The sequence below is a fragment of the Schistocerca americana genome, chromosome 11 (genome assembly GCF_021461395.2).
Source record: "Schistocerca americana isolate TAMUIC-IGC-003095 chromosome 11, iqSchAmer2.1, whole genome shotgun sequence".
NCBI classification, from domain to species: Eukaryota; Metazoa; Arthropoda; class Insecta; order Orthoptera; family Acrididae; genus Schistocerca; species Schistocerca americana.
In genome coordinates, this window is record NC_060129.1 from 60,487,902 (window position 1) to 60,559,990 (window position 72,089).

The window sequence follows — 72,089 nt, forward strand, 5'->3', positions numbered from 1 at the left end:
AGTGTCGCGGTGTGGGAGTGTTGTCTCCGGAAAAACTGAATTAAATGTTTGACGAACTGAAACTGTGTATTTACCGCCAGCTTTGAAGACTTGTTCGACTAAAAACACACGTTCTTCAGTGGTTAGCATTTTAACAGTGACAAAAAACGAAGGAAACCAACAAAGGAACTGAACTTAAACGTTGACGTCAACACGCATCGACACACACCAACGACACTACTGACGCTGGCTGAGATAAACGAAACAGTGGAATGTTGGGAGAAGGGAAGTAACCCAGGCAGGCGAAAAATCATACGGCACGCGCGGGTAACAATCATACGGCACTGCGGAGACACTTCTTGAACACCCCGTATAACAGTCCCTTGAAAGCCGAACAATAGCTGTATTTACTTATTCCGGGACGACTCGAAGCTGTTAGGAATGCCAACGGGTTTCCTACAAAGTATTAGGCGTGGTAATGTGCTGTGTTTTGGGTCTTTCCAATCCGTGTATTTCAGCAGTGTCCTGTAAAGGTTCGCATCCATTTTCACTGCAGAATGGCGCCGAGACCGCCGCCGTGCCAAGCAATCAGCCTAATTTCTCGTTAACGGCACGAAAACAGAGGAACAAAAACAATCCCGGAGAGGTTGCTATTCTTAAACCTGCGCCAGGTAATGTTAACCGCCTGTCCAGCAGTGTCGTAGACAATCAGTGCTAGAAATTCAAGAGAATTCGATAACGAACAAAATGCCTGTCGCCAGACGTAGGAGGGTAAAAGTTCGCTCCACTGGCCACTGCTCCGCCCTTCACCAACACTCTTGCAGCTGCCTATAACAGATTCTCAGTTCTCTTTCCAATTATTTTGTGTAGTGTCTCGCTTAGTGAGCTACGAGATAAAGTACAGGGAAAATGAGTATTATAACATGTTTCGGAATGGTACCTCAAACCACTCCCCTGTCAGATCCAGAATCCCCAGTGCAATTTACCTGAGAGCTGAGAGGAAACGACAGGTTATTAATACTCCCACTCTCTGTTTTTGCCACCCAAATTATGATGTCATTTACTTCCGTCTTTCCTGCGGCTGTTATTTGCAGATGCAGGCAGGATCACGCGAGTGGCCAATTCATAGAGTTAGAATTCACCCCACTGGCCGCTGTAATCCTTTTATCACACTGACGACGAAAATATGTATGACACCAAAAAATTATTAATGTAGAGTGATAAAGTTAGGAGAATCTGTTTGTGTAGGTAAAATATTTAAGCGACTAACACTGCAATATCACGGGGTAATATTAGCGCGAGATAAGGCACTGCAAATGTGAAATGCTGATATATTAATTACTTGAGTAGCCGCCAGGGTGTTGAATGTGAGCATGCAAACAGGCATGCATTGTGTTGAGCAGTTGCCGGATGTCAGTTTGTGGGATGTTCCACCTTTTTCTCTCTTTTTTTTTTAATTGAAAGCCCCTTAGAAAAATGGAACTAAAAAAAAACCTAAGTGCCACCGCCACTTTTCATCCAATAACAAAAAAAATCTGGTCCACTTCAGGCATTGGCTCCTGACTAAACCTACCCCACAGAGCTGCCTATACACCAGGGGAAATATGGGAAGCCAAGGTTAGGGCTATCCTTACAAACAAAACAAAATCTTCTTTTTTCTGAGTTTTATTTTTATTTTTACTGTTTTTATTTTTTTGGTTTAGTTTTGTTGTGTAATTGATCAGAGGCCTTCTGCGCCCCGCTGGTAATATGTTGAGTCACGTTTTCTCGAAACTGATGTGTTCCGTTCAATTGTCCAGAAATGTTCATTGGTTCAAACAAGAAAACTTTCTTCTCTCTTGCCTTAACACATTCCAGCTGCGAGGCGGGTCGTGGAAAGCACTCCCAAGGAAGTTCGAGAAAAATTGTTTGTATTTTGGGTGACGGACAACGACATATGGACGGTCATTGAGGCATGTCCAAAAATCGAGTACAGAGTCTACAGTTTGTCCAAATAGGTAGTGAATGGCATGTCAGGGAATCCAATTCACAGCATTGGTCTTTGTCCGAGGAAAATAGTCACGTTCCGGAAATAATAATGAAAGGGGAGTAGTCCGATCCGGAACGTCCCGCGTTAGAAAAACCACAATACGACGAATCAAGTGCCAAACCTCCGCCGCCGGTCCGCAAACAAACCGATGTTCATCATTGTCTGGCAGTCCACACGTGGAACATAGAGGTGACTGGGCGAGGTGGATACGATGAAGGCGAAATTGGTTGATTTGCTTACCATTGACAGTTAGGTACCAGACAGATTGAACATTCGTGTGAAGGTAAGAGGCGAACACAGCGTGCCATACACGACGCCAGTCAACCTGGGGGAACTTTTGTTCAATCGGGTTAGGTGGACGACCTAACTGGAGGACATTGTATACTGCCTATGTCTTGAGTAAAAGCCGTCTTGGTAAGGTGAGGTGTAGATAACTGAGTTCAAGAAAGAAGTCTCGTATACAGGGTGTTACAAAAAGGTACGGCCAAACTTTCAGGAAACATTCCTCATACACAAATAAAGAAAAGACGTTATGTCGACATGTGTCCGGAAACGCTTGATTTCCATGTTAGAGCTCATTTTAGTTTCGTCAGTATGTACTGTACGAATGTAATGTTGACTTCGGTGCTTGTGTTGACATGCGACTCATTGCTCTACAGTACTAGCATCAAACACATCAGTACGTAGCATCAACAAAATCGAACGTGGTTTTGCAGTCAGTGCAATGTTTACAAATGCGGTTGGCAGATGCCCATTTGATGTACGGACTAGCACGGGGCAATAACCGTGGCGCGGTACGTTTGTATCGAGACAGATTTCCAGAACGAAGGTGTCCCGACAGGAAGACGTTCGAAGCAATTGATCGGCGTCTTAGGGAGCACGGAACATTCCAGCCTACGACTCGCGACTGGGGAAGGCCTAGAACGTCGAGGACACCTGCAATGGACGAGGCAATTCTTCGTGCAGTTGACGATAACCCTAATGTCAGCGTCAGAGAAGTTGCTGCTGTACAAGGTAACGTTGACCACGTCACTGTATGGAGAGTGCTACGGGAGAACCAGTTGTTTCCGTACCATGCATAGCATGTGCAGGCACTATCAGCAGCTGATTGGCCTCCACGGGTACACTTCTGCGAATGGTTCAGCCGACAATGTGTCAATCCTCATTTCAGAGCAAATGTTCTCTTTACGGATGAGGCTTCATTCCAACGTGATCAATTGTAAATTTTCACAATCAACATGTGTGGGCTGACGAGAATCTGCACGCAATTGTGCAATCACGTCATCAACACAAATTTTATGTGAACGTTTGGGCAGGCATTGCTGGTGATGTCTCGATTGGGCCCCATGTTCTTCCACCTACGCTCAATGGAACACGTTATCACGATTTCATACGGGATACTCTACCTGTGCTGCTAGAACATGTGTCTTTACAAGTACGACACAACATGTGGTTCATGCACGATGGAGCTCCTGCACATTTCAGTCGAAGTGTTCGTAAGCTTCTCAACAACAGATTCGGTGACCGATGGATTGGTAGAGGCGGACCAATTTCGTGGCCTCCACGCTCTCCTGACCTCAACCCTCTTGACTTTCATTTATGGCGGCGTTTGAAAGCTCTTGTCTACGCAGCCCCAGTACCAAATGTAGAGACTCTTCGTGCTCGTATTGTGGACGGCCGTGATACAACACGCCATTCTCCAGGGCTGCATCAACGCATCAGGGATTCCATGCGACGGAGGGTGGATGCACGTATCCTCGCTAACGGAGGACATTTTGAACGTTTCCTGTAACAAAGTGTTTGAAGTCACGCTGGTACGTTCTGTTGCTGTGTGTTTCGATTTCATGACTAATGTGATTTGAAGAGAGGTAATAAAATGAGCTCTAACATGGAAAGTAAGCGTTTCCGGACACATGTCCACATAACATCTTTTCTTTCTTTGTGTGTGAGGAATGTTTCCTGAAAGTTTGGCCGTACCTTTTCCTAACAACCTGTATAATGGAACTGGGCCGGAACATCCGAGATCATCACTGGGGCTGACAGTGAGACCGGCGAGTATGCCGACAGGAGGAGACCAGTGAGGCTCGTTGGGCAACGTGTCCATACCGTCACCTGGGAGCTGACAAATAGGAGGCGAGCTCTATCCGGCACGTGAAACACACGTATCCCACCTCGTTCACGGGGAAGAGTAAGGGTTGCATAGTTAACTCTAAACAACAGCCCAGAGCTGACGAAAGATGCCGTCGCTGCCAACACGCGACGTGCCACAGTAAGCGGGAAAGGTAGAACTTGTGCTACATGGGGAACTCGGGATGCGATATATATATTGACATATCGAGGTCGTCGGAGAATATCTAGGGATCGAAGGCGATGGTCCATAAGACCTGCTCTGATCATTAAAAGGAGGCGTCGACAGTTGATGGTGGCTGAACGCCGGACATCAGATGAAAAATCTATTCCCAAACAGCGAATGGTATCAACGGTGCTGAGAGGTGTAACGCACTCCACGGGAAGTCCCGTACCAATGAACATAATTTGTGACTTACGTACGTTTAAAGAGCTACCCGACGCCTCACCATAAGTCGCTACCTACGCTGATGGGAAAAAAGTCATAACACAAATAAGAAGTTGAGCGACATAAGCGAAAGTTGGTAGGCATGTTTGTAAATCTGAGAGATGATGACCATTCACATTACGCGCCAGTGGCATAAGGGTGGCGCTACTAGCGCCACTATGAGGATGCAAGTCAGGTTTAGTTTAAATACAAGTTGTAACGGTCATTAGCGTTAGTTACTTTTGAGTTTGGAAGTGGTGAATTCATGTTAGCCAAGAATGGCATTAAAGGAGAGAAAGACGCCATCATCATCATCTCACTGTAAAACTTCCTGGCAGATTAAAACTGTGTGCCGGACCGAGACTCGAACTCGGGACCTATGCCTTTCGCGGGCAAGTGCTCTACCAACTGAGCTACCCAAGCACGACTCACGCCCCGTCCTCACAGCTTTACTTCTGCCAGTATCTCGTCTCTTACCTTCCAAACTTTACAGAAGCTGTCCTGTGAACCTTGCAGAACTAGCACCCCTGAAAGAAAGGATACTGCGGAGAGATGGCTTAACCACAGCCTGGGGGATGTTTCCAGAATGAGATTTTCAGTCTGCAGCGGAGTGCGCGAGTTCGAGTCTCGGTCCGGCACACAGTTTTAATCTGCCAGGAAGTTTCTTATTGCCGGTGCTCTTTGTTAGTGGTCATTGAAAGTACTGGGCAAACGCTAACTGTAGTCGTTTGAAATGAAATGACATATCGGTCGGAATGATAGGAGTACAAGGAATGAGCACATCTTTTCAGTTAGACTTCCTGTTAAGAATTGTCACCTCACAATCGAGCTGGATTAATATTGCGCAAAAAATTATTGAGCCCAGATTATGAGTAAGAACGTAAGCGTTGGAACACCAGATAGATCTAACAAATTCAGAAATTCAGTTTGATAGTATAAACTACCGTCCGCATTCACGACGCTGTGAGCCAGTTTGCAGGAGACGATGTGTTCTCGTATAGCATAGTTGATTGCATTGTCTTTCTCACAGCTGCCTTTAGTGGAAAACCGGTACATGGAAACGCTGTACAGCTGAAAACCGCCTTCAAACAATGCCGATCGTGTAGCAAAAAACCGAGCCAAAATCAGGCCACCACTTTATGAGATCATCCGTTTCGAGCAGAGAGACAAAGATTAATTTTTGTACGGATACGGCTGAGGAGGTACTCAAGCGAATTTGGGAGGAAAGAAAGTTGAGGCGCAAATTGAGTAAATGCGAAGCGATGACAGTGCGTGATTGTGGCACAGGATTTTGGCAGCTCTACCATGTTATGTGGGGACTGTGCACATGCCGATTTCATTTACGTTGCTGCTTCGCAGTTTTTTAATTCAAGAATCAGTTTCTAATTGCTAATTCTGTTCCTTAGCTTTTCAGACTGGACATTCACCACTGATGAAGACGACTGAGTGTCTAGCCACACCAACTGCTACTCTGTGGCGTTCTGTAATAACTCCCCGTACCAAATGCAATAGCAGTTGTACGTAACTTTCTATTGGTATGAAATTACAATTCCTATTCATTAAATACGTAGAGGCCCGTGCCTTGTGGGGCATATGTGATCCACACTTAGTTTCCTAAATAGGTGTGTAATATGTTCTTCCTTGTTATGTCTGTTCACTCAGTACTTTAAGATAACTCTCATACGATCATTTCCTCATTACCAACGTTTAATTTACAACATTTCCTGTACAGGTGCAAACCAGAAGACGCAACCGGCCCCTAACCGTCTCAAATAAAGGCAGTCGTGATCATTAGTGTTGTGTACATAGTTCCGCGTAGTCAGCGCGTACACAACTTTCCCACTAGAGCGCGCCCCTCTAAGCACAACAGCGCAGGCGCAGCGCTCGTCCGTCTCCGCACTACGAGATGGCGCTGCCTCAGAGACGGGCCAAATTCTGCTTCCGCCGATCCGCGTATTAATATGTAACGCAGCCAATGAGATTGCTGCTAACGTAGAACCTTTTCTCCTCGCGGATCACACTCGCACAGTGATACCTGAACTCTCGAGGTATTATAACGTGTGTACAGACCTCCGATTAGTCAGTCTGCATTAGGCTGCAGTCAGGTTTCAGTCTGCGCCTAATAAGATTATCATATTCCTGTACGTAGCCATGAAGATAAATGTATAGACACTTTCTCAAGTATCAGAGATATGTGAGAATGAGATTAACGTACCAAGACCAAAGGAACTTCAGATTGTCAATTGTAAAGAGCATCCAGAATCAAGTTATGTAATATGCTTTTTATTATTTTAATAAATGTGTGTGAAAATTAATCAAGTTCTGTTTAAAGTTGGTCACCGTCCACCTGCTACTCTAAGCGTGCAAGTGGCATTTCTATCGTCTGACCTAATGGCAGAAGATAAGACCATGAGACATATTGCTGACACTCGCCTACTTCGTTAGAGCGACAAGTCAAATAATCTGATGGTGTGTGTACCGAAGGTCTTGCAGTACGCAAACCCCAATTAGTTACCTCTGCGATTCGATGTAGTGGATTGATGTTAGCCAAGAAAGCCTTTCAGACGACAAAGACGCCTGTAACAACACCTCACTGAGTTTGAACGACGTCATATAATAGTGTCACAAAAAGTTGGATGTTCCTTCTGCGACACTGCAGAAAGACTTGGGAGGAATGTAGCTACTGCTCATGATTGCTGGTGGCGTTGGTCACGAGAATGTAAGGTCGCAAAACGATCGGGCTGTGGACGACCACTTCGCACTACCGAGAGACAAGACCAAAGTGTTCGGCGTATGGCTCTGGCCCATCGTACTGCATCTGAGGCATGAATTTGACCAGCAGTTGCCATCACAGTGACGTAACGAACTGTTACAAACTGGTTTCCTCAACGACAGTTCCGACCCAGACATCCTGTAGCGTACATCCCACTGACTCCAGACCACCGCCATTTGCGACCTCTATAGTGTCTAGCAAGAGCTCATTGGAGGGCAGGGTGGAGGTCTATTGGGTTTTCAGATGACAGCTGCCTCGGTGCCAGTGATGGCCGTGTGTCGATTAGGAGGAAAGTTAAGGCTCTGCAACCAACCTGTCCACATGCTAGACACACTGGACCTACTCCTCGAGTTATGTTCTGGGGTGCGACAGCAGGAGCACCCTCGTGGTTCCAGAATGAGATTTTCACTCTGCAGCGGAATGTGCGCTGATATGAAACTTCCTGACAGATTAAAACTGTGTGCCGGACCGAGACTCGAACTCAGGACCTTTGCCTTTCGCGGGCAAGTGCTCTACCACCTGAGCTACCCAACACAGTTTTAATCTGCCAGGAAGTTTCAAATCAGCGCACACTCCACTGCAGAGTGAAAATCTCATTCTGGAAACATCCCATAGGCTGTGGCTAAGCCATGTCTCCACAGTATCCTTTCTTTCGGTCGCAGGTTCGAATCCTGCCTCGGGCATGGATGTTTGTGATGTCCTTAGGTTAGTTCGGTTTAACTAGTTCTAAGTTCTAGGGGACTAATGATCTCAGCAGTTGAGTCCCATAGTGCTCAGAGCCATTTATCCTTTCTTTCAGGAGTGCTAGTTCTGCAAGGTTCACACGAGAGCTTCTGTTAAGTTTGGAAGGTAGGAGACGAGGTACTGGCAGAAGTAAAGCTGTGAGGACGGCGCGTGAGTCGTGCTTGGTTGGCTCAGTTGGTAGAGCACTTGCCCGAGAAAGGCAAAGGTCCCGAGTTCGAGTCTCGGTCCGGCACACAGTTTTAATCTGCCAGGAAGTTTCACCCTCGTGGGTATCTCACGTACCCTGACTCCAAATTTGTACGTCAGTTTGGTTGTTCGACCTCTCGTGCTGCCATTCATGAACAGCATTCCGTGGCGAGCCGTGGTTAAATTGGCTGTTTTCAAGAGCGCGCCACAGCGCGTAGTGTAAAGCAGTCGCCTTCCATTCTGGCGGTGGCGTCGCTGTGCCAATCTCAGCTTTGCTGTCTCCCTCTGGTGGGAAAGGGGAAAAGGTAGCCTGTTCTAAAATGGTTCAAATGGCTCTGAGCACTATGGGACTTAACATCTGAGGTCATCAGTCCCCTAGAACTTAGAACTAATGAAACCTAACTAACCTAAGGACATCACACACATCCATGCCGGAGGCCGGATTCGAACCTGCGACCGTAGCAGTCACGCGGTTCCAGATTGAGGCACCTAGAACCGCTCGGCCACCAGCGGCTGGTGGTAGCCTGTTCACCTGCATTTAAGGGGCGCTATGAGCTCGCTAGGGGTGAGTCAGTTGGTGAGCCGGGTTAGTGTGGGGCAGTCAGTGTCTGTCTGTCTGTCGTCCGGAGTGCTATAGTGCACGTCATTTACGACGGCGGCCGAGTTTAGATTCGTTCTGCGCATCTGACGTCTCAAAACACAGTCAGCCAATGAACAGAGACCGGCGTTGCCAGAGCTCGACTGCAGTGCAGAGCACGGACGAGTGTCTTCAGTCTTAGAAACGTTCAGTCATAAATAAAGTAATAGAACAAAAGCAATGTCTTGATAGTAGACTTTCTTTTATAGAAAGTTTGGAAAAAGCATTCTTTATACCAATTGCTTCATATTCTATCAATTAATTAAACCAGACAAGCAATAAGCCTCATAATTCAGGCAATAGCAAGGAAAGGTTTTGTATCATTCTCACGAACTGCTTTTTCAGAATAAAGAACAGCGGTAATTGTTTATTTCCTATTGTACTTCAACGAAACGTGAGTTATTTATAGTCATACCAACAGTGTTTGTCGGTATTTTGTGTGATATGTTAGAGTCGTCCAGGAGAGTTGTTAAAGGACGAGCTGCGTTAGCGTAATGGTCAAGGTGTTTGGCTGCTAAGCGAAAGGTTATGAGTTAAATCCTTGATCGGGGCTCAATATGTTCTTTATTTAAAAACAATATCGAAGTGTCTTTTCACGAATTTTATTCGTTTGAATGTAATTTTTGAAAATTCTAATGCTTTGTCTCTTCATTATAATCATAATAAGTTTTCGGTTTTTGTAATTTTGTCCTCCAATATTTCTTTTTACAGCAATTAAAAACAATGAAAAGGCACACATACAATATTCATGTTATCTGTTTTGTTTGTATATCTTCTCCTCCGCCGTCGCTGTTTTACTATTCATATTGAGATATATTCTTTCGCGACAGTATTAAAAGTGTTATTTAGAGCAGAATTGCGGCTCGTACGTTGCCGAGCTACTTCATTGTCTGACCAAGTTCTTTGCTTCGCTGCTTTCGCAACATCATATTCAATGTTTTCGTCGACTGATCTATGTTTTGGCAAGTATTTGCTGTCTGTTGTGACAAACAAAAATTGTGTCGTTCAATGGTTTACTACATTTAATGCTGCACAATAACTGCGTTGAACCTCGAAACATAATTAATTCATTTATAGGGGGAAGGTATCAGTCAAGAAGATGTGTAAAAATCAAATTTTTGGGCCACATAGTTTTAGTGAAATCGAATGATAAAGTGTGTCAAAGCAGTCGGAACACCATGTTTCTGCACAGCCGAACAGTGCAGTGATGACAAAATCGCGCACAGCGCGGAATGCGGGGAGCACGTGACTGCAGCAGCGAAAGGGTTAATGCGGCCGTGGTGGCTTTACTTCATAAACTGCGCGCTCCACCCTAAACGTAAGTTTGCGAACTATACTATACTATGGTGCTGCTTCTCTTGGCGCGTGCGGCGTTTGCAACTGGCAACGCAGCAATCTCCTGCGTCTGGGCGGGCATGCGCGAGCCGCCAAGATAAAAGAATTGAACTACAGTATCTGTTAGGCCGCGAGTTTGCTCAGACAACGGTCATTGGTGGTTGGATCGATCGGTTGGTCGGTCGCACACTGAGACACGAGATGACTTGTCCGTCTTGAGCGTCGGCGCATGTGAGGTCGCCACGTGAGTCCAGTGGGCCGCGCCGTATAGCGAGGGGTAGTGGCTTCGCGGTCGACACGAGAGCAACAGGAGTCAACCCACGACGTCGGTCTGGCCGGCGCGAGCTGCGACGCTGTGAGACGGGAGATCGGCGCGCCTTCCTGCGTCCGTCGAAGCGGCTGGCAGCGGACGGTTAGGGAGAGCGATTTGGGGGTGCTGCGCCAGGTCTTCGCCAGACATCGCAGTTAAGTGATTGGTGATATGTTGTTTCATTTAACTTGTTAAATTCTACTTGTGTTCTTGGTCAGTCTCTCGTCCCCAGCTTGCTCGTCTGCCTCTCGTCCGCATTTGTTAGGCAGTTAGTGTCCGTTTGTCTGTCTGTCGGTCTGCCGTACGTTAATAGCCGCCTCTGTCATGTTTGTCGGATTCGGTGTTAACGATTTTTTTTCTTGAAGTGTAAAGCCCAAATTCCTGAATATGTGTTTATCTTGTCTATCATCTTGAGAGGCGGTATATGTGTAATGTAGAGCATGTTTCTACATTTTACATAAGACTGCATTTCATGGGTTTTTATTTAAATGGTCATTTTAGTATATAAAGTTGCCACCATTCTACCGTAGGAGTTATTTTAAGAAGGATTGCTCTTTCGGTGTCAAATAACTTTTAATGTGAGTGTTTTGTACCATTTCCATCCCTCTTACAGGGTGCATAGTTTGTGTGTTTGTGTGAGTTGTTAAAATTTGTTTTTAAAGTAATCTGGTGTGTTGCAGATTTGCACCAGTGTAGTCTTTCAGTGGTTATTGTGAGCGGTCGTGACTACCGCTGAGTTAAAAGGGAGCGGCAAGGTTTTCAGCCCGAAAGCTCATACTGCCAAAAAAAAATTTTTTTTTTTTGGTTATTTCTGCCTCTGAATAAATTGTAACTTGATATTTACAGGGTGCTTTCTGATTATAATTTTAAATCTGTTTCCAAAAAAAAAAGGGGCGGCTTTTAGGAATAAAATTTCCATTCATTCAAAAAAAAATTAATTTGTTTTCATCGGTTACCCACTGGCAACTACTTCCACGCTCACATAGTGTGATGAAATGTGTTAATGTTCTTTATGAATCGCTAGTAAATAAAGTAAATTCTTAAGAAAAGGTTTTGAAAGTAAATCCACGGTTCACAGGGGTGTTTTCCAACAGGATAACGCTCGACCACCTACCGCTGTTATAACCGAACGTGCTCTAGAGAGTGTCGACATGTCGCATTAACTGGCGCAACCACCAGATCTGTCTTCAGTCGTACGTCAGCTCCACTGTACTGATCGACGAAGTGCGACAAGCATGGAACTCCAACCCACAAACTGACATCCGGCACTTGTGCGATACAATGCATGCAGAATTTCGTGCTTGCATCCAATATTCTTGCGGTTAGACCGGTTAATATTGTACCAGCAGTTGGCAGCACAGTTACTCAATGAGAAAACAAGTCGGTTATTTCAAAAATAGCTCCGAAGCAGATGCCACGTAGAGTCCATTCCACTGACCCCAAACAGCCGTGATTTACTTCAGTGGTACCAACACTTCACATTTGCAATGGCTTATCTCGCGCTTACTTGAACCTGTGATGTCGCAGCGTTAATCACTTAAATGTAAATGTCGTGTGACTTGGGCCTCCCGTCGTGTAGACCGTTCGCCGGGTGCAAGTCTTTCGATTTGACGCCACTTCGGCGACTTGCGCGTCGATGGGGATGAAATGATGATGTTTAGGACAACACCCAGTCCCTGAGCGGAGAAAATCTCCGACCCAGCCGGGAATCGAAACCTGGCCCTTAGGATTGACGTTCTGTCACTCTGACCACTCAGCTACCGGGGGCGGACATCACTTAAATATGTTACGTAGACAAATGTATTCCCTTAGTTTCATTACTTAAATTTCATTACTCTAATTATTTTTTGCGGTTGCGATTTTTTTTCTGCCAGTGTAAGTGTGTGCTTCGTTTATGCGTATTTACTTTCGGTGAATCTTCAGTCCGGAACCGCGCGACAACTACGGTCGCAGGTTCGAATCCTGCCTCGGGCATGGATGTGTTTGATGTCCTTAGGTTAGGTAGGTTTAAGTAGTTCTAAGTTCTAGGGGACTGATGACCTCAGCTGTTAAGTCCCATAGTGCTCAGAGCCATTCGAACCATTTTTTCGGTGAATTTCAAAACAATTGGAAGAAGAATTGTAAGCCACTAGCTCGTTACTTATACGATCATTCATCATTCACGATTTCATATTCATCATTTTTCTGTAACGTTAGACATTGAAAAACTGCTACTCTCTTCTTTTCTGAACTGTTTAATGCTCACGTTTTATGTTGATACAAGGCTATAACCGAGATAAATACCTTCAGAGAAGCCTCCATAACATTTAAATTTGTGTTCTCTTTCAGAAAAGGTCTTGTTTCTAATGCTAGTCTGCATTTTATATGCATGTTTCGGCCATCGTCAGTCCTTATTATGCTCCAACACTTACTTGTAAGATTCCACCTTTATTGCCGTTTAAATGCCCTCGTTCATATGTGGCTTCTAATGCGAGTGAATACCTGTGGCATGAGCTGAGCAACTGGATTCGTGATTTCCTGTCTGACAGTTTCGCAGTAACTGATGCGAACTTACCTTGTGAAATCGAATTATATTGGAAGTTACAAATTAGAACGTTACAGTCCTTCTGTTGTGCTTAATGTGTATGAGCGAATTACGTGATAATCCGAGAAGTCCTCTTACAATGTTGCCAGATGATACTGTCATTTACGATCTAACAGAGTCAACAGAACATCAAAACTAAATTATTTACAGGTGATATCTGTATAGCGCGGAAAGTGGCAGTAGACACTGAACAATAAAATGTTCACTAGGTGATCCAAAGTATCCGGGCACCTGGCTGAAAATGACTTACAAGTTCGTGATGCCCTCCATTGCAATGCTGGAATTCATTATGGTGTTGGCCCACTCTTAGCCTTGATGACGGCTTCCACTCTCGCAGGCATACGTTCAGTCAGGTGCTGCACGGTTTCTTGCGGAATGGCAGCCCATTCTTCACGGAGTGCTGCATTGAGGACATGTCGGTCGGTGAGCCCTGGCACGAAATCGGCGTTCTAAAACATCCCAAAGTTGTTCTATAGGATTCAGGACTCTGTGCAGGCCAGTCCATTACAGGGATGTCAGTGTCGTGTAACAACTCCGCCACAGGCCGTGCATTATGAACAGGTGCTCGATCGTGTTGAAAGATGCAATCGCTATCTCTGAATTGCTCTTCAACAGTGGGAAGCAAGAAGGTGCTTAAAACATCAATGTAGGCCTGTGCTGTGATAGTGCCACCCAAAACAACAAGGGTTGCAAAGCCCCCTCCACGAAAAACACGACCACGGCCTGCCGTCGGATCGCAACGTTGTGTACCGGGACTCGTCAATCCAGATAACGTTTTTCCACTGTTCAATTGTCCAAATTTACTCTCCTTATAAGAAGCGAGGCGTTGTTTGACATTTACCGGCGTGTTCTGTGGCTTATGAGTAGTCTATCGGCCATGAAATCCAAGTTTTCTCACCTCACGGCTACCTTAGTACTTGGGGCGCATGCTGGTGTAGTTTGGAATTCATGTGATGGTCTGGATAAATGTCTGCCTATTACACATTACGACCCTCTTCAACTGTCGGATGTCTCTGTCAGTCAACAGACGAGGTCGGCGTGTACGCATTTGTGCTGCACATGTCCCTTCACGTTTGCAATTCAGTATGACATCGGAAACAGTGGACCTATCGATGTTTAGGAATGTGGAAATCTCGCCTACAGACGTATGGCACAAGCGAAACCCAATCACCTGACCACTTTCGAAGTCCTTGAGTTTCGCAGAGCACTCCATTCTGCTCTCTCTCAATGTCTAATGATTACTGAAGTCGCCGATGTGGAGTATCTGGCAGTGCAATGGACCTAATACGAAAAACGTATGTTTTTGGGGTGTCCGGATACTTTTGATCACATAGTGCATGAAGTCAAGCGGTAAAGAAATTCCGTTAAGTTACGGTTACACGATATAGTATACAAATTTGAAGGGTCTCGATTCGACTAAATACATAGCGGTCACGATAAACAAAAACGTAAATTGGAAGCATCACGCAGAAAATGTAGTGGGGAAAGCGAACAAATCTACTAAAAAGACTGCCTACATTACGCTTGTCCGTCCTCTTCTGGAGCATTGCAAGACCATGAGGATAAAATCAGAGAGATCAGAGCCCACACAGAGGCATACCGACAATCCTTCTTTTCACGAACAATACGAGACTGGAATAGAAGGGAGAACCGATAGAGGTACTCAAGGTACCCTCCGCCACACACCGTCAGGTGGCTTGCGGAGTATCGATGTAGATGTAGATGTAGATGTGTGGGATCCTTATCACATGGGACTGATTGAGGATATCGAAAACGTTCAAAGAAAGTCAGCTCGTTTTGGACTATCACTAAATAGTGGATATTATTGCCAGTTGGGGTGGCAAGAATATCAACAAACGCATTTCTCGTTGCGGCGAGATCTTTTCACGAAACTGCAGTGACCAAGTTTCTGTTCCAAGTGCGCAAATATTTTACTCACTCCTGCCTACGTGTGGAAAAATGATCACTGCAATGAAATTTGAGACCTATTAGACTGGAACTCTATCGAAGAACATATTTCAAATACATAAGCGGTAGCTAGCACAGTGTTTTATACTGAGGACGGTAGTAAATCGTAACCGAGACCCAAGCCCACTGGAACGGTTTTGCTTGTACAGGGCGGCACAAAATACGTGTTAGGAACTGTTTGTCTGCCGTTTATGATTCTACTTGTGATACTGTTGCATTGTAGCGGTGAAAATTCGATATCTGACTCTCCGATGTCTCAATTCACATTTCAGAGCGGAAGCACTGACTTTGGAATAGCGCTACTGTGAACCCAAACGCTGAAGCCACGGAACACTTCATCCATAAAAGTCACAGTTTTGTGCACAGTCTGTGCACAATGCATTAGAGCGCCCGTTGTTGTTGGGGAACCTGCCACAGGAGACATATACAGGCAAGTCGTGCAAGTTTTTAGCGTGCCAAAGCGTGTACTAAGCATGATCTGTGGTGTAAATTCAAGAACATCATCTAGAAATCTATTCAAGAATGTATTCTAACCAGTGTTCTTCATTTTAAATAAAATGAGTATACTGGTTAGAATGAAAGTTTTTGCAAGTAATATATCTCTGTTTTCAACCAATAGCTCAATAGATAGTATAAGAACGATCTACATAAAGACGCCGGGCGGCATGGCCGAGCGGTTGTAAGTGCTACAGTCTGGAACAGCGCGACCGCTACGGTAGCAGGTTAGAATCCTGCCTCGCGCATGGATGTGTGTGATGTCCTTAGGTTAGTTAGGTTTAAGTAGTTATAACTTCTAGGGAACTGATGACCTCAGAAGTTAAGTCCCATAGTGCTCAGAGCCATTTGAACCATTTTTTATACATAAACACGTGAAATCACTTACCTAGGTCGAAAAAGGGGTCTAATATTCACGGACACACATTTTCAATATATTTCCAGCAATCATTAAAAATTTAGTTTCAGATAAAGCGCACTTTAAACATATTCTGAAAGACTTTTTTAATAGCCAACTCCTTCTACTCTGAAGCTGAATAGCTCAATGGAGACTGTTAGACCAGCTTAAGTAAAAATGTCTGTTAGATTTCAACTTTGACAGCAGTTGGTCACGACAGTCAAGACTAGGTATTCCGTGTGTGATAAGTGTATTAAAAGTGCATGACTATGTTTCATTCTCACAGTATATTAATTCTGTAAATATTAGCAGTTCCAGTTTACTATTACGTATTTACCAATTTTGACAATGTCCTGCCAGATGACCAGGGTAGCCTGTATTCAAATTGTTTATGTTATACACTGTGTGATCAAAAGTATCCGGACATCCCAAAAACCATAGCTTTTTCCATATTAGGTTCATTGTGCTGCCACCTACTGCCAGGTACTCCACATCAGCGATCCAGTAGTCATTAGACATCGTGAGAGAGCAGGATGGGGCGTTCCGCGGAACTCAAGGACTTCGAACGTGGTCAGATTATTGGGTGTCACTTGTGCCATACGTGTGTACGCGAGATTTGCACCCTCCTAAACATCAATAGGTCCTGTATTTCCGATCTGATAGTGAAATGGAAACGTGAAGTGACATGTACAACACAAAAGCGTACAGGCCCACCTCGTCTGTTGAGTGACAGGTACGACTGACGGTGTACATCGAACACGTTCGAAGAAGGACAGGGGAGAGAGTGTCACTGAAATCGTACAGGATTTGGGGTGGATATCATCAAAACAAAGAAGTGTTTCCTTGCGGAGGACTCTTCTCGCGAAATTCCAGTTACCAACTTTCTCGTGCGATGCGAAAATATTTTGTTCACGCCCACCTACATAGGGAGAAACGATCACCATGATAAAATATGGGAAATCAGACCTCGCACGGAAAGATATAGATGTTCATTCTTTCCGCGCGCTATACGAGATCGTAACAATGGAGAATTATGAAGGTGGTACGACGAACCGTCTGCCGGGCACTAAAATGTGATTTGCAAAGTATGCATGTATATGTAGAGCTGGTCGTCCACTGCAGCCCTTTTTTATAACTCCCTGCGCACAGTGTTGGTGCTAGATGGAGCGGTGGTAGCACTTTGGAACTCACGACTGATTCGTCCCCCTCATTTCATGTGATTTTGCACTTCCACCCTCCGCAATATACGACGATCCTTGAGTTCAGGACATGAGGTCTGCCTGACCTCAGTTTAGTTGTGCTTGTTCCTTCGCGTACCGAAATCACAATCACCTCATTACGAGTTCGCTTGGGCAGCTATAGAAGGGTTGAAATGTCCCTGATGGGATTGTTACTCAAGTGACATGCAGCGACCAGCCCACGTTAGTAGTCACCGAGATCCCCTGGCCAATCCTTAACGCTTCTCTACTGACAACACGAAGCCCTCCCCCACTCTTCTATCCCCCCTTTTTTAGATAGTTGTGTCCCGTTACTTCTGATCAGGTAGTGTACTTACTAATGTTCAACACAAAAATTTGAGAAATCGGCAAGCGCGAATTAATGCTAAAGAGAAGAACACGGCAAGTGCCATAACGTGGTTTCACAGAAATTTCGCTCAGTCGAATAGTGATCAAAATAAGTGAACACCTGTCTTGGCTCCTCTGCAGCTGCTCAACCGTTTCTGAGAAAACGGCGGTCAAATTTTTCGACGTAACTCAGTTGCCCTTTATCGCGCGATAATCTCAGCCAAAATGGTGGCAGAGTCGTTAGAGTTGAATTTCTTCTCGTTTGCCTCATTTTTTCCTCATTTTCCTCTCTTTCCTTGTTCGAAACACAATTCCTTCTTTATCTATTCAATTAATTTCTTATATTTTTTTTCATGTATCTACCCATGTCCGTAGCAGGTTACTACACGAATGTTTCTTCTCATGTTGTGGAATACAAGGGCGTTGAAGTGACCAGGCGTCTCGGAGTGAACCAAAGCGATGTTGTTCGGACGTGGAGGAGATACATAGAGACAGGAACTGTCGATGACATGAGTCGCTCAGGCCGCCCAAGGGCTACTATTGCAGTGGATGACCGCTACCTACGGACTATGGCTCGAAGGAACCCTGACAGCAACGTCACCATGTTGAATAAAGCTTTTCGTGCACAGGACGTCATGTTACGACTCAAACTGTGCGCAATACGCTGAATGCTGAGCAACTTCACTACCGACGTCCATGCCGAGGACCATCTTTGCAACCACGACACCATGAAGCGTGGTACAGATGGGCCCAACAACATGGTTCATGGACCGCTCACGATTGGCATCACGTTCTCTTCACCGACGAGTGTCGCATATCCCTTCAACGGGACAATCGTCGGAGAGGTGTTTGGAGGCAACCTGATCAGGCTGAAAGCCCTAGACACACTGTCCAGCGAGTGCAGCAAAACGGAGGTTTCCTAGGTTTCCTTCTGTTTTGGGGTGGCATTATGTGGTGCCGACGTACGCCGCTGGAGGTCATGGAAGGCGCTGTAACAGCTGTACGATACGTGAATGCCATCCTCCGACCGGTAGTGCAACCATATCGGCAGCATATTGGCGAGGCTTTCGTCTTCATGGACGACAATTTGCGCCCCCATCGTGCACATCTTGTCAATGACCTCCCTCAGGATAACGACATCACTCGACTTGAGTGGCCACCATGTTCTCCAGACATGAACCCTGTCGAACGTGCCTGGAATATTTCCAGAATGAGATTTTCACTCTGCAGCGGAGTGTGCGCTGATATGAAACTTCCTGGCAGATTAAAACTGAGTGCCCGACCGAGACTCGAACTCGGGACCTTTGCCTTGCGCGGGCAAGTGCTCTACCGTCTGAGCTACCGAAGCACGACTCACGCCCGGTACTCACAGCTTTACTTCTGCCAGTACCCCGTCTCCTACCTTCCAAACTTTACAGAAGCTCTCCTGCGAACCTTGCAGAACTAGCGCACTTGCCCGCGAAAGGCAAAGGTCCCGAGTTCGAGTCTCGGTCGGGCACACAGTTTTAATCTGCCAGGAAGTTTAGGCCTGGAATAGATTGAAAAGGGCTGTTTATGGACGACGTGACCCACGAACCACTCTGAGGGATCTACACCGAATCGCCATTGAGGAGTGGGGCAATCTGGACCAATAGTGCCTTGATGAACTTGTGGATAGTATGCCACGACGAATACAGGCATGCATCAATGCGAGAACACGTGCTACTGGGTATTAGAGATACCGGTGTGTACAGCAATCTGGACCACCACCTCTGAAGATCCCGCTGTATGGTGGTAGAACATGCAATGCGTGGTTTTTAGTAGCAATAAAAAGGACGGAAATGATGTTTGTCTTGATCTCGATTCCAATTTTCTGTACATTTTCCGTAACTCTCGCAACCGAGGTGATGCAAAACTTGTTTTGATGTGTACATTTTATTATTATGAACATTCTAAAGGAAGATTGGTGCATTAACTGGATATTACCGTTCGTACAGCTATTCGAAACACAGAATTTCGGAACACCATTATGAACCACTACAGGAATTTCGCTGAAAACAATTTCAAATAATTTTATCATTCATTTATTGATCCCTTTATTTTTAAATTCATTCCCCATCAAACGTATAGTTAGTAGACGAGTAAGGACAACGTTATTTCGATACTGATTTAAAAAATATTCGTCTAGTAATCTTCTACGGACATGCCTAGACAAATGAAGAACAAAATTAAAAGTAATAATCGGGCTTCGAACACGGGGCTCAAACGTGTTGAAGCTGCGACGCTAGTCACCGTGCCATGGCTTCAGTTCCAGTTTTTACTGGCTCAAAGGGGAAAAATGCACCTATAAAATTTTGGACTGTCGTTTCCTCAGAAACGGTCGAGTGTCTAAGGATGAGCTGAGACACCTGTTGGCTTATTTTTAACCCTCTTGCAATGGGCGAGATTACTGAGCAATCGGGTTATGGCACTTGTCGCGTTATCCCCGTAAGACACCGACAAAATAGCGCTACGGAATTTCATAGTTTTGTTCCCTTTAGCACGGATCGAAAAAAAGTTGTTTAACAAGAAAAATGTTTGATCGTCAGACGAACATATACATCGGCTGCGTGTTGACATCCTATAGCGCTCTGCAGTCGTAACTGCATCCACATTTATTGGCTTCCATTTTGTTTCGTTAGAGACAATAAAGAAGAGAAAATCGCCTCCATAGACGGATGGTGTACTTCCCACAATCAGAGATGCATACAGTCAACTAGATAAAGTGTACAGCCTTCCTTTACCTATTCAGAACTGGACCCTTGAACATGTAAGATTTTTGGACGTTTTAGCTAATGAGACCAGCCCACTTTGCTATCCAATTAAGGAGCACTTTTTTTACAACCCGTACCGCAGCTGGAACCTCGCCGTTGAGCGAGGTAGACATGTGCAGCTCTATTCTCATGATCATCACAGGTTCGGCATTCCTTTCCAAAGGCATGCCCGCAAGAGGTGTCTTCAAAACGAGTGGTAGCCTATTCGTTTTCGTAGGCCAGGAGCATGTTAGAGTTATTTTTTTCCTTCATGGGATGTTAAATAAATGAGATTTTTTGTTATTCTTTTTAGACTGTAAAACTAAAAAGAAAGACCCACTCTCAAAGTTGTGTCGTTAGTTAGATGTCTTCTGTGTTTCTAGTCAATGGATAAAAGTTAATTTTACAGAACAAAATAAAAAGAAGGGGCTCAAGTGTCGATGCGTTCATTGAGGAAGAACACACGTTCGATTTCCGGTACTTTCTGAGATTTTTTTCTGAGCTAGGGAGACTGTACTCAGTCCTAATGCAAAATGAGAAGCAGATCGAATAAGGTTCAAATGGCTCTGAGCACTATGGGACTTAACTGCTGTGGTCATCAGTCCCCTAGAACTTAGAACTACTTAAACCTAACTAACCTAAGGACATCACACACATCCATGCCCGAGGCAGGATTCGAACCTGCGACCGTAGCGGTCACGCGGTTCCAGACTGTAGCGCCTAGAACCGCACGGCCACTCCGGCCGGCCGATCGAATAAGGAACTGCGGGCACCATCTGCTGGTAATAACAGCTGGAGGGATTGATCACCTGTCGCACAACCATAGATAGCTCCTCTTACTACCTGGTAGGCAGAAGTCGGGCAGTCGGAGCAGGTTTAACGCCTTATCCCTTAGTGGCATGAACGTTTAGAATGGCATAAACAAAGGTTCTTCTTTTAACTCCACTCAATAACCATAAATTGTCGTCGGGATTGTAAATATATATATTTTTTAGATTTTTTCACTCACGTGCATCGCTTTACCGAAACTCTTTTAATACGAATGATAGACTGAAGAGCCGCGATCACGTAGAACTGCTGCAACACGACGTGGCTAGAATACTGTCTGAAGTACTGCTGGAGCGAATTGAGACCATGAATCCTGCAGAGCTGGCCAGGGGGTGGAGACCTCTTCTGAACAGCATGTTGCAAGGCATCCCAGATATGCTCAACAATGTTCATGTCTGGAGTGTTTTGTGGCCGGCAGAAGTGTTTGAACTCAGACGAATGTTCCTGGAGCCACTCTCTAGCAATCCTGGACGTGTGGGGTGTCGCATTGTCCTGCTGGAATTGTCCAAGTCCGTCGGAATACAGAATGGACATGAATCTATGAAGGTGATCAGACAGATGCTTACGTACGTGTCACCTGTCAGAGCCTTATCTAGACGTATCAGGGATCCCACATCACTCCAACTGCACATGTCCCACATGGTAACAGGGCCTCCACCAATTTGAAGAGTCCCCAACTGACATGCAGGATCCATGGAGTCATGAGTTGGCTCCATAGCCGTACACGTCCGTCCGCTCTATAGAATTTAAAAGAGATTCGTCTGACATGTTTAAAGCCATCAAAAGTCCAATGCCAGTGTTGACGAGCCAAGGCGAGGCGTAAATCTTTGTGTCGTGCAGTCATCAAGCATACACGACTGGGCCTTTGGCTTGCAAAGCCCATATCGATGATGTTTCGTTGAATGATTCGCACGCTGACACTTGTTGTGGCCCAGCACTGAAGTCTGAAGCAATTTGCAGAAGGGTTGAACTTCTGTAACGTTGAACGATTCTCCTCAGTCGTCAGTGGTCCTTTTCTTGCACGATCTCTTTCAGGTCGCAGCGATGCCGAAGATCTGTGACCGGATTCCTGATATTCACGGTAGACTGCTGAAACGGTCGTACAGCAAAATCCCCATTTCATCGCTACCTCGGAGATGCTGCGTCCCATCGCCCGTGCTGCGACTATGACACCACGTTCAGGTTCACTTAAATCTTGATAACCTGCCATTGTAGCAATTGCACCAGAGACTTGCTCTCTGATATAGGTGTTGCCGACCGCAGCGCCGTATTCTGCCCGTTTACGTATCTCTGTATTTGAAAACACATGGCTTTACCAGTTTCTTTGACGCTTCAGTGTATGTTGGGGTCCTCAGTTTCGTGCTTGAAGTTTTCTCCACCGTATGTCGTTCCCATTTGCGAGCAGTACGGCCGCTCACGAGCTACCCTTACGGTTTTCTCAGCACTGAGTTGGGATTGTTTCACTCTTTGCGAGACAATCAATACGAGGTGTTACTTCTGCAGGCGAGAAGAGGAAACTCTCACCACAACACTTCCTCCAGATTAAATCTTCTGCGCCCCCTTCGGCGCAAGGACAGCAACACACCGCCCCTACTCCTCCCCCTCTCCCCCCGTTCGCTGTGACTGATGTGCTTCTGCCAGAATGGAGAGTTCCACCCACTTCTCAACCGCAGTAGACAGATGGCCCATAAATTCTCAGCCTTTCCACTGAATGTCGTCCCGGCACCACAAAGAAACCACGTTTTCCCATTTGTGTCTGGTCACTAATTCAAACCAACCCGTTACACAACCTGCTAAGTGCTTTCCATCACTTAATTTTTCATGCAAATTGGACCGAACACATTTTTCTTCTACGACTAAAAGCAGGTGGCTGCACTCAGTTGTTCCAGAATAAAAATTGTTATTTTGTTCTTTCTGTGTCATCAGTCTTGTGTGGCTTGATGTTATTAATCATGAATTTCAGTGCTGTGCCAACCTTTTCATCGTAGAGCAGCACTTGCAACCGACGTCCTCATTTATTTGTTGTATATGGAGTATTTCGAGACGACTAGAAAGTCTACATCTACATAGATACTGCGCTAGACACCGTACGGTACGTGGCGGTGGGTACCCTGTACCATAACCGAGCGAGGTGGTGCAGTGGTTAGACTCTGGACTCGCATTCGGGAGGACGACGGTTCAATCCCGCGTCCGGCCATCCTGATTTAGGTTTTCCGTGATTTTCCTAAATCACTCCAGGCAAATGTCGGGATGGTTCCTCTGAAAGGGCACGGCCGACTTCTTTCCCCATCCTTCCCTAATCCGATGAGACCGATGACCAAGCTGTCTGGTCTCCTTCGCCAAAACCAACCAACCAACCTGTACCATACTTGTCATTTCCACACCTGTCCCACTTGTAAATAGAGCGAGGGAAAAACGACTATCTATATGCCTCCGTATGAACTCTAATTTCTCGTCTCTTACCTTCGTGGTCCTTAACCGCAATGTATGTTGGCGGCAGCAGAATCAGCTTCGAACACCGGTTCTCTAAATTTTCTCAATGCTGTACCTCGAAAAGAACCACGCCTGCCTCCAGGGATTCCCATTTGAGTTCCCGAGCATCTCCGTAACATTTACGTGTTGTTCGAATATACTCGTAACAAATCTAGCAGCCCACCTCCAAATTGATTCGAATTCTTCCTTCAATCCGACCTGGTACGGAGTGCTCAAGAATAGGTCGCACCAGCATTCTTTATGCCGCCTCCTTTACAGGTAAACGACTCTCTCCCAAAATCCCCCCAATAAACCATAGTCGACCATTCGTCTTCCCTACCACAATTCTCACTTTGTCATTCCACCTCACATCGCTTTGCAATGTTACATCTAGATATTTAAACGACGTGAGTGTGTCAAGCAGGACACTAGTAATAATGTTGTTGTTGTTGTTGTTTTTGTTGTTGTTGTGGTCTTCAGTCCTGAGACTGGTTTGATGCAGCTCTCCATGCTACTCTATCCTGTGCAAGCTTCTTCATCCCCCAGTACAGTACCTACTGCAACCTACGTCCTTCTGAATCTGCTTAGTGTATTCATTTCTTGGTCTCCCTCTACGATATTTACCCTCCAAGCTGCCCTCCTATACTAAATTGGTGATCCCTTGATGCCTCAGAACATGTCCTACCAACCGATCCCTTCGTCTAGTCAAGTTGTGCCACAAACTCCTCTTCCCCCCAATTCTGTTCAGTACCTCCCCATTAGTAATGTGATCTACCCATCTAATCTTCAGCATTCTTCTGTAGCACCACATTTCGAAAGCTTCTATTCTCTTCTTGTCTAAACTATTTATCGTCCACGTTTCACTTCCATACATCGCTACACTCCATACAAATACTTTCAGAAAAGACTTCCTGACGGTTAAATCTATACTCGATGTTAACAAATTTCTCTTCTTCAGAAACGCTTTCCTTGCCATTGCAGTCTACATTTTATATCCTCTCTACTTCGACCATCATCAGTTATTTTGCTCCCCAAATAGCAAAACTCCTTTACTACTTTAAGTGTCTCATCTCCCAATCTAATTCCCTCAGCATCACCCTACTTAATTCGACTACATGCCATTATCCTCGTTTTACTTTTGTTGACGTTCATCTTATATCCTCAAGACACTGTCCATTCCGTTCAACTGCTCTTCCAAGTCCTTTGCTGTCTCTAACAGAATTACAATGTCATCGGCTAACCTTAAAGTTTTTATTTCTTCTCCATGGATTTTAATATCTACTCCGAATATTTCTTTTGTTTCTTTTACTGCTTGCTCAATATACAGATTGAATAATTGGGGAGAAGCTACAACCCTGTCTCACTCCCTTCCCAACCACTGCATCCCTTTCATGACCCTCAACTCTTATAACTGCCCTCTGGTTTCTGTACAAATTATAAATAGCCTTTCGCTTCCTGTATTTTACCCCTGCCACCTTCAGAATTTGAAAGAGAGTATTCCAGTCAACACTGTCAAAAGGTTTCTCTAAGTCTACAAATGCTAGAAACGTATGTTTGCCTTTCCTTAATCTATCGTCTAAGATAAGTCGCAGGGTCAGTATTGGCTCACGTGTTCCTATATTTCTACGGAATCCAAATTGATCTTCCCTAAGGTTGGCTTCTACCAATTTTTCCATTCGTCTGTAAAGAATTCGTTTCAGTATTTTGCAGCCGTGACTTATTAAACCCGTAATTTTCACATCTGTCAACACCTGCTTTCTTTGAGATTGGAATTATTATGTTCTTCTTGACGTCTGAGGGTATTTCGCCTGTTTCATACATCTTGCTGACCAGATGGTAGAGTTTTGTCAGGACTGGCTCTCCCAAGGCTGTCAGTAGTTCTAATGGAATGTTGTTTACTCCCAGGGCCTTGTTCCGACTCAGGTCTTTCAGTGCTCTGTCAAACTCTTCACGCAGTATCATACCTCCCGTTTCATCTTCATCTACATCCTCTTCCATTTCCAAAATATTGTCCTCAAGTACATCACCCTTGTATAGACCCTTTATATACTTCCTCCGAACATTAATGGTTTGATGTTCCCACTCACCCACACAAACTTACCTGTTTCTACATTTAGGGCATGCTACCTGCCATTCATCAGACGGACTGGAAATTTTGTTCAAGTTGTCTTCTATCTTCCTACAGTCATTCAATTTCGACACTTTACAGTACACCACGGCAGCAAACAACAACAGATTGCTGCCCACTCTGTCTTGCGTATCATTTATGTATGTACAGAACGACAGCGGTCCTATCACACTTCCCTGGTGCATTGGTAACGATACCCTTGTCTATGATGAACACTCGCAGTCGAGGACACCATACTGGGTTCTTTTACTTATGAAGCCTTCGAGCCACTCACATACCTGTGAACTTATTCCATATGCCCGTACCTTCCGTAACAGCCTGCAGTGGGGCACCGTGTCAAATGATTTCCGGAAATCTAGAAATATGGAACCCGGCTGTTGCCCTCCATCCACAGTTCGCAGTATATCATGAGAGCAAGCTGAGTTTCGCACGAGCGATGCTTTCTAAAACCACTTGATTGGTGGACATATGCTCCCCAATCCCGAGAAAGTTGATTATATTCGAACTGTGGATATGTTCATGCATTCTGCAGCAAACAGAAGTTAGGGTCTTTTCTTTTACGCTTCTTATAGACTGGAGTCACCTGCGCTTTTTTCCAGTTGCTTGGGACTTTGTGCTGGGTGAGAGATTCACGACAAATGCACGCCAGGTAAGGGGCTATTGTCGTAGAGTAGCCCTTGTTTTCTAAAACCTATTTAGGATTCCATCCGGAACTGGTGATTTGTTTGCTTTCAAGTCTTTCAGTTGTTTCTCTGCTCCAGGTAAGCTCATTGCTTTGTTGTCATACGGGAGTCTGTCCGATGGTCAAATGACGGTATGTTTGCACGATTCTCCTGCGTGTATTATTTCTTGGACGTGAAATTTAAAACGTCGGCTTTCGTTTTGGTATTGCAGATGTAATGGTCAGTATTAAGGAAATGACAGGAATGATTACTCGAAGCAAAAAATTTCACAAAACATTGACTCTAAACTGCTTACCTTAACATTTATGAACACTTGTTTACTTTCGCTACTCTTAAACACACCTCTCGTACTAAACAACCGCTAGTAGCCCTCAACCTCTTCAGTTCCACTAGTACAAAAGTACGTTTATTAGTCTAATATTTCTGTTTCGTGTAATCACCTGACCAGCAAGGTCAAAACAATGTTTTCCAAAATTATGGCTAGAGTACCCAAAAACCAACATGTCGTATATGCCACAGTAGCATTCAACGTATGCAAATTGTAGAAAATGATGTTGAATCATATACTGACTTTATATTTCATAAACTTGTTATGAAAAGCAAACCAATACAAAAAAAAATTAATTAAATCATCGCGCACTGAAAAGCAACTCACACTTTTGTTCAGAAGATGTTCTGTGAGAGACAAGACTTGTCGCTTCCGTCATGTGTTACGCTACGACATCGTTTCTTTCCATCACGAGACACAAGTTGACAGGACATTCTGTGCCATACAGTCTTGCTATTACGCTGTTGCCACCAGGCATTCCCTGCCGCATTGAGCCTTATCGGTAGCAAATTTTTATGTATTTTACTTTCAATCAAATCATTTTCCTTTTATTATTACTATTATTATTATTATTATTTATTGTTATTACATCTACTTCACCTATCACTATTCAGTAACAGTGAAATGTGCCAAAACTCATATAAAATCATTGTTGAATCTTTAGAAATGATCAAACGTTTTTATCAGATAAAAATCCACTGTGTCACATACGACACGCACACGGTACTTTGCACTATCGTCATCGTACAAAGGGCTAGTACCCCACTAACAGTCTTCTGAAAACTAAACATTGGATTGGTTCAAGACAGATAGGACATGAATAAATGAGTGAAAGCACACACACTTACTGAACTCGATATGGTTTAACTGTCCTTCCACAACGTACATTTGGGAAACAATGGCTGAATTCAGAAATTAACAACACAGAGCTCTAAAACTTGGTGTTGTAGGTAGTGACACATTGCGAAAGCTGTTACATGAGTTTTGTATGGAGACAAAAGTTACCAGTTTAGTGTATCACGTACGACATGCGGAAGTGTTTAACGTATTCACACTAGAGCCTATGTTTACTGGAAATTTTTGTGTTGTTTCGCTCCATACTACCACTTCTCAAAATATAGAAAGCAAAGAGCTTGCTGTAGAAGAGGTTTGTTTCACAGTATCGAAGTTGGACAAGTACAAGCTGCCTATCTAATGAAATTGGAAATTTGTGGTAAGCTCTTATGGGACCAAACTGCTGAGGTCATCGGTCCCTAGGCGTACACACTACTTAATCTAACTTAAACTAACTTACACTAGGCACACACACGCACACACCCATGCCCAAGGGAAGACTCGAACCTCCGAAGGGGGGAGCTGCACGAACCGTGACAAGATGCCTTAGGCCGCACGGCTACACCGTGCCGCTATCTAACGACTTCAAAGGGCAACAAAGATTTCGTTTCCCGTCTATATAAATAAATAGAAATGTAAATGTTCACTTGTTCAAAATCGTGGATCTCCCAAAGTTCTTGACTGATTGTTTTAAAATTTCGACACGTCGTGCAATTTTTGTATGAGTGTGTTTTTCGGCACGTAATTCATAAATACACGATACGTATGTAATGTACCAAGGGAAAACATTGTTATCAAAAATCCCAAAATGTGCTGCATTTCACTTTTGACTTTGACATGCGAGCTGTTTTTTGGTCTGGGTCATCCCTTTGAGCACTGTTGCGAACTTCGGCGTTTTGTCTCTGGATCGTACTGAAAAAACCAACTTTCATCACAAGTGATAACACGGCTCAACAATTCTGGATTGATTTCCGTTTGCTCTAACAGATCGGCTGCCACATTTTTCCGTGTTTCTCGCTGTTGTGGTGTGAGATTGTTGGGGACCATTTTTGCACAAATCTTTCTCGTACCAAGATCTTCAGTTATCATTAGACGAACCGTTTCTCGAAAGATGTTCATTTCTTCTGCAATCGTTTTCACGGATAACCGTCGATCAGATCGTATGAGTTCACATACCCTGGCCAAGTTGACATCCGTCTGTGGGGTTTATGGTCGTCCACTGTGGTCTTCATCTTCAGCATTCGTTCTGCCTTCACTAAACATTTTATGCCACCGAAAAACTTGAGCTTTTGACATAACCTCCTCTCCAAAAGCCTTATGAAGCTTACCGTACGTTGTCGTCGCGTTTTCACCCAGTTTAACACAAAAAGAAATGGCATACCGTTGCGCAATATTATGCGGTTCCTTTTCCGTGACGAGTGGCACAAACACACGTGTCAACTTACAACAGCACAACTCACGACTGAGCAGTTGCACCGGTGTGCTGCTTGGAATAGAAGCAGCTTATAGACCAAGGTCAAAGATATTGTGCCTACGCAAGCCTGCAGGGTTGCCACATCTTGTAAAGAAAATTAGTCTCATTACTTTATTGCCGCACCTCTGCGATCAAAAGTATATGGACATCCCAAAAAACGTACGTTTTTCATATTAGGTGCACTGTGCTGCCACCTACTGCCAGGTAGTCCATATCAGCGACCTCAGCAGTCATTAGACATCGTGAGAGGGTAGAATGGGGCGGTCCGCAGAAGTCATGGACTTTGAACGTGATCAGGTGATATTGGGTGTCACTTGTGTCATACGTCTGTACACCAGATTTCCACATTCCTAAACATCCATAGGTCCATGTTTCCGATGTGATAATGAAATGTACCGTGAAGAGACACGTACAGCAGAAAAGCATACTGCGTGACAGAGGCCGCCGACGGTTGAAGAGGCTCGTAATGTGATAATAGGCAGACATCTATTCAGACCATTACACAGGAATTCCAAACTGCATCCGAATCCACTGCAAGTATTATGACAGTTAGGCGGGAGGTTTGAAAACTTGCATTTCATGGTCGAGCACCAGATAAACGTTTGGTACATGTTCTATTAGTTTCACCAGACCAATAACAACAAAATAAATGTAAATCGTGCTTTACTTTAAGCTCGTACAGTTTTGTCATGGTTTCATATTAGTGAAGTTGCTAGATTTCAGACAAAATCTTTTATTAGCCGTAACTCCGTTACTGAACATTTGTGGACCCATGTTTACATGAACGATTTCCTTTAGTTTTACTTGTAGAATAACATATTAAAATATTTGCATATCTTCGTAATCACGCTGTATAAAGCTACAGGTAAACACAAATGATATTTTTTACATAACAGCCTTTGTAAAATCGTTTGAGAAAGATTGCAGGCCGTTACCGACCGGCCGAGATGTTGCAAAAGCTTGTCGGTCTCCCCTTCCGAACAACGGAATGAATTGGCCCAGCGCTTTAGACGAAAACTGGTGACTGTGCATCGGCCACCGTATCCTGCGCCGGCCGCGGTGGCCGAGCGGTTCTAGGCGCTACAGTCTGGAACCGCGCTACCGCTACGGTGGCAAGTTCGAATCCTGCCTCCGGCATGTATGTGTGTGATGTCCTTAGGTTTAAGTAGTTCTAAGTTCTAGGGGACTGATGACCACAGATGTTAAGTCCCATAGCGCTCAGAGCCATCTGAACCGTATCCTGCATGGACTCAACTGCAAGCTTGAATCAAGGAAAGTGTACATAGCGGCCCTGTAAGACAATGTGGTAACACAACAAGCCCTGTCAACTGACTGTTTATCATATAACAGCACACATCTACAGAGAAGCTTTCTTAAAAATATGTCTGCTCAGAGTCGTGTGGGTTTTGGTGAGGCCACTGGTGTGAGTTACGAGTACTACTGATTTAATCACAAGTGACATCAAACGTGACAGTGCCTTCGTCATTTAACGATATTAATCCTATTACTCAGTGATTTAGGATTAGCTAACAACAAAATTCCACTATACGAACTTCACTCCTTCTCGAAGGAGTTGAATCCATTAATAACGATAAGGATGGGGGACGTACATATGTGATGAAAGACGTATTCTTGCATGGGGATCAGTGATATGTATGGGAATGCAGTGTGTGTTTCTTGAAGGATTACGTTCTACCACCTGAATTTTGTCTCCTGCTTGTTAATCCACACTTTGTTCATTTGGACGTCCAGATGAGATATTACAGCTGGCCACCGCACCAGACTCAACCAGTTAACTGAAATACGGGAGCGAAGAGCCTTGATTCTGGGACTCTGCTGTTACGAAATCGTGCACTTTATTCTCTAAAGTCTACAATCAGCAGTAGCGTTTCGATTACAATATGGTTCAAATGGCTCTGACCACTGTGGGACTTCTTCTGAGGTCATCAGGCCCCTAGAACTTAGAACTACGTAAACCTAACTAACCTAAGGCATCATACACGTCCATGCCCGAGGCAGGATTCGAACCTGCCACCGTAGCGGTCGCGTGCTTCCAGACTGAAGCGCCTAGAACCGCTCGACCATACAGGCCGGCTCCATTACAATACCTCTACCCAAATACTGCATTGCCATTCTCAGCATCTGTAAATACGTAATGGATGCTCAAATCATACAAGAAATAATTCAAGTAACAACTGTCAACCTAACAGTTGAAAAGTTCAGTTTTGTAAACACAAGCAAAACTTCATACGTTGAATTTCAAAACAAAAACAAAAATCAATAAATCAATCATAGCAACAGGAGTATCGGCACACGACATGAAAACTGCAATTGTAAGCAATAAGAAATGGAGAAAAGTTATATGGAATGTTTTATTCGAATTCGTGTATAGTACCACCTCCTCAAATATTTACTATTATCAATTATTATTGGTTCCTCAGTCTTAACTGCAATCACACCGAAGAGCCAAATAAACAGGTATACCTGCATTATATCTGGTAGGGTCCTCGCAAGCACGTACAAATGCCGCAACACGACGTGGCATGGACTCCACTAATGCCCGAAGTAGCGCTGGAGGGAACTGACACCATGAATCATGCAGGGCTGTCCCTAAATCCGTAAGAGTACGAGGGGGTGGAGATCTCTTCTGAACAGCACGTTGCAAGGCATCCCAGATATGCTCAATGATGTTCATGTCTGGGGAGTTTAGTGGCCAGCGGAAGTGTTTAAGCTCAAAAGAGTGCTTCTGGAACCACTCTGTAGCAGTTCTGGACGTGTGGAGTGTCGCATTGTCCTCCTGGAATTTCCCAAGACCGTCGGAATGTACAGTGGACATGAATGGATGCAGGTGATCAGATAGGATGCTTACGTACGTCTCACCTGTTAGAGTCGTATCTAGACTTACGAGGGGTTCCATATCCCTGCAGCTGCACACAACCCACACCACTACTCAGCCTCCAGTAGCTTGAACAGTCCCCTGCCGACAAGCAGGGTCCATGGATTCATGAGATTGTCTCCATACCCATACACGTCCATCCGCTCGATACAGTTTGAAACGAATGGTTCAAACGGCTCTAAGCACTATGGGACTGAACGTCTGAGGTCATCAGTCCCCTAGAACTTAGAACTACTTAAACCTAACTAACCTAAGGATATCACACACAACCATGCCGGAGGCAGGATTCGATCCTGCGACCGTAACAGCAGCGCGGTTCCTGACTGAAGCGGCTAGAAACGCTCGGCCACAGCAGCCGGCTCAATTTGAAACGAGACTCGTCCGACCAGGCAACATGTTTCCAATCATCAACAGTCCAATGACGACGGGCTCAGCCGAGGCGTAAAGCTTTGTGTCGTGCAGTCATCAGGGAAGCACAACTAGGATTTCGGGTCTGAAAGCCCATATCGATGATGTTTCGTTGAATGGTTCGCACGTTGACAGTTGTTGATGGCCCAGTACCGAAATATGCAGCAATCTGCGGAAGGGTTGCAAGTAGGCTGTTTATGTTTTCTTATTGGCAACGTTATGTAGCGCTCTGTATGAAAATCACTGGCTGTGCTGTGTGCAGTCTGTGGCTGGTTGGCATTGTTGCAATACTCGCCATTGTAGTGTTGGGCAGCTGGATGTTAACAGCGCGTAGCGTTGCGCAGTTGGATGTGAGCCGCCAGCAGTGGTGGACGTGCGGAGAAAGATGGCGGAGTTTTGAAATTTGTAAGACTGGATGTCATGAACTGCTATATATATTATGACTATTAAGGTAAATACATTGTTTGTTCTCTATTAAAATCTTTCAGTTGCTAACTATGCCTATCAGTAGTTAGTGTCTTCTGTAGTTTGAATCTTTTATTTAGCTGGCAGTAGTGGCGCTTGCTGTATTGCAGTAGTTCGAGTAACGAAGATTTTTGGTGAGGTAAGTGATTTGTGAAACGTATAGGTTAATCTTAGTCAGGGCCATTCTTTTGTAGGGATTTTTGAAAGTCAGATTGCGTTGCGCAAAAAAATATTGTGTGTCAGTTTAAGGACAGTCATGTATAATTTTTGTAAGGGGACGTTTCATATGTCGACCCTTAGCCGAGGATACCTCACTGGAATCTTCTGATTTTTTCATGTAGTTTGTGTAATTAGTGTAGATTTGGTTTATTGCTAGCGCGTAATTGTAGAGAGAATCTCCTTTGTAGTTGCAGTCTTTCATTGTTGTACAGTAAAGCAGGTGTGGCACGCATGTAGATTTGCACCAAGTATTTCGCAGCTTGCAATTAACTAGATATTATTTTCAGCGCTATGTTAATGTGTTCTCTTATTTTCTGTGTTATCGTGTGAAATATTGTGACAATAATGGCGTGTGAAAAACGTAACACTAGGCTCCAAAGTAAACAGAGAAATAATAGTGACGACGAGCGTAGCTTATCGGCACCACTGTGTAATGAATTAACAGACATTCAAAGTAGTAATTTGGTAATTGTGCATAGGGAAATGGAGCGGGCGTCAAATAATGGTGTAGACAGTGAAACAGGTAGTGAACAGGGAAGCATTATCGATCGATCGGTCGGCAACAGCTCGCCTCAGGAATCGGGAATGACAGAACACAATATTGCAAATACTGTAGACTCAGGTTTTGGGTTCTCACCGTTTTCTCAAATGAGTCAAGACACATTTTCCGCCTGTCAAAATGTGAATGTTGCCGGTGCAAATTCACTGCCGAAAAGCACTGAGGAACATGTTTCAGACACCAGTGCATTGTTATTACAATTAATACAACAAATGGGACAAAAGCTTCAAAAGTTAGACATAATGGAACAAAATCAGAGACAAACACAGCAAAAGCTGCAAAAGTTAGACACAATGGAACAACACCAGAGACAAACACAGCAACAGTTAGACGCAATGGAACAAAATCTTCACACCACACTTGAACAAACACGTGAAGATTTAACTACTGAGTTACATAAAATCGAATCGAAATGTCAAAAAGTCTGTAACGACGTAAAAACACAAATTTGTGAGCATTTTCAACCTATTTTTTCGCGGCATGAAAATGCATTACAGAATCACGAAGCAGCCATAAAAGAACTGCAAATTATTGTTCATGAAAATCATGAGACCTTGCAAGCTAAAATTGACTCAGTTGCATCTACTGATTCGGTTACGCAACTTGCAAAAACTCAGGAAAACTTAAAGGACACAGTAGAAAGACACATGGAGGAAATTAGTTCATTATCAGAGAAAGTAGTTGAACTTTCGGATCAGCTAAATAATTTATCTACGAAGGTAGATGATAATCTGAATGACACAAAACCGGTGGTATTTAATGACACAGAAGAGTGCGAACAAATTAGGAAATTCAAACAAAATCAGAATCAAATTAATACGCAACACCAAAGAGAAATCCGGGAAGTACAAGATCAGCTGACACAGGTAATACAAAAATTACGTATTTCAGAGGCCACTCGCGCTCCAATACGAGAAGATGGACATAGAAATACGGAACAGCCACAAAATAATAACTCAGGGCACTTCAGAAATTATGAAAGAAATGGGCAAGGTACACCGAATTTTGAGATGGAACCGCCGAAACGACGTAACAATGACCGACATGCGACTCGCCGACATGATGATTTTGACTATAAGCTGTTCATTACTACACGTAAATTCAAAACATTTAAGAATTCTGGCAACGACATTCATCCACAAGCATGGCTCCATCAATTCTCTCATTGTTTTCCTCCCAACTGGTCATTAGAGCACAGATTAGAATTTATGTGTGGCTACTTAGGGAATGAACCAGCTGTAAGAATGCGATCGGTCATTCACGATTGTCACAGTGAAGGAGAATTTTACCATGCCTTCCTCTCAGCATATTGGTCTCAAGCTACACAAGACCGAGTAAAACATAGCATCATAATGATGAAACATTTCGAACAATCTGAATTTTACAGTCTTGTGAAATATTTTGAAGACATGTTGCACAAGAATCAGTACCTGTCAAACCCATACAGCCCCTCAGAACTCATCCGCATTTGCTTAATCAAACTGCCTGAACATTTACGACATATTATATTGGCAGGACGTTGCAAAGACGACATTGAAGCATTTCAGGGACTCTTACAAGAATTAGAAATTGACAATGACAATCGCGGAACGCGAAACCAGGAACACAGCAATTACAGGTCACATCCGTCGCAATTCCGTGACGACAGAAACAATAACTGGACACGACAAGTCTATTTTTACAACGCAAATCGTGACCAAAACAGACACCACCCATATGACAACCACTGGCAGAGTAATAATAGTTACAGAGAAAGTTCGAATTTCCGTAGTAATGAATATGACAGAGATTACCATAGAAACAGACAATATGGGAACAAAAACAATTATTATCAAGGGAGACAGAATAACTTAAGATGCAACAGTTCAGCGCGCAGTTACGATTCCGGGAGAAATTCTCCACCACATGACCGACAAACAAGAAACTATGTAAACTACCGACAAAACGACAGAACTGAATTCCATCAGAACTGGCGGGATTCAAACAGAGCAGGGCACTCTCGACAAGGTGAATTTGTATAAGTTAGGTCTCCAAATCCCAATAACGACGCGCGCCAACAAAGAGACAATAGGCAATGACTCATACCGCTGGCAGCCACAAAACGTACGTATGAAACTGACGACGCAGCTACCGTAGCTAGTAATTACGTAAAAATGGAAGACATTAGGGACATCTTACTCCAGGAACACGACGTAAAAAATAACAACATTGCATATCCTGTGATTCACATTACAGTAAGTGACGTAAAATTTACTGCTGTACTTGACTCTGGCAGTCCCATTTCAGTAATTAGTGAAACAGCCTTTAGCAAATGCAACAAATCGAACGATTGCCCCACACTTACGTTACGTAAGATTAAATTACAAGGTGCAATCGTTGGAAAAAGTGTAGCTGTTCGCCAACAAACAAACTTAGAATCCTTTTGTCAAAGCCACAGCTTCTCTATGGACTTTCTCATTGTTCCATTATTGTCGACGGAAATTATATTGGGAGTAGACTTTTTGAATGAATACAAAGCAATCTTAAACTTTCACGATGCTGAAATAAGTTTAGAGAAAGAAGGTAAGTCAATAGCTTTGAAATTTGAAGATTGGCTCTCAAACCATGACGAGGAAATTAATCGGCTTTACCTTCTGTTAGACAACAGTTAAGAATTTTTTATGGAACTAGACACTAACAATCACTCTGCAAGTACTGACAGGGATGATATCGACGACATATTTGAAACTAATGAGTTAATTCAGAATAAAATTCGAACAATTGAGAATTGTAATGACACTGATAGGCAGGACCTTTTTGAGATTTTACAAGCACATTCCACGGTTTTTACTCACAAAACAGGAACAATCAAGGGATTTCAATACCAATTTCGTGTTCGTGAGCATACTAAATTTTGTGTTAGACCATATGTAATTCCAGCACATTATAGTGACCGTGTTAGAACAGAAATACAATCAATGCTTAATGAGGGCATTATTGAGCCTGCAGTAAGCTCATACAACAATCCGTTACTTGTCTTAGATTCGAGACAAATCAGTACTATCATCATTCCTGAAACAGACAGGCCGCAAACGATGGAAGAACTTCTTCAAAATTTTAGTGGCGTAAAAGTGTTGTCTTCTATTGCTCTCAGATCCAGCTTTTATCAGATCTAACTTCATCCAGAACGTAGAAAATACACAGCTTTCCTTTGTTTCGGCGTTTGTTATCAGTTTCGGAAACTTCCTTTTGGTTTCTTCGGCAGCATTCATTCGCGGGCTAAATTCCATATTACCTGAGTTCTGAAAACGTCACATCACCCTATATGTGGACGATATTCTGATAGCAGAAGCCTCATGGGAACAACACAATCGCATCCTCAACAGCATGTTACATATTTTTGCAGAATCTGGAATTACAGTTAACTTGGAAAAATCTGAATTCGGTAGGTCAAAGGTGAGGTTTTTGGGGCATATTATTTCTTCTGAAGGCATTCAGCCGGAACCTGAAAAGTTAGAAGCAATCAGAGCCATTCCAGTTCCATCCAAAAAAAAAACAAGTCCGCAGTTTTCTAGGTCTCGTAAATTTTTACCGTCGTTTTCTGAATATGCAAATTCTAGTTACACCAAAGCTTTGTTCTCTCACTGGAAAAAATACTATTTGGAACTGGGACGAACAAGCACAGTTGGAATTAAATTCTTTGAAAGAATCGCTACTTAACGCGCCAATACTAGCTCATCCAGATCTGTCACAAGATTTCTGCCTTAGCACGGATTCTTCTAAAGTCGGTCTTGGTGCCCATTTATTTCAAGAAGCCATAGAAAATGACACTACTGTTCAGAAAACCATTGCTTTTGCTAGCCGACTGCTAACAAAATCTGAAAAAAAAATTTCCGTTACTGAATTAGAAGCTTTAGCTATCGTTTGGGCATTTAACAAATTCCGTTTCTTTCTTCCTGGTAAGCACGTAAAAGTATACAGTGATCATCGTGCATTACAATTTCTTATGTCTTCAAAATTAAATCATGACAGGTTAAAACGTTGGGCATTGTTTCTGCAAGAATTCCGCTTCACAATAGTCTACATTCCCGTCAAGGAGAACATTGTTGCGGACGCACTGTCACGCGCACCGGCTGGGCTTGAGAAAAGTAACACAGAAGGCAACCTCGAGAAAAATTTCAGTATTCTTTACATTCAGAAAGTCGCCTTTGAAAACTTCATCACCACATCTTTAAAGGACATTGCTCATGAACAAGATAAAGATCCGATTTGGAAAGACATCAAGAGCAAATGGCATGAAAAGACACACACACAGATTCGGCATTATTATCTGGTTAGAAACAACATACTGTTCAAACGCTGCACTGTTGATCACAAGCTATGGGTACTTTGCATTCCAGACGATTTTGTTAATAAGCTCATTTGGTACATTCATTTCAGCTACGCACATTTTGGTCCACGAAAATGTTGTCATATTCTTCGAACGACTTGTTATTTTAACAATATGGAAAAGAGAATTCGAAGAGTCTTGTCTATTTGTAAACTTTGTCAAAAGGCGAAACCATCTACTGTCTCACATCGTGCTCCGTTCTTTCCTATTATTCCTTCTAAATTAAAAGAATTTGCTGTTGTTGATCTCTTGGGACCGCTTGTCAGAACATCTAATGGATTTTCGTACGTTCTAGTCGCTGTTGAACTTACTTCAAAATTTGTTTCTTTCACTCCATTACGCAAAGCCACTGGACGGTCTGTATCCAACGACTTTGTTAAAAATTTCTTACGTGAAGTTAGACACGTTAGTAAAGTCATTTCAGATAACGGACCGCAATTCAGATCTGCTGTTTGGTCACGCAGGCTTCGGAATCATAAAATCAAACCTGTTTTTATTTCATTGTACTCACCACATTATAACCCGTCTGAAAGTATCATGAAAGAAATCTATAAGCTTTGCAGACTTTATTGTCACAGAAAGCATCAGCATTGGGACAGATATTTACACTTATTTCAAAATGTGCTGAATGAAATGCCTCATGATTCCACTGCTTTACCACCTACTCTTGTACTGAAGAATGAAGAACCACCGAACAGAATCAGAGAGCTTTTACCTTTCCCGAATAGACGTAAACTTCGACACAAGAACATAATTGATTTGGTTATTAAAAATATAAAATCTGCAGCAGACAAAAGGAGAAAACTACACGGTAAAGCAAATCCAAAGAAATTATATATTGGTCAGAAAGTTCTCATTAAAGCTCATTCATTGTCACATAAGAAGAAACACTTGAGTCACAAATTCTTTCTAGTTTACAATGGACCTTACAGAATCCGACGTATACCACATGATAATTGCGTTGAAGTTGAAACTCTGCGTACTAGGAAGAGTAAAGGTTTACACCACATTTCACATGTAAAACCGTTTATTGAAAGATAATCTGCTTTTTAACTTTGTCTTTGCCATAAAACTTTTCACTTCACATTTCTAGTATGCTTTGTCAGACTTAAGAAACTGTTAACATGCAACAATGTTTGAAGTTAAATATCCAGTCTAGAACCTAGGGAACATTTTTAAACAGAAATTACGAATGCATTGTTATAGTGAACAGACGACACAGTGTTGTATTTGTACATTCTTGCTTGTTAGTTGCACGATTACGTAACGACTATAAGGCTTACATACTTAGGACATTTACCGGTACTGCTAATGAGATTTTAATGCAACATTTTGGTTTACTTGAAAATACATTCTGGATTTAAAGTACTTTCAGTGAGATACCAAATGACATAGTGGTTAGTTTATGCGACAGCTACATGATTTTATAACGACGCTACTAATGAGTGACAATTTACAATGTTGCTTTTGCAGTATTTCTGTTTTATATCTGCACAGTTTTCTGTTTTATTCTGGAAAGTAAAACATGTTTTAGTAGTAACTTTTGTGGTATAGCTACAATGAGACAGCCTTTTCCGTAGCACAACAATACGTTACAGTACAGTACTTTCTTCATCACAACTATAAGCGTAATAACTACGATATCTATACGCAAAGCATTTCACTTTTGTTTATCATGAGGTAAGTACATTGACTTCTGCAGAACTTAGCTTTCGGAGGACGATAACCACGAGACTTCCACAGAGATTATCTTACAACATGATGCACAGTTTAGCGCTACAATACACGTATTTGAGTGATTAATTTCGCACTTAAAACATTTATTTTTTAAGGTATTTGAAGTACAATGATACAAGGGTTTTCCGTGATAGATTTCATCCCATTGCTGTAACCTGTAACACCTGAGGGTATAATTACATTAATCCTCAGGGGGGTACACGCTTACTTTGTGTACCATGTGTTTGGCAAGCACAAGGAGCCCTAGCTAATATGGTATTTGCTTATACAACTTTACACATCGGTACCATATTGCTCTAATACACAAATTACACAGCTATCTGATCATTTAACTGAGAGATAAACATTTTTTTTACTACATCAGTGGCACATGTTTACGCAATTATGCAGTTGGGTAACTTCACACTTACGAAATTGTATTTTGTCTGTACTTTGTGAACTGTTCATATTTTTTCGGAACCATTGTGATAATATGAGAGCTTTGAATGATGTATTTGGTAAGGGACCATGATTTTAAAGTACGTTTGAGGCAGATGACACTTTTGACATGAGCAGAGAATTTTTTTTAGGTTTTGAAATTATTGGAGGAAGCTACGACGATTTTGAGAGTTGACTGAGGTGTTATGATATTATTACGACGACTATGTGTATTATGCGGTTGCGGTATGTTTATGATCAATAAGCTGATGCTATATGAGTTATTTGAGTATGCTACGTATCTGTTATGATGAAATATTGAAGAAGTGTCGACGAATAAGGTAAGGAGTAATGAATAGTGGTCAGGGACTCTGACTTGTGAAAAAGGATGTTGGAAACCAAGAATCGTACTTTAAGAGTAATGAAATGTGTGTAAACGCGTGAATGTATCACAATGCCGGCGAAAATTTTTTGGACACTGTTGTATTCATAAGATTTTGTATCTACACATTTGCAACGCAAATTCTCGATCCGTGAAATTTTTTATGTGGGACTGTCACTGTTGTACAAACTGGTGTCATAAATATTTCGGTAAGAAAGTTAAGTGACCTTCACGTAATGCGTCGTGGGTACCCAGATGGGCGACAGTCGCCTGGAAAGAAGTCATTAGTGAGTGCCTTTCAGAGGCACAGGTGGAGAAAAAATGAGGCCATTATCCTCGCTATTGACATTCCTTTGTACAAAGCATTGCAAAAACGACAAGGTCGAAATTGAAAACATATGATTACACTGTGGAGCTCTTAATTTATGATATTTACTAAATTGCCTAATGAAATGACGAGAAACATTTCACGGCTATTGTCTTGCTAGTTGAGAGAAATGCCATATGGCTTGCTTTATGTATTTATTTACTCAATTTGTTTAATATCTAGTTTCTAGCTGCATTGCAGCATTGGTTGAAATAAAATTTATAGATGTACTAATATAAATATTTTCTGTCTTCAGATCGAGTAAATAATAATTTTTTTCAAAAAAATGAGGGAGCACAAAAAGACATTTACCTTCACAGGAACTGCATTCATAATTTTCTTTTCAAGTACTTGGTAATTTATTTTGTAGAATAAGTTGTGGTGCACCACTTTAATGACATAGATATTAAGATGTGAATAGACATTTTCCCTTATCTGCATTGTTGCCTTTACTGTAATATTTTTCTGCTTGAGCTTTGTCATGTTTAGATATAATTTATTGCATTTGCTGCTGCTGTTTGCCAGTCATAGTGCTACTAAATTTCACTTTGTATTACTCTGTTAAGCTAGTTTTACTACTGATTTATTTTTCTTGTTACTGCTCATTGCCTTATATTAGTTGTAATATTGTTGCTTACTTTGCCAATTTGTATTTTTTTTGTCATTGCTGTTTGTGTTGATTGTTCTGTGCTGCTGCATTGCCTCATCACTTAGTTTAGCATCTGAGCTCAGTAGATTTAAGTTAGCTTAAGAGGGGGTAGGCTATACAAGAGAATGAGTTGCGATGAATTGGAAGAAATGCATTGAGAAGTCATACGAAAAAAGTACAGAAAGCAGGTATAGATAGGACTTTTTGGAAATAATGAAGAACGAAGGGAGATCTCCGAGAAGTAAAGAAAGTTTTGTTTGCAAAATACTGCAGTAAAAGAAACCCTCTCCTTTCCTTGTGTTATCCCACTATGTGTTTGTGTTCCCTTGTGTATTTGTGTTTTTCCTGTCTTTATGCGTTTAGCTGATGTTGTTATGTTGTAGAATTTTTCTAATACTATGTTATTTACTTTGTAAAGATGTTTAAACATTATTTGTTCTGTTTTGTTTTAATGCTCATGTGTGAAGTTGATGTTTCGAAAGTTATTCTGATCTTTTACGTATGTACTCATGTCATAATTCCTATAACACTGATGTATATGTTATTTCGATTCTTTTGTAAAGCCTGTACTACAAATGTTATCTGTATTGTTATGTTCTTTAATGATGTATTTAGTACCTTTTTAATTGTATTCTTATGTTATAAAATTGTAATTGACACCAGTTCATCAAATTAAGTAACTTGTAAGTTCCATTTCACTGCACACATTTCTGTTGGTCATAGTATATGGACAATATGTGAGAAGTAGGGACTGTTAGTGTTTACACATGTGTTAAAAATTCAGCAAGGGACTGGATAACAGCATTGCTGGTTCTAAGGACAATTCCACAAACTTTGTGAGTGCACAAGTGGTGGTTATGGACTTGCTATATTGTCTGCAAGACTTTTCGATGGTGATTGTGCACCTGCACAGTCGCAGCAGATGGCTGCTGGCCATCTCTTCAAGGACTACAGTGGGTCTACACCTTTGCTGACTCACCAGTACCATTATTTCTACAAGGACTGCAGTGGGTCTGCACCCCTGGTGGCCCACCAATACCACAATCTCTACTAGGACTACAACGGCTCTGCATCTTTGATGGCCCACCAATACTGTAATCTCTACCAGGACTACAGTGGGTCTACTCTGTGATGACCTACCTACCAATATTCTTCAAAACTTCAACTGACTCTGTGGTGGGTTTGCTCTGTTGTGGCCCATTACCTGTCTGCATGTCAAGAGTCAGCACTGTCTATTCGTTGGAAGGGCAACAATACTTCTTCAAGACTGCATGGAACTCCACTACTTCCGTGTGCATTTTCTTCTACTGCTAAGACTTTGAGAAAAACACTGCTATTTTACGGTGATGAACGATCAGGACTGTCTTTATGGAATGTGAGAAAATTTTAGCTTTTGACCAACATTGTATCAATAAGTGTGTGCCTTTGATTTCTTTGTTATTGTAATTATGAAAAATTTTATCAAATCATTATTGGCCACTGCTCAAAACAATTTGTAAAATTTTTTGTGGGAAGCATGGGGGCTATGCAAGTAGGCTGTTTATGTTTTCTTATTGGCAACGTTACGTAGCGCTCTGTATGAAAATCACTGGCTGTGCTGTGTGCAGTCTGTGGCTGGTTGGCATTGTTGTAATACTCGCCATTGTAGTGTTGGGCAGCTGGATGTTAACAGCGCGTAGCATTGCGCAGTTGGATGTGAGCCGCCAGCAGTGGTGGACGTGGGGAAGTGAGATGGCTTAGTTTTGAAATTTGTAAGACTGGATGTCATGAACTGCTATATATATTATGACTATTAAGGTAAATACATTGTTTGTTCTCTATTAAAATCTTTCATTTGCTAACTATGCCTATCAGTAGTTAGTGCCTTCTGTAGTTTGAATCTTTTATTTAGCTGGCAGTCGTGGCCCTTGCTGTATTGCAGCAGTTCGAGTAACGAAGATTTTTGGTGAGGTAAGTGATTTGTGAAACGTATAGGTTAATGTTAGTCAGGGCCATTCTTTTGTAGGGATTTTTGAAAGTCAGATTGCGTTGCGCTACAAAATATTGTGTGTCAGTTTAAGGACAGTCATGTATAATTGTTCAAAGGGGACGTTTCAAGGTTGCACTTCTGTCCCGTTGAACGATTGTCTTCAGTGGTCGTTGGTCACGTTGTTGCAGGATCTTTTTCCGGCCACAGCGATCCCGGAGATTTGATGTTTTACTGCGTTCATTATATTCACGATTCACTCATAAAATGGTCTTACGGGAAAATCCCTACTTCGTCGCTACCTCAGAGATTCTGTTTCCCATAACTCGTGCGCCGACTGTAACACCACGTTCAAACTCAATGCCGTTGTAACAGCAGTAGCCCATCAAACAGGTGCGCCAGACACTTGTTGTCTCATATAGGCTTTGTCGACCGCAGCGCACTATTCTGCCTGTTGATTATCTGCATATAAGAATACCCATGCCTATACCAGTTTCTTTGGCGCTTCAGTGTAATTAAAGAGAATTTTACAGCAGATGTATTTCACCTTTGTTTAAAAAGCACCTTTTGTCGTTATTTTAAACAAATGTGTACTTATAAAACGAAACTGTATGGTTCCAGAGACCTTTTGATGTCTGAAACATCTATAATGTATGTATGCAGACCGTTTGACTCCATGAAGGGAAGCAATACCTGGATGACTGAAGGTTACTGATGCAGCAAGATGTTTGTCCAGATGTCAGCCAATTGTGCGAAAGTACATATCCTCCCAGTAAGGTGTCGTAAGGCCGTGGAACTGACCAGAGAGACTGCTGAAAAATTGGGGTTTGTAGCCTAAAGAGTCGGCAATAGTATGATGTACCAGAATCCCGAATAAAGCCGAGCTACTTTCAGAAAAAAAAGTGGTGTATTACTTATTGAAGGCACCTCTAATAAAGTGGGCCAATGCTTTATGTGTTATAGTATCCGCTCAGTCTCATCGTGGAACAAAACATCCATATTTAAATTGGATTATGGTGGGACACAGCTGGTATAATTTTTATTAAAAAAGGAAATCCTCCAGCTGTAATTAAGATTTGATATTTAGTTGGCTACTAGTTTCGACGTTGCGTCAACACCATCTTCAGGCCCGTCAGCCACACACAATTGATTTCATCAAAGTGTACGGGCCTGAAGATGGCGTTCACGCAACGTCGAAACTAGTAGCCAACTAAATATCAAAATAACAGCTCGAGGAGTTTCATTTTTAATGAAAAAAGAGAGTATTTTCTTCCGGTAGGACACCTCAAATGCGTCGTACGGAAAAAGTTTCCTCTACCACTCACTTCGCAGTAATTCGCAGAGTACTGGCGTAGATGCGAGCGATATTTTACGTCCATCCGCAGTTAGATGCATTCACTTCAGCAAGAACTCCCTCGCTAAACTGTGTTGTTTAAAATCTGCCCGCACTGCTAGGATTCTGGAATGGACACGATTTGTCGGAGGGACATTATTTAACGACGGCGGAGGCGCGGCACGCAGATACCACCCCCGTCCTCCCTCCCTCCCTCCCCCCCATCACCAGCCACCCCCACTCTTCGCCGCCACCAGGCGATTTACTGCTCAATTCGGGCGCTCATTCCACCGCAGATGCGATCGGCTGCGAAACGCACTGCCTCTGGCCACACACCCCGTTATCAGATCTGGCGTGTTCCCCATTACGTGTTTACATCGCTCTCTCTCTCTCTCTCTCTCCCACTTTGTCCCTCGAGCTCGCCACCAACACGTGTTACAGTGAGCGGGTGTTTGTGCACACCGCTGTCATTGCATTTCGTTCGCTGTCGCGCATTCTGCTTTACATTTTCGGCTGCAACTTCATTTCCGCATTTCGTTTCACATATTTTCGACTACGTATGGCTCTCATGTCATATGACAGGGGGGGATTGGAATGGGGGAGGGGCAGAGAGAGAGAGAGAGAGAGAGAGAGAGAGAGAGAGAGAGAGAGAGCAGATTACTCGAGGTCCCACATTGCAGTACCAGTTCTGCACGGATCTGATTTCCATTCCTCTGTAGCGTAGCGGTTCGGCCAATTTCAGAAAACGAGTTTCTGCCAACAAGTGCCTCCAACTAGTGATGGGTTGTCGTAAAACAATCGATTCGTTCGGCCGTAGTTTTACGTATCGGTTCAATTATTCGTTCATTCTTTCGAGTCAAACCATTCTACGCCAATAACAGATCGAGTCAACCGGGAGTAGTAACATGTATCCAGTGGATTATTATTCATTCATTACCGTCGAGCATCTATGAGATTATTGCGTGGTTTCCCCAAACTCTAGCAGTCGAATGCTGGCTGGTTAACTATCCAGAGAATATTGAAAAAATTATGTTGGTAATTACTACGTTTATCGCGGTGGTTAGACACTGGACTATCATTCGAAAGGACGACGGTTCAATCCCGCATCTGGCCATCCTGATTTAGGTTTTCCGTGATTTTCCTAAATCACTCCAGGCAAATGCCGGGATGGTTCCTCTGAAAGGCCACGGTCGACTTCCTTCCCCGTCCTTCCCTAATCCGATGAGACCGATGACCTCGCTGTCTGGTCTCCTTCCCCAAAACAACCCAACCCAACCAACCAACCCCAACTACGTTTATAACCATTACTTTACATCCATCCAACTAGAACTGATTAAAACTAATTCTTCGTGCAATACGGCTTTCTCCGTTATTATCCGACAGGCATCATCAGTGACCCGAAATACGTACGTATTTGACACTAACAAACGATGAAAAATATTTTTAGAGAAAAATACCTGCAAAAGGTGGCAACATATCTTCAAAGACCAAGCTACCGAACAATTAAAAACAGTATCCTATATGCTTTCAGCTTACATCACCGCTGCCTGTACAGAAAGAGAATTATCAGTGATGGACGCAAATCGGCAGTAAGATAGAGATAGGGCTCCAATAAATTTATATTTTTAAACACAATTAGACGTTCCTTTACTTCAACATAAACTTACGATATAGTACCAGATACTGAACTTTTAACACCAACCGAAAATTCACATTTAGTGGCAGATGCACAAAAAAAATCGTACTTGGGTCATTAAATGCAGTTATTTTAAAATACACTACTGGCCATTAAAATTGCTACACCAAGAAGAAATGCAGATCATACTAGAACTGACATGTGATTACATATACACGCGACTTGGGTCCATAGATCCTGAGAAATCAGCATCCAGAACAACCACCTCTGGCCGTAATAACGGTCTTGATACGCCTGGGCATTTAGTCAAACAGAGCTTGGATGGCGTATACAGGTACAGGTGCCCATGCAGCTTCAACACGATACCACAGTTCATCAAAAGTAGTGACTGGCGTATTGTGACGAGCCAGTTGTTCGGCCACCATTGACCAGACGTTTTCAATTGGTCAGAGATCTGGAGAATGTGCTGGCCAGGGCACCAATCGAACATTCTCTGTATCCAGAAAGGCCCGTACAGGAGCTGCAACATGCGGTCGTGGGTTTCCTGCTGAAATGTAGTGTTTCGCAGGGATCGAATGAAGGGCAGAGCCACGGGTCATAACACATCTGAAATGTAACGTCCACTGTTCAAAGTGCCGTCAATGCGAACAAGAGGTGACCGAGAGGTGTAACCAATGGCACCCCATACCATCACGCAGGGTGATACGCCAGTATGGCGATAACGAATAGACGCTTCCAATGTGCGTTCACCGCGATGTCGCCAAACACGGATGCGACCATCATGATGCTGTAAACAGAACCTGGTTTCATCCGAAAAAATGACGTTTTGCCATTCGTGCACCCAGGTTCATCGTTGAGTACACCATGGCAGGCGCTCCTGTCTGTGATGCAGCGTCAAGGGTAACCGCAGCCACCGTCTCCGGGTTGATAGTCCATGCAGCTGCAAGCGCCGTCGAACTGTTCGTGCAGATCGTTGTGGTCTTGCAAACGTCCCCATCTGTTGACTCAGGGATCCAGACGTGGCTGCACGATCCGTTACAGCCGTGCGGATAAGATGCCTGTCATCTCAACTGCTAGTGATACGAGGCCGTTGGGATCCAGCACGGCGTTCCGTATTACCCTCCTGAACCCACTGATTCCATATTCTGCTAACAGTCATTGGATCTCGACCAACGCGAGCAGCAATGGCGCGATACGATAAACCGCAATCGCGATAAACCCGACCTTTATCAAATTCGGAAACGTGACATCAAATTCGGAAACGTGACGGTACGCATTTCTCCTCCTTACACGAGGCATCACAACAACGTTACACCAGGCAACGCCGGTCAACTGCTGTTTGTGTATGAGAAATCGGTTGGAAACTTTCCTCATGTCAGCACGTTGTAGGTGTCGCCACCGGAGCCAACCTTGTGTGAATGCTGTGAAAAGCTAATCATTTTCATATCACAGCATCTTCTCCCTGTCGGTTAAATTTCACGTCTGTAGCACGTTAACTTCGTGGTGTAGCAATTTTAATGGCCAGTAGTGTACCTCATTTATAGAAACATGGTTATCACGAGGGAATGCTGGAACGTAGTGCTTCCGAATTTTTTGGAGTTGAAATGAAACGAACGTTATTAACGTTCTACATCATTATTCTCCCTGTCTACATATTTGCAGTCCTCTGCCGGTACAAGACACTGAATTGTAGCCACTAATATGATGGTGTGTAACGTAACTATGTTGGTGCATGACAAAACAGTGTGCTGTATTCGAGCTTCAAATTCGGAGAGTTCGTCCATACATGGTTAACACTCTGCTTCAGAATGACAATGCCACATACGCCTTGGGTTCACTCTCGTCGATCATCATCCATACGGTCCCGACTTGACCCCATCCGAATTTCATCTGTTACCAAAACTTCTATGGTGATGAAGCGGTCCAAGCAGAGGCGAGGGTGTGGCCCTGCCAACAAAGACAAACGTTCTACAGTGACGGTATCAACAAACCGGTCTCATGTTGGCAGAAATGGGTTCATCGCCAGCGAGAGTACGTTGAGAAATTGATATGTTGAATAAAGATGTGGATTGTTGATGAATTTTCTTTTATGTAAAAGGCTAAAGGTTTTCACATGCGAAATTATAAGAGATACTTTTGAGTACGTCATCTTAATTACCTCTTCTTGAAATAAGATTTACTTTGGCAAGCACGGCTGATGAACAACAATAAAGTCTGAACAACCAGACTCTGAGTGATACTATTCATTTAACTGAGGTTACCGTCGGCTGGTTTGTCTCACACTGAGTGGAAGCATTCAAACTCGGAGGGTGAGTGACAAACACTCACACGGCTGGCGTGGCCACAGAGGTAAGTTTCAGCAATGGCACTAAGCCAGTCGTAAGAGGGCCTGCACTGTTGCCAGATCACCCACCAAGGTCAAGGTCAATGACGGAGAAGAGAAGAAACATTGTCTCTGGTCCGGCCGGAGTGGCCGAGAAGTTCCACGCGCTACAGTCTCGAACCGCGCGACCGCTACGGTCGCAGGTTCGAATCCTGCCTTAGGCATGGATGTATGTGATGTCGTTAGGTCAGTAAGGTTTAAGTAGTTTCAAGTTCTAGGGGCTGATGACCACAGCAGTTAAGTCCCATAGTGCTCAGAGCCATTTGAACCATTGTCTCTGGGAAGGCCTAGAATTAAGCTGACAGTAAGCTCATATTGACACAAGTGACCAGGGAATGTGGTCCTTAATGCTCAGATGTCGTTTTGTGGGTCAGTTGCTGCTGAGGAGTCTGTTACTTAGGATTAAAGTCTCCCTATTTAACATGTTACAACACAGAAACCAATTACCATACGAGTATCAAACTTGGTACCATAACTGTCCAGAGTATGGGGTCCATGATTTCCATATGTCACAGTGCCACCGTCCAGTTCCAACTATGGCCACCAGGTGCCGTGATCATAGTCTCACACATCTGACCAGTCGCAGTGCACTTGTTGACATATCAGCTTGAGCTTGGACGAAAGGGGCAGGACATTATTGGTGAAAATCTAATATCACATCAGCAGTAATGCTACCGCCGCACATTGAGAATATCGCTGGCTGAAAGGAATACAGAAGGGTCCTCTTTCTCCACGTGCAGTGTGGAGCATGATTTATTTATTCGTTCGGCATATACAAGGGAAATATTACAGTGTCATTACAATCCACCAGGAAATTACAACACTACACAATGGTACTTATATTTTTGAGCCAATCTATGGCTAGGTCAGGCGAGTAACGTATGTCCTTCAGTTCACCTCTATATCCTACCACTTCACACACCAGTAGGTGGTCCATTGTCTGGATTTCACCACATCCACACACGGGACTCTCCGCAAGTCCCCACTTATTCATTAGATGTTTGCATCTTCCCACGCTTGCTCTAAGGCGATTTAAGGCAACCCAGAGCTTCCAAGGGAGATCAAAACCATTTATCTTCTTGCTGGGGTCATCGATAAGCTTTTGGTTCTTGTGTGTCCCTTTGCGCCATGATTCCCCCCAGGCTAGCTTTGGGTCGAAGTCCTGTAATTCCCCGCCAATCTTCCAAAAGGGGGACCTAGATTTTAGCCTGTTGATTGGTGATGAGTCTTGGTGTATAGGGAGTTCTGGATTGTGTAAGATCTTCCTATATATTCTTGAGGTCGCCATGGAGCGCCTTATATCAGGGGGTTCTATGGTGGCAAGGACTGGGAGCCAGTCACATGGGGTAGCCCTAAGTGTGCCTGAGATACTTCTCATCGTCTCTTTCAATTGGGTGTCTACTGATGAAGAAGTTCCAATCAACCAGAGAACTGGGCATCGCTCCAGGAAGAGGGCGACGACTGGTTGCACCACAGGTGGTTTATGAAATCGCTGTTGCAACGGCAGACAACGCTGCGCGCAATTCCCAATCGTCAGGCAGTGCGCGTGTTGCGTCATGACAGTTGAACATCCCATGGTCCACTGTATGGAAGCTGCTTCGAACCATTCTCAATGGTATCTGTATAAGATCCATACCGTACAGCAGCTCGCACCACAAGACACACAACGACGTGTTGTCCTCGCTCTCCACTTTGTAGCAAGGATTGAAGTTGACGAGGGTTGGCCCTGGACCATCCTATGGACAGATGAAGATCATGTTTCTCTCACAGGTGAGTTGAACACACAGAATAGCCGAGTGTCGGGATCTTCATCTCCAATCACTGTGCATGAAGTTCCTCTGGATGTTGAACGTGTCACTGTATGGTGTGGCTCCACGGCTGTGTTCATCATTGACCCATTCTTTTTTGAACAGACTGGCGTTGAAGGACCAAAGACGTGCAGTGTGACTGGGCAGAGTCACTGCGTTATGCTTTGCCAGCACGTCATATCTTCCCTACAGGAGGGAGCCCCACCATAGATCAGGAGCCCCACCACAGATCACTCGTGAAGTTCACCTGCTTCTCCGAAACACGTTTGGAAACTATCGAATTGCCGATCCTTTCCAAATGCTTAGCCGGCGCGATAACCTGATCTCACTCCCTGTGATTTCTGGTTGTGGGGCTACCTGAAGGATAGGGTTTACCAGCGGGACATTCATACGTGTGCTGATCTGAAGTGCAGCATATCAAGAGATGTAGCCAGTATCCCTACGGACATGCTACGTTCTGCTGTGCAGAATGCAGTCTTGCGCTTTCAGACTCTTCTGGACACTGATGGGCGCAAGGCTGAGCCCCATTTTGAAGCGGTAATGGTACCGGCATGTGATGGTACGATGTACCGTTCCTGTTGCTGTTGTTGTTGTTGTTGTGGTCTTCAGTCCTGAGACTGGTTTGATGCAGCTCTCCATGCTACTCTATCCTGTGCAAGCTTCTTCATCTCCCACTACCTACTGCAACCTACATCCTTCTGAATTTGCTTAGTGTATTCATCTCTTGGTCTCCCTCTACGATTTTTACCCTCCACGCTGCCCTCCAGTACCAAATTGGTGATCCCTTGATGCCTCAGAACATGTCCTACCAACCGATCCCTTCTTCTGGTCAAGTTGTGCCACAAACTCCTCTTCTCCCCAATTCTATTGAATACCTCCTCATTAGTTATGTGATCTACCCATCTAATCTTCAGCATTCTTCTGTAGCACCACATTTCGAAAGCTTCTATTCTCTTCTTGTCCAAACTATTTATCGTCCACGTCTCACTTCCATGCATGGCTACACTCCATACAAGTACTTTTAGAAACAACTTCCTGACAAATCTAAACTCGATGTTAACAAATTTCTCTTCTTCAGGAACGCTTTCCTTGCCATTGCCAGTCTACATTTTATATCTTCTCTACTTCGACCATCATGTTATTTTGCTCGCCAAATAGCAAAACTCCTTTACTACTTTCCTAATCTAATTCCCTCAGCATCACCAGACTTAATTCGACTACATTCCATTATCCTCGTTTTGCTTTTGTTGATGTTCATCTTATATCCTCCTTTCGAGACACTGTCCATTCCGTTCAACTGCTCTTCCAAGTTCTTTGGTGTCCCTCACAGAATTTCAATGTCATCGGCGAACCTCAAAGTTTTTATTTCTTCTCTATGGATTTTAATACGTACTCCCAATTTTTCTTTTGTTTCCTTTACTGCTTGCTCAATATACAGATTGAATAACATTGGGGAGAGGCTACAACCCTGTCTCACTCCCTTGCCAACCACTGCTTCCCTTTCGTGAATAACATTGGGGAGAGGCTACAACCCTGTCTCACTCCCTTGCCAACCACTGCTTCCCTTTCGTGCCCCTCGACTCTTACGAGTATATCTGCCATCTGGTTTCTGTACAAATCGTAAATAGCCTTTCGTTCCCTGTATTTTACCCCTGCCACCTTCAGAATTTGAAAGAGAGTACCGTCGCAGCACATTAAAACTGTTCCAGTTGAATTGATTCTGCATTATTTCTCTTTTCCATGTCCTTGACTTTGGTCATCGTACAGTAATTAGTTAATGTGTTAAAAAAGGAAAGGTTAATTATAATCACGCGGTATTTACGGGTCGCTTCATTTTGGAAGGCACTTAAGCGATAGGGAAGCATAGAGCAGATAAGGTTTACTTAAGTGTGGCAGCAGAGAGCAGGCAAATAAAGTCTCTGTGGTCAAACTCTGTTGTTTGCAGATAACAATCGGGTTCATTTGCCTAAGGTACATCACATTATACATTCAAATGTATCTGGAGAAAAACAAATTTGAAAACCGTTTTCGATCGATCATCAGCATGAGAAATGTTATGATAACGTTGTGTCCACTCCACAGCTTCTGCATCATGTCGGCAGGTCTGAACAGCTGACACAGCTTTGAGAAAACGTCAAGTGCAATTTTTAGCAAAAAGACAGTTGTCTAACGACAAGGTCATCGAAACTGATTAACGCTTACGCCAAAGTATATCATGAAAATGGTCAGTGTCTTGTTACATTTTTCGCTCTCAATGAGCATTACGAGTATAAATTACACTACTGGCCATTACTACACCAAAAAGAAATTCAGATGATAAACGGGTATTTATTGGACGAATCTATTATACTAGAACTGACATGTGATTACATGTTGACGCAATGTGGGAGCATAGATCCTGAGAAATCAGTACCCAGAACAACCACCTCTGGCCGTAATAACGGCCTTGATACGCCTGGGCATTTAGTCAAACAGAGCTTGGATGGCGTGTGCAGGTACAGCTGCCCATGCAGCTTGAGCACGATATAGAGAAGATCCAACGGAGAGCAGCGCGCTTCGTTACAGGATCATTTAGTAATCGCGAAAGCGTTACGGAGATGATAGGTAAACTCCAGTGGAAGACTCTGCAGGAGAGACGCTCAGTAGCTCGGTACGGGCTTTTGTCAAAGTTTCGAGAACATACCTTCACCGAAGAGTCAAGCAGTATATTGCTCCCTCCTACGTATATCTCGCGAAGAGACCATGAGGATAAAATCAGAGAGATTAGAGCTCACACAGAGGCATACCGACAATCCTTCTTTACACGAACAATACGAGACTGGAATAGAAGGGAGAACCGATAGAGGTACTCAAGGTACCCTCCGCCACACACCGTCAGGTGGCTCGCGGAGTATGGATGTAGATGTAGATGTAGATGTAGATACCACAGTTCATCAGTAGTAGTCACTGGCGTATTGTGACGAGACAGTTGCTCGGCCACCATTGACCAGACGTTTTCAGTTGGTGAGAGATCTGGAGAATGTGCTGGCCACTGCAGAAGTCGAACATTTTCTGTATCCAGAAAGGTCCGTACAGGACCTGCAACATGCGGTCGTGCATTATCCTGCTGAAATGTAGGGTTTCGCTGGGATCGAATGAAGGGTAGCGTCACGGGTTATAACACATCTGAAATGTAACGTCCACTGTTCAAAGTGCCGTCAGTGTCAACAAGAGGTGACCGAGACGTGTAACCAATGGCACTCCATACCATCATGTCTGGTGATACGTCAGTACGGCGATGTTGAATACACGCTTCCAATGTGCGTTCATCGCGATGTCGCCAAACACGGATGCGACCATCATGACGCTGTTAACAGAACCTGGATTGATCCGAAAAAGTGACGTTTTGCCGTTCGTGCACCCAGGTTCGTCGTCCAGTGCACCATCGCAGGCGCTCCTATCTGTGATGCAGCGTGAAGGGTAACAGCAGCCACGGTCTCCGAGCTGATAGTCCGTGCTGCTGCAAACGTCGTCGAACTGTTCGTGCAGATGGTTGTTGTCTTGCAAATGTCCCCATCTGATGACTCAGGGATCGAGACGTGGCTTTACGATCCGTTACAGCCATGCGGATAAGATGCCTGTCATCTCGACTGCTACTGATACGAGGCCGTTGGGATGCAGCACGGCGTTCCGTATTACCCTCCTGAACCCACAGATTCCATATTCTGCTAATAGTCATTGAATCTCGACCGACGCGAGCAGCAATATCGCGATACGACAAGCCGCAATTGCGATAGGCTACAATCCGACCTTTATCAAAGTCGGAAAGGTGATGGTACGCATTTCTCCTCCTTACACGAGGCATCACAACAACGTTTCACTAGGCAACGCTGGTCAACTGCTGTTTGTGTATGGGAAATCGGTTGGAAACTTTCCTCGTGTCAGCACGTTGTAGGTGTCGCCACCGGCGCCAACTTTGTGTGAATGCTCTGAAAAGCTAATTATTTGCATATCACAGCATCTTCTTTCTGTCGGTTAAATTTCCGGTCTGTAGCACGTCATTTTCGTGGTGTAGCAATTTTAATGTCCAGTACTGTAACTCATTCGAAATTACAGTCAGAGAATATATATACGATCCATGGAACAATAGATCCAAGGAATCATTCTCCAATAACGTCGGAAACCGCCCTTATCTCGCCAGGTAGCCCTCCCTTTTCTTTTACGACATATTCGAACATATGCCTGAAAAAGGACGGGGTCACCTGTCGAAAGGTCGGAGTTTCTTTAGCAATTTATCAGGCTGCATTCACGACAGTTATTAGAGCATAGTACGATAATATGCGCTATGAAAGGCTTAAAGTACATAACTACCTAGCTAGGTGGCTTCTTCTTCTTGGACAAAATTATAGTTACGTCATTCACAGCAAGTGAATGTCTGCGTAATTATTAGGGTACAAATTCTCGATCAGTAAAGGCTGGTAAGTTCTCGTATACTGTTTATGCAACTGATATGTTGACAAAAAAATCCATGTTTTTAAATCATGAGTCTATAAAACCAAAAACTACTGTTACCGTACTTCCTTCCAAAGCTTGCATTGTAATACCATCATACTGCTCTCTACGTCCGAAAGAGGTGATTCTAAAGTTACGGTAGTAGCTTAATGGCTCATATCGATCTTCACCAGCCTGTCAAAGACCTCTTTGAGAAGGTTTTACAGTGTGCTGCTAACAGACTTCCAACCAAAATGAAATTTTCGCTTTCCAACGAAGTGTGTACTGATATAAAATTTCCTGGCAAATTAAAACTATGTTTCAGACAGTGATTCGAACTTGGAATCTTTGCCTTTTACGGGCAAGTGCTCTCCATTTGTGAAGTTTGGATGGTAGGAGACGAGGTACTGGCGGAAGTAAAGCTGTGACGACTGGTCTGAATTCATGCTTAGTAGAGAACTTGCCTGCGGAAGGCACTACCCACACTAAACGCGAGATATTTTTCTGCTGCTTCAATCTCATCCGTCTGTTATCTTGAATGTTTTGTGCTTTTATGCCACATAACCTTTAACCTGTGTCAACATTAATTCAGTTGCATTATACTGACAGTGGTACAGGGGTAAATAGGAAATTGTGTGACCACTTTCACGTGAAATAAAGTCAAGATGAACGTTTTCTCATGTGACATGTACACTACTGGCCATTAAAATTGCTGCACCACGAAGATGACGTGCTACAGGCGCGAAATTTAACCGACAGGAAGAAGATGCTGTGATATGAAAATGATTAGCTATTCAGAGTATTCAAACAAGGTTGACGCCGGTGGCGACACCTACAACGTACTGACATGAGGAAAGTTTACAACCGATTTCTCATACACAAACAGCAGTTGACCGGCGTTGCCTGGTGAAACGTTGTTGTGATGTCTCGTGTAAGGAGGAGAATTGCCTACCATCACGTTTACGGCTTTGATAAAGGCCGGATTGTAGCCTGCCGCGATTGCGGTTTATCGTATCGCGACACTGCTGTTCGCATTGGTCGAGAGCCAATGACTGTTAGCAGAATATGGAATCGGTGGGTTCAGGAGGGTAATACGGAACGCCGTGCTGGATCCCAACAGCCTCGTATCAGTAGCAGTCGAGATGACAGGCATCTTATCCGCATGACTGTAACGGTTCGTACAGCCACGTCTCGATCCCTGAGTCAACAGATGGGGACGTTTGCAAGACGACAACCATCTGCACGAACAGTCTGACGACGTTTGCAGCAGCATGGACGATCAGCCCGGAGACCGTGGCTGCGGTTACCCTCGACGCTGCATCACAGACAGGAGCGCCTGCGGTGGTGTACTCAACGACGAACTTGGGTGCACGAGTAGCAAAACGTCATTTTTTCGGATCAATCCAGGTTCTCTTTACAGTATCATGATGGTCGCATCCGTGTTTGGCGACATGGCGGTGAACGCACATTGGAAGCGTGTATTCGTCATCGCCAGACTGGCGTATCACCCGGTGTGATGGTATAGGGTGCCATCGGTTACACGTCTTGGTCACCTCTTGTTCGCATTGACGGCACTTTGAACGGTGGACGTTACATTTCTGATGTGTTACGACCCGTGGCTCTACCTTCCATTCGATCTCTGCGAAACCCTACATTTCAGCAGGATAACGCACGACCGCATGTTGCAGGTCCCGAACGGGCCTTTCTGGATACAGAGAATGTTCGACTGCTGCCATGGCCAGCACATTCTCCAGATCTCTCACCAACTGAAAACGTCTGGTCAATGGTGGCCGAGCAACTGGCCCGTCACAATACGCCAGTCACTACTCTTGATGAACTGTGGTATCGTGTTGAAGTTGCATGGGCAGCTGCACCTGTACAGGCCATCCAAGCTCTGTTTGACTGAATGCCAGGCGTATGAAGACCGTTATTACGGCCAGAGGTGGTTGTTCTGGGTGCTGATTTCACAGGATCTATGCACCCAAATTGCGTGAAAATGTAATCACATGTCAGTTCTAGTATAATATACTTGCCCAATGAATACCCGTTTATCATCTGCGTTTCTTCTTGGTGTAGCAATTTTAATGGCCATAGTGTATATAGGGTGAAAACGGTATAAGTACACACACAGTGAAGGGCCAAAGAAACTGTTATACCTTATTAATAACGTGTAGGGCACCGAGAGGATGCAAAAGTCCCGCAGCACGACGTAACATGGACTCGACTAATGTCTGAAGCAGTGCTGGAGGGAAATGACACCATGGATCCTGCAGTGCTGTCCGTAAATTCGTATCAGCACGAGTGGCTGGAGACCTCTTCTGAACAGCACGTTGCAAGGCATCCCACATATGTTCAATGATGATCATTTTGGTGGCCAGCGAAAGGGTTTAAACTCAGAAGATAGTTCCTGGAGAAACTCTGTAGCAATTCTGGACTTGTCGGGGGTTGAAAACGAAAGTGCCAAATTACTGTGGACTTCCGACTACAGTCTAATGCTGGAACACAATACATCAGTCGCTAGGGTTGTAAAGATAAAGGAAGTGTCGATTATGGAAACTTCCACGGCAGATGAAAGCAGAATCAACGAGAAACAATTGCAAAAACATGCCACACGCGAAGACTTGAAAATAGAGCTACATCGACTCAGGCGTAAACCAGTGAAAGTGGTCTCAGTAGTTATCGGTACATTGGAACCAGTGTTAAAGTATTTTAGTCGGCACATCAAAACCATTGTCATTGCTAAAATATTAATCTGCTAAGTACAAAAATCCACGTGACTGGGATCTGCACAAATTTTCTACCAACAATAGTGATCTCATATTCTGTTCATAACGCTAGAATAATAGTAATAATAAGATAAAAATTTACATTTTGATAAACTGCCTGGTTTTGCAAACGATTTTCCATTACTTGCAGAAATATTTAGATTCTATGTTTCCTCTAATAATATTGAAGTTTTAACACAAAATTTCGTAAATACAGTTCTATTAATTCTGCTAAATACCTACCAGCGATTGTATCTGACAAAGAAGGAGAATCTTTGCTTTCTATAGTAACTTTGATCGTCTTAATTGTGTGGAGTCTCGGCAAGACGTGGCAGTAAATATAAGTCGAGTCGTTCTGCCGGGGTGCGCAAAGAAGATGTATTCTTTGCTTTGTTTGTTGACTTTGTGCCTTCATAATTTCTGAAAGGTGCACGTAGCATTGCGATAATTACTCAGTTTTGACTATCCTTTCATGATTTCATTTTATTCGTGTTAGAGGAAAACCTCCAGTCATTAGCATGCCCCATAGAGGACAATGAAGCCAGCATCAAGATAATTAGCTAAGTAAAACTTCCTATTTTCATGCCCTCGATGCTACTCACTTTAGAATAACGACCAGAGTCCGTTGTGAGGACAAGTCACTGAATATGCAGTACTGAATAGGTATATGACAAACTGATCTAAAATTTTAGCTGAAAAAAAAATAAAACTGATGACAAAATATAAAAACTGCAAATAGGTAGATTAGAGAGACTTGGTAAATTTAAACTGTTGGTAAGACACTACGAAGCAGAGTAGACTAGAAAAACTTGTAATGGATGTGACAGTTAACAAAATGGAAAGAGCATGCGATTTTACAAAAAATCATCAAGAACAGGAAACGTATACCCAGAAAAAGAAATTTAAAACACTATACCACAGTAGTAAGCCCAAAAGGTTTAAATGTGTGTGCATGCTTTTGAACTATAAGCTGGACAGAATAGAGCTACTTGAAAGACCGATTATTAGAAAAGTAATGGGTGCAATGCAAACTACAGATGGATGGAAATTGAGGAGTAACTACGAGCTCTATCAAAAGATCAGAAGTAATGCCCGAGCGCAGATTAACCTTCTTTGGAAATCTCTGGTGAATGAGTGAGGGCCGACTAATAAAAGAAATATTTCTGTATTTCTGAAAAAATAAATCGATGATGGAAGTGGATTATACAAACAAGAAAAGAATTAAAAAGGCACAACATCAAAGAACAAGAAAGAACATAAAGGAACCTTTTTAAAAGTAAGATAGTAAGTTTAGAAGACTTTCAAGGCATATGAAGAGACAACATTGGCAGAAGAAAAGAAAAGACAATATGGAGAGAAGGTGGTGTAATGTAAAAACAGAAAGGAAACATACAAGAGGAATTGAATTTGTTAAGTGATCATGGTTGTTCACAACGCAGATATAACAAAAATCTGAAGTTTATGGCCTCTATCATATTCAGGCATACATGTCATAGAGACAGTAAGACAGTCATTTTCCCCTTCACTCTGTATGCAAAAGAGTTATGACAGAATAATCGCCAACATTGGTAGGAAGTACACTCTGCAATGCACCGTGTAGTGACCTGCTAAATAATACATGTACATTTAGATTTATAGGGAGTGGAATATTGCTGATTTGAAGAGGTGTTGAATGGAATTATTTCATAGCTAGCTTATGCATGCAGCACAATTTGAATAAATCGATGCATGTGTATATTTAATACTAAAAAAAAGCAAATAACCTGTTTTATATCGATTAGAGACTGAAAATTTAAACAACACAATTCGTTCGAGTTTCAGCAGTAATGAATGAATGAATGGTTTCGAATTTTTTATCATCAATTGGTCGCTAATAATATTGCTGCTGAGCGCCCTACAAAACACACACACACACACACACACACACACACACATACAAACACACACACACACACACACACACACACACACACACACACACACACACATCATAGGTAGATTCTTTTTTGTTCCTTGGGGCCCGCAGTGCAAAATATGCCTTTTAATGACGCGATTATTATGAATAATAGCCAGCTACAGTGCTATTTAAGTTGTTTATATTTTGTATCATTCACGATGAGACCATTTCGTATGTTTCCATCTTCAGGTGCCCTGTAAATACATAAATAAGCGATGTCTTAATATAATGGTCGTGTAACTATGATATGATAAGCTATAATACATCATTAGGTGTTTTTACCTAACTTGTAACATCGTTGATGCCACGTCCTGTCTTTTTTAGAGTTATTACTTTCTCCTAGGTGTACACTCAAGATCTATATCAGATTTTAATTGGTTTCCACGTATGCTACTTTTATTACATCTTGGATGGCAGTGGATCAGCGATATTGCATGTTTACATGGTTATCATCATAAAATAATCGATATGTGAAATTCAGTTGCTTTTTATAATGTTTATAGGTTTGGTTCTAATTATGTTGTTGCCTAGAGTTTGTTTTAGTTTTATTTGAGATTTTTATTTTACATTTTTAATTTTTTTCGTAATAGTTGTTGATGTCTATGATTTATGTTGGTGTTATGTCTCTGATTTATAATTCTGATGTTGTTATCGGTGTTACTATAGCTGTTATTTATCGTCTCTGATTTAATATTTTACCCATTTTCTTGACTTACAATGTGGGTTTGTTCGTTCAGTAAATTGTTCGGGTTTCTGTATGCATGTGAATAGATCGCTATTTCCTCGAGGACGTTCGTGAATGTTCTCTTCAGCGTAATATGGAGGATTTCTAGTGTCTCTTGTTTTACGTCATGTTTTCCTACTTGTAAATGTTGAAAAAATGTGAATGGGCTGTTTTCACTTTCTCTGATGTGCTCTTTATATCTAATTTTGAAGTTTCTACCAGGTTGCCCTATGTAGAATTTGTGGCATGTGTTACACGAAATTCTGTAAAATATACATGTAAGGTAAAAAGACCTAATGATGTATTAAAGCTTTTCAGATTACAGTTATAAGACCATTATATTAAGACCATCGCTTACTTATGTACTTACAGAGCATCTAACGATGGCAATATGCCGAAATGGCGTCATTGTGAATGATATAAAATATAAACAATTTAGATAGCAGTGTAGCTCGCTATTATTCATAATAAGCATGTCATTATAAGTGGGTATGTAAATGGTTAGAGTTTCAGTTCTCTATAACAGGTATAACACTGAAACATCTGGGTGAAACTATTGGTGAAACTACTGTCTCTTTAATCATTTTTTTATCATTTACAACACTGACCAACAGAATTACAGAATTTTCTCTGACAAAGTCAACTCAAACTTAACCCGTTCATTTATTATCCACAACATACAAGCCCAACGCAGTCTGACTGCTGTACTGTGACAACATCAATAATCAAGACAAAAGAATGGCCCTGAATTGCAAGAAATCCTAGCAATAACTTATACTTTTTCATAAGTCACTTACCTCACAGAAAATCTTCGTAACACGAACTACAGCAATTACAGCACGCGGCAACTACAGCCAGCTTATTCATGTGACATCTAGTTCGAAAAATTGTATAGTTGTCAATTATTCCCCTAGCCATACATTACCAACTACATCCATCCTGATTTTACAATGCATGTCCTACCAACAGTAAATCTCCACTAAGAAAATTGCGTGCAAACCCTTCTCTATCCGCTCGCTAACTGCTAATCCGTCCAAGCACAGAATCTCTTGCAAATTGGGCAGAGCGCTGTCAGCGATATTAATAATGTATACCGCTGCTAACATACAAACATACAAACAAGCTATTTACAACATCTACCAGAGAGCAATAGTGTTGCTCGTGTTTACATTGACTGTTGTCGAGTGTTCACTGTGAGGAACACGGACATGCTCTGTACTCATTTGAGACAGCGTTATCAGCATCTGACAGAGTTGGAAAGGTGCCTTGTTGTGATCCTCCATTTCCACAGCTGGTGCAAACGTGCAATATCCAAATTTTTGGGGTATTCGGAAGAGACAATGGCCAGATGTTGGACTGCATTGGAAATGTGTGGGCTGGGATATTTGTCGTGAAGGTTCTGGTCATCTGATCCTCATAAGGGAAGTTGGCCGTAATGTGCACCAAGCACATCGTAGCCCCTTCACATCTCCAACTACCATTAAACAACAAGTAATGGACCCTATGTGTCATCCCACGTGACTGGTCTCAGACTAGCAGGAGCTGGACTAGAGAATTACTACCTGATACATAGGCTGTGTTGTGTTTGGTGCAGTGCCATGGCCAAGAAGCACGGGCCGGTGATTAGTGGTAGGCCAGTGTGTACAGCAATGAAAGCCCTCTTACACTGGTTGACCATTGTCGGAGACTGTGGTGATGTGGGGAGAGGCCCCATTCTTCCTGTGTTGGAGAGACACAGCGGTGTTACTCTTGCTGTCATGGTATGGGCAGTCAGCAGGTACAACTTCATATCAGAACAGGTAGTGATTGGGGGAATTCTGGAAGGAAAACAGGACGTCACACGAAACCTGCAACCTCATGTCTTCGCACTCACGCGATAGTATTGTGGTGCCGTTTTTCAACAGGATAACGCGTGGCCCGTGCCTTAGCGACAAGTGTGTATGATATTGAGGTACTCCCTTAGCCAGCACGTTCCCCAAGATTTGTCCCCAGTCCAACACGTCTGGGTCCAGCTCTCAAGTCAACTGGTATCAAGGACCAGATACAACAGTTTTGGGCAAGCTTGCCTCTCAATCAAACCAGGACGTACACTAAGGCCAGGAAAGGAGGGAGAAAAAATGGCTCTGAGCACTATGAGACTTAACTGCTGAGGTCATCAGTCCCCTAGAACTTAGAACTACTTAAACCTAACTAACCTAAGGACATCACACACAGCCATGCCCGAGGCAGGATTCGAACCTAGACTGTAGTGCCTAGAACCGCTCGGCTACTCCAGCCAGTAAAGGAGATGGGAGTGCAACGTCATCCTAATAAGTTGGCTCACACTGCGAAGTTGTTTGCAAATTTCACTCTGTCTTGTAATAACTGAAATAGCGTCACATGTAGTCTCAGCCATTGAAGCTCAATTTCGTCTGTTCTGGGTGCTTAATTTTATTCGTTAGGCAGTGTATTTCATGCACTTTAAGATAGGCAACTGAACTTAAATTAATGCTCCCCAGGTGCTGATGACGTATACAGGACGTTGGAAAATTGCCATTACGAACTTCTACGACTTGTAAAGGGGGGAAAAAAACGACATGGTGGCATTGCTGGCCGGTACATTGGGGCGTGCCGCTAATGAGGATGAAATAATGATAAGAACAGCACAACACCCAATCCGCGAGCGAATAAATCTCCAACCCGGCCGGGAATCAAACCTGGACCAGCCGCATGGGAGGCAAGCACATTACCACTGAGCTCAGCAGGCGGACTGTATAGGGAAGTCAGCACATAATATTGTGAATAGGAAACCAAGTCCGGATACGTACCATTTCTCTTCTACGACGGTTTCAACTCACATGTGTAACACGTCCACGTCTACTGAGGTAAAGAGAAAAGTCACAGAGCTGCTTGTCCTGGAATGTAGTAGGGTAGACACGATGACGTGTACTACGTAAGACGGTCACATATAGTCACTTTGCATCTGCTTTGCTACGACACCTGTTCAATGTCTGTGTGCCTCAGATACAGTGAATATGCTTCGGTACACGTTTTCCGAATATACAGACGTACGCCTTTTGGTTGGCGGAGCTCGAGGTAACGCAAGAGCTGCTAGTCGGCTGTATCGCGAACGTTTTCCAGAAGGCAGCACGCCATCACACAAACTTTTTGCCCAAGTTGCGCAGCTTCTCCGAGAATCGGTTTCCTTCCCTGTGAGGGGGCAGGACTGTGGTGGTGCATGGCAACGCCGCACGCCACGATGTGAGGAAGATGTACTGCATCGCGTTGAAGAGAACCCGCCAACGAGGTCTCGAACAACTGCGCGGGCAATGGGTGTCAGTCACAGTATCGTCTGGGACGTTCTGCGTGAGCAACAATTACATACGTACCACTTAACAAAGGGTACACGCCATGTGACCACCAGATTTTCCACTACGCGTTGCCAACTGCACGTGGTTTCTGCATCGCTGCATCGACACACCATTGTTTCGACGTCGAGTACTGTTCACAGATATACATCTACATCTATATACATACTCCGCAACCCACCATACGGTGCGTGGCGGAGGGTACCCCGTACCACAACTACCATCTTCTCTCCCTGTTCCACTCCCAAACAGAACGAGGGAAAAATAACTGCCTATATGCCTCTATACGAGCCCTAATCTCTCTTATCTTTGTGGTCTTTCCGCGAAATGTAAGTTGGCGGCAGTAAAATTGTACTGCAGTCAGCCTCAAATGCTGGTTCTCTACATTTCCTCAGTAGCTATTCACGAAAAGAACGCCTCCTTTCCTCCAGAAACTCCCACCCGAGTTCCTGAAGCATTTCCGTAACACTCGCGTGATGATCAAACCTACCAGTAACAAACCTAGCAAACCGCCTCTGAATTGCTTCTAAGTCCTCCCTCAATCCGACCTCATAGGGATCCCAAACGCTCGAGCAGTACTCAAGAATAGGTCGTATTAGTGTTTTACAAGCGGTCTCCTTTACAGGTGAACTACATCTTCCCAAAATTCTACCAATGAACCGAAGACGACTATCCGCCATCCCCACAACTGCCATTACATGCTTGTCCCACTTCATATCGCTCTGGAATGTTACGCCCAAATATCTAATCGACGTGACTGTGTCAAGCGCTACACTACTAATGGAGTATTCAAACACTACAGCATTCTTTTTCCTATTCATACATTTCATCATACAGATGAATGTAACCTCACTAGGGGATGTGTATCTGAATTCGTGAAACAGCTGTGTCTGGGCAGACGGAAACCCTGGTGCCGTGCATGATCAGAGATTCCAGCACTTGTTTGGTATTGACGAGTGGGCAGGTCTTCTGGATGGACATGTGACTGGGCCATACCTCCTTCCACCGCGGCTAACTGCTCCTGCACACTTGATCTTCCTATATAACGTACTGGACCCTACCTTGGCAGTTGTGCCTTTGAACGTCAGTCAGGAAACGTGGTTTCGGCGTGACGGTGCAACATCTCACCTTCCACGTGCTGTTCGGAGATATTTCAACAGACGATATGGTGAAAGATGAGAAGGCAGAGGTGGTCCAACGTCAGGTTTAACTCTATGGACTACTTCTTGTTGGGTCGTATGGAAAGTTTAATTCACGAGACTGCTGTAGAGACAAGAACATCTGATTTCACCAGTTCTGGCCGCAGCACTAGACACTGAATAAACCCTGGGTGGGGCACAGAGTGTGTACCAGAAAGTGCTTCGTATGTACAATGTCTGTAACATCGTCGGTGGTAGCCACATACAGTCTCTGCTGTAATGGATCAGTACTGTTCTGTACGTACAGTACGATGGGTTCTTTTGTCTTTCGGAATAATGTAAATACCTAACGTTGAACTGTTAATAGAAACAAACGCGTTAAAGCGATAAATGGATGTTTCTTCATGTATTAAAAAACTAGAAACCCGCCTCGATTGCGAGAAAAGCACCTAGTGTTAACCTAGGTTTCGGCGTAGATAACTACACCTTCTTCAGAACAATAAAACCCACAAGTGCCTGAGAAGACCTTTGTCAATGATTAAAAGAACACCATAGCTATACATTTATAAACGAAAAAGAAAAGGAAAACACAAACAGTACACATGTACAAAGTCAGAACCACTACTTAACTTGATGGTGTACGCTCCACCTCACACCGGCCTATGTTCGATGGGCCATGACCTGCCATAAGCTGCAGCTACAAACGGTCGCTCACTTACAAGCCCGACCCGCTACCTATGCACATGCGCAAGACAACGGAAGTTACTTGAATACGAGAAAGTTTATACATGGGTCGGGGCTAAACAGCCCATATATTACCCAACCGTGGATCAACGTATATCAAAAAATGGAATGGATAGAATAAGTGACGAGCTAAATAGGAGATGAAACCTAAAAATAAGCGCACACGGTTGCTTATGCTAGGAAAGAAACATATATGAAGCTACGTATGACAACAGGAGGAACTCTTAAAAATTTTTCCTAAAGCCAATAGTTAGCCTGGAGGCGGGGGGGGGGGGGGGGGGGGGGCTGAGGGGACGTAATCTAAAGACGTCGTGGTAATAAAGATGTAGGGATAAAACGTGAGGTGTTCAACAGGCTAAAATCACCTTCATCGTAACAGGAAAATGAGGAAAAAAATGGTTCAAATGGCTCTGAGCACTATGCGACTTAACTTCTGAGGTCATCAGTCGCCTAGAACTTAGAACTAATTAAACCTAACTAACCTAAGGACATCACACACATCCATGCCCGAGGCAGGATTCGAACCTGCGACCGTAGCGGTCACGCGGTTCCAAACTGAAGCGCCTAGAACCGCACGGCCACAACGGCCGGCAAATGAGGAAAAAAAGGAAAAAGATGAACAGCTTGACCAAGCGCGCTCGCCAATCAGCGCACGCATGTGAAAATACCCAGATCATCAGATTTACAAGTATGAGGAACAAATTAAAGGTGCGAAACCTTCACAAAATTTTCTGTTTCTTAGTAGGAGTTGGTCTTTAAGGATATTGTCTTTATCATGTTGCAGATGCTTAAAGATCTGCATTTCTTCCAAAACATCCAGTTTTAAGCCCTTAACCTGGGCGGCCGGTGTGGCCGTGCGGTTCTAAGCGCGTCAGTTTGGAACCGCGTGACCGCTACGGTCGCAGGTTCGAATCCTGCCTCGGGCATGGATGTGTGTGATGTCCTTAGGTTAGTTAGATTTAAGTAGTTCTAAGTTCTAGGGGACTGATGACCTCAGTAGTTAAGTCCCATAGTGCTCAGAGCCATTTGAACCATTTGAACCTTAACCTGGGCATGAAGTAAGTCGATATTAACTGGAGGGCTGGGTCCGTCAGCCGTTTGCACGAGATGTTCCGCATAAGTAGAGTCCTTAGAACCGTCACCGCTTCTAGTAGGGATATGCTCTTTATACGTGACACCCAGAGCTCGCCCCGTTTGCCCGATGTAAAATTTTGGACAATCCCCGCATGTAATTTTATATACTCCTGATTGGGAAAGTTTATCGCTCTTACTCTGCAAGGAGTGAATTAAATTCCTATGTAAACTATTATTAGTAGAATAGGCGACTCTGAAATTATGGGCTTTGAGTAAACGCCCCAATTTGTAACTTATATTGCATATGTAAGGGATAGATATCGTTGCCACCTGTTTGTCATCTAAAGCATCCCCTAGGGTGGAAGACATAATATTATTTTTATTCATTTTCTTGTTATACATCTGTCTTACCAACTGAGGCCTATAGCCATTATTTATAGCAATATTCTCAAGTGTGGCCAGTTCAGTTTCTACCGCATCTGGTGCAATCGAGGCGGGTTTCTAGTTTTTTTAATATATTAACCAACGATTGCAGAAGCGTTGCGATGTTGAAGTTTCTTCATGTTTTCTTTGGAAAACATGAAGAACACGGGATTCAATTCAAAATACAGGGTGTACCAAAAAGAAACATGCCTTTAAAACGAACACACACGCACACACAACTATTATGTTATTTGAGATACGTGAGTGAATAACGTACTGTTGGATAGAGCAAACTCTCGAGTTTTAGATGGCTCCCGCAAGGTAGCAGCAGTGTGTGCCCACTTCAGTTCTAGTAGAAATGGTGTCGGGACAACAGACAGCGTTTTGTGTTCTACGTTTTGCGGAGTGCGGGTCAGTAACAGCTGTTCAGCGTGAGTCTGGTACTTGGTATGGCGTGCATCTTCCTACAGCACAGAGCATTAGAAGATGCATGAAAAATTCGGAGAAACAGGTTGTTTGTGTGATGGCAAATCGCCGGGCCATCCCCGAGTGTCTGACACAGACGTCGAACGTTTCCGCCACAGTTTCACAAGGAGTCCGCAGAAATCCGTTCGCCGCACAGCTCGACAAGTGAACATGGCCTCGATGTCCGTTTGGCGTCTGTTGCGTCGACGTTTACACACGAAACCGTACAAAATTCAGCTGCTGCAAGCTCTTCGTCAAAGTGACAACAACAAGGTGTAGAGTTCTGTGATTTCGTTCTTGGCAAGATGGAGGATGGCAGTTCTCTTCCATGCTTAGTGTTTAGTGACGAGGAAAGAAATGCCATTTAGATGCAAAGGTGAACCGCCACAATGTGAGAATATGGGGTACGGAACAACCATATGAAGTGTATAGCATAAGAGGAACTCTCCAAAATTTGATGTGTTCTGTGCAGTTTCACGGGGAAAGGTGTACGGTCCATTTTTCTTCGCCGAGAACACTGTTACAGGAAGCACATATCTCGATATGCTGGATAATTTTCTTTTCCCACAGTTGGAGACTGACGTGGACGACTTTATTTACCAACAGCATGGGGCACCTCCACACTGCCATCAGCAAGTGAAGGAATTTTTGAATCAAAGGTTTACTGAACGATGGACCGGTCGCACTGGACCAAATGATTCGGCCTTACATTGCTGGCCTCCAAGGTCACTGGACCTCAACTGCGTGTGATTATTTCTTATGCGGGTTTATAAAAGACTCTGTTTACATGCCTCTGTTACCAACAACTGTGAATGAACTGAGAAATCGCATAACAGCAGCTGTGGAGGCTGTAACTGAAGACAGCGCTCGCTGCAGTGTGGGAACAATTTCAGTACCGCATTCACACATGCCGTGCTTCTTAATGGGCTCATGTTGAACACCTATGAAAAGGTGTGAAAAAAAAATTGTGTTTCCCATTCAAGAAAAAACAAAGTTCCTTGTATATGTTTATTAGTTTCAGAAAAAAAAGAGACGTGCCCAATCAGATGATTCTTTTGATTACACCCTAGAAGTTAGCAACGGGAATTTCCGAACACCTGTGTACGGTTGCATATCTTAAGGTATATGAAGCAATTTCCAGGGCAGTTTTATTTCCTGTCCAGCCCAAAGTTACTCACTTTCAGCTGGTAGGAATCTGATTAACAGATGGATTTATTCCACATCGGAAGAGGCGGTGTTGCAAAGTTCGTTGTTGCCAACAAAATTATGTTTAAAATTTCACTCTTGCCACTAAGATTGCAACACGGTGAAGGTGGCCGGCAACAAATATTAAACTAGCCTGAAGTGTAGTACAAGCCTGAATGTGCTATGGATTAGCGTTTCAGCGCCACCGTACAAAACACGTAGGGGTAAAGCCATCTCGATGTTCAACATAAGAAAAATTCCACAGCGGGCTACTCATTCAGAGACCACATTCGAATGTTTGTTGTTTCTAATGAAATGGCGACGTGCCTCGTGTACGAAAGACAGACGTCTTCCAGCACCTGTCACAAGCCAACAGCGTCAGAACTGTGGCTTTTCGACACACCAGTTTATGGTTCTGCACTGTTGCCTTTGCATTAGTCGGCATACCAAGATTGCTGTGCGAGTAACGACTGGCGTGCGAATACGCGATCAGTGGGTTGCGTATGGCTATACCCAACGTAATGCAAGTTATCAACGGCCCCATGTGACTACCGCACGAGAGGATGAAGCTACTGCTCACTCACATGTGGAGAATCGAACACTGATGTCACATAACGGGATTCGGCAAAGATATGGCAACCCCAAAAAGAAACACATTACCATACCTAATCTCGGAATGGGTAAATACAAGTCCTGCACCGTTTTCAAGGGAATCTGTAACATTTCTCCTGCAAAACAATGGCAAGTCCAGAACTGTTCATTTGCATCACTGTGCACAAAAGTAAAAGGAAAACAGTTTTTTTTCAATTTCTTCCTTTTCCTGGACGACATAATGAACATAATATATTTCAGATGACGAAGAAATTGAAGAAATGTATGATGAAATAAAAGAAATTATTCAGATAGTGAAGGGAGACGAAAATTTAATAGTCATGGGTGACTGGAATTCGAGTGTAGGAAAAGGGAGAGAAGGAAACATAGTCGGTGAATATGGATTGGGGCTAAGAAATGAAAGAGGAAGCCGCCTGGTAGAATTTTGCACAGAGTACAACATAATCATAGCTAACACTTGGTTTAAGAATCATGAAATAAGGTTGTATACATGGAAGAACCCTGGAGATACTAAAAGGTATCAGACAGATTATATAATGGTAAGACAGAGATTTAGGAACCAGGTTTTAAATTGTAAGAAATTTCCAGGGGCAGATGTGGACTCTGACCACAATCTATTGGTTATGACCTGTAGATTAAGACTGAAGAAACTGCAAAAAGGTGGGAATTTAAGGAGATGGGACCTGGATAAACTGAAAGAACCAGAGGTTGTACAGAATTTCAGGGAGAGCATAAGGGAGCAATTGACAGGAATGGGGGAAAGAAATACAGTAGAAGAAGAATGGGTAGCTCTGAGGGATGAAGTAGTGAAGGCAGCAGAGGATCAAGTAGGTAAAAAGACGAGGGCTAGTAGAAATCCTTGGGTAACAGAAGAAATATTGAATTTAATTGATGAAAGGAGAAAATATAAAAATACAGTAAATGAAGCAGCCAAAAAGAAATACAAACGTCTCAAAAATGAGATCAACAGGAAGTGCAAAATGGCTAAGCAGGGATGGCTAGAGGACAAATGTAAAGATGTAGAGGCTTATCTCACTAGGGGTAAGATAGATAGTGCCTACAGGAAAATTAAAGAGACCTTTGGAGATAAGAGAACGACTTGTATGAATATCAAGAGCTCAGATGGAAACCCAGTTCTAAGCAAAGAAGGGAAAGCAGAAAGGTGGAAGGAAAATATAGAGGGTCTATACAAGGGCGATGTGCTTGAGGACAATATTATGGAAATGGAAGAGGATGTAGATGAAGATGAAATGGGAGATACGATACTGCGTTAAGAGTTTGACAGAGCACTGAAAGACCTGAGTCGAAACAAGGCCCCCGGAGTAGACAACATTCCATTGGAACTACTGACGGCCTTGGGAGAGCCAGTCCTGACACAACTCTACCATCTGGTGAGCAAGATGTATGAAACAGGCGAAATACCCTCAGACTTCAAGAAGAAAATAATAATTCCAATCCCAAAGAAAGCAGGTGTTGACAGATGTGAAAATTACCGAACTATCAGTTTAATAAGTCACAGCTACAAAATACTAACACAAATTCTTTACAGACGAATGGAAAACTTAGTAGAAGCCAACCTCGGGGAAGATCAGTTTGGATTCCGTAGAAACACTGGAACACGTGAGGCAATACTGACCTTACGACTTATCTTAGAAGAAAGATTAAGGAAAGGCAAACCTACGTTTCTAGCATTTGAAGACTTAGAGAAAGCTTTTGACAATGTTGACTGGAATACTCTCTTTCAAATTCTAAAGGTGGCAGGGGTAAAATACAGGGAGCGAAAGGCTATTTACAATTTGTACAGAAACCAGATGGCAGTTATAAGAGTCGAGGGGCATGAAAGGGAAGCAGTGGTTGGGAAGGGAGTGAGACAGAGTTGTAGCCTCTCCTCAATGTTATTCAATCTGTATATTGAGCAAGCAATAAAGGAAACAAAAGAAAAATTCGGAGTAGGTATTAAAATTCATGGAGAAGAAATAAAAACTTTGAGGTTCGCCGATGACATTGTAATTCTGTCAGAGACAGCAAAGGACTTGGAAGAGCAGTTGAATGGAATGGACAGTGTCTTGAAAGGAGGATATAAGATGAACATCAACAAAAGCAAAACGAGGATAATGGAATGTAGTCGAATTAAGTCGGATGATGCTGAGGGAATTAGATTAGGAAATGAGACACTTAAGTAGTAAAGGAGTTTTGCTATTTGGGGAGCAAAATAACTGATGATGGCCGAAGTAGAGAGGATATAAAATGTAGACTGGCAATGGCAAGGAAAGCTTTTCTGAAGAAGAGAAATTTGTTAGATTTAAGTGTCAGGAAGTCGTTTCTGAAAGTATTTGTATGGAGTGTAGCCATGTATGGAAGTAAAACATGGACGATAAATAGTTTGGACAAGAAGAGAATAGAAGCTCTAGAAATGTGGTGCTACAGAAGAATGCTGAAGATTAGATGGGTAGATCACATAACTAATGAGGAAGTATTGAATAGGATTGGGGAGAAGAGAAGTTTGTGGCACAACT